Source organism: Lactuca serriola, chromosome 1, assembly GCF_051521515.1.
Source record: "Lactuca serriola cultivar US96UC23 chromosome 1, Lser_US96UC23_V15, whole genome shotgun sequence".
Classification (NCBI taxonomy): Eukaryota; Viridiplantae; Streptophyta; class Magnoliopsida; order Asterales; family Asteraceae; genus Lactuca; species Lactuca serriola.
In genome coordinates this window covers 77,141,953-77,214,041 of record NC_136408.1, presented here as the reverse complement: position 1 = coordinate 77,214,041, position 72,089 = coordinate 77,141,953, and the positions used below count along the sequence as shown (strand labels likewise).

The following is a 72,089-nucleotide window of genomic DNA, read 5'->3' as shown; positions in this document are numbered from 1 at the left end:
TAGTAGGAGGGGAATAGTCCCTTGATTCGGTCGTTAGGACCGAATGGTAGGTCGAACACCCCAGATATGTCTGACAGCATGATTATGATATGTTATTATGTGATAGTGGTAGGGGTGAAATAGTCCCCGTGACCGGGTGAGATAGACCGGAGGGTAGGCAGGAACCCCAGAACGGCCTGACACGGGTAGGTCAGCACCCCAGAATGGCTTGACATGGGTAGGCCGGCACCCCAGAATAGCTTGACATGGGTAGGTCAGGCACCCCAGAATTGTCCGGCAGTATGTATGATTGTATGGTATGTGGTATGATGGGGGGACTCACTAAGCTTTGTGCTTACGGTTTTTAGTTTTGGTTTCATGTACCTCTTCATCGAAGGGGAAGGAGTCGACAAGGTAGCAGCACATCGTATACACATGATTCCGCATTTGAGAACCCTAGGATTGTACTTTGACATTAAACTATTGGACACTATGGTTTTTGGAAACATGTAACTATGTTTTGTGGTTTGATGTGATATCAGTAATGTTTTACTAAACTAGTTTTACAAGTTTTATAATTAAAGCAAAAAATTTGGTCTCGGTTTTTTGGATGTTACATCGAGGACCTCTCTTAAGAAGTGAGTGTGTCATGAACTGGAGGATCAGGCGACATAGATGAGTCTCGAGCCTCTATATCCTCATTAAAAGGATCAATATGTAGGGGATCTTACTTTGTTACATTGAGGGTTGTAGCAAGAATCGAGTAGAAAGGAATATGTTCCAAAAAAGTGACATGTCGGGAAACGTATAACTTCTGACTCACAGGAGCATAACAACGATATCCTTTCTGACCAAAACCATACCCAAAGAATACATAAATAGCAGATTTCGGTCCCATATTGTTCCTCTCAATATGATGATGAAAAACAAAACAAGTACATTGAAAGAATTGTAGAGCAGAGTAGTCTGGTAGGTGACCATATAGCTTCTTAATAGGAGACATTCCTAAATTCAATATAGTAGGGATACGATTAATCACATAAACAATAGTTAAGATTGTTTATCCCCAAAAGGCACTAGGAACCTGCATACATAAGAGCAATGAGCAGGCTATCTCAACAGTTAAGCACTTTATCCCTTAAGACCTATTGTCTAGAGCTCAATTCTAGGTCCAAATTAACACATTAAATCATAAAGTTTCCAACTTTATGATTTTGCATGGCTAGGAAGAGTCCAAATCCAAAACCCTAACTTATCATAAGATTCTAAGCTTCATAACACATGCATGAATGGAAGGAAAACATCAAGATAGTATTTTTATAACTTAATACCCTCATATACACCTGGAAATGCACCTCACAAGATCTGGAACAACCCACACTCAAATGGACCAATTTGTCGGAGAAAAAGACAAAACTTTAACACCTAAGCTAAATATATCAATGGGGGCATAAAGGTACAACCTTTATACCTTCTGGATATAAATAAGGGAGGAGAAATTCCAGATCCAAAGTTCCTTCAAGCTTCTAAGCGCTATCACCATCTTCTTCTTCCTTCAAAGGTACCAAAAGGCACACTCTTTAACTTACAAGGCTCAAACTAGGCTTAAGGTTTCAGGGGAGGACCTTGGAGAGATAGAGGCTGAGAATGGAAGAGCTTTAGAGGAGTTAAAGAGCATAAATAGGGCTCAAAATCCCAGATTTAGGGTTTGGGTTTTGATCGCATGCACCCTGCGTACGCTCTTGAATGCATGACTTTAAGATATTGGTATCGCCAACATACCACCCTCCTTCCAAATTCAACACACTTTCAAACTACCATAACTTCTTCGTTTCAACTCTGATTTTAGTGTTCTTCATATGCACATTAAGGTATTGAAGAGCCCCACATTATTATCTAGATATCTTGGACTAAAAACTTCTTGAACTAAAACCCGTAATTCATGAAAGAACCTGGTATATAACTTTTCCCTTTTCTACCCTTCGGCCCAAAACAAAATTCAAGGGTTTAGATCTCACAGCCATCACTATCACCTTCCAAAGGGGCTAACTTTACCCCTTAAGGCCCAAAGCCTTTAAACAATTGAATTTCATCCCATGACCATGAATAAATAAACGACTAGAAATAGGATGTTACACAATGACATTGGCAAAGGCATCAACACGTGTGTTGGGATTATTATTGTTGTATCAAATATGTCTTGTATAGGTTTTTTTATTCCGAGATGGGCTTGTCCATTCTCGTTTTGGTTTTTCTAATCTTAGCCTATACATAGTGCATGCATGTAACGTTAGGGTTAATGCTTTTTACGCCTTAGCAACCCTAACAGCCATTTTTACACTCTTACAAAGAAGTTCTTGTGAGCACTTCTAGAGTTGTTTAATTAAATCAGTTGGCACACGTTTGATCTTCATTGTTCTTGTCTTTAATTCACTCCATTATTATAGAATCTTTCGATCTTATTTATTGTTCCTATAATTGGTATCAGAATAGGAGATAGTGTAATTAATCGTTACTCTTCTGTCGAGTTCTCTTTGGGTTTTACATGTTTCTTGGATCTATTCTAGATCTAGATCTTTGGTTTTTACCCCTAAACTTGATTATCATTTTACACATCTACTTCTATATCAGTTTATGTGAATTCTCGACATCATGCAAAACGAAGATCCTCATTCTATATCGTTCAATCTCTCTAGCAGTATTAGATCCATGACAAGGATTCCAATCCTCTTCCCGCAAGATTATGAAGTCTAGGCGTTGCACTTTGAAGACTATGTTCTTGGTATTGAAGAACATGGTTCAACCATATGGCAAGCAATGACATAGGAGACATTCATGCATACAGCGACCAGGAGGGTGATCAAGACTCAGGCTTATTACAAGACACTTCTTGTTGAACACACTATATTTCCTCAGGATGAAAAAGATAAGCTAATGAGAAACATAAAGGCAATGAGAATCATACGGTTTGATCTTCCTCCAGACTTTATCACCAAGTTGTCGAAGAGGGCCAAGGGATTTGATGTTATGTGGGTCATAGTGGATCGGTTGACCAAGAATGCCTACTTTTGGCCATCCGGAAGAGCTCTTCGGCCGAAACATTGGCCGATGTGTATGTCCGGGAGATCATCGCTTGTCATGGGATTCCATTCTCCATTGTTTCAGAGTGAGATGTTTGTTTCACTTCTTGTTTTTGGTAGAAGTTCCACGAGGAACTGGGCACGAGGTTTCATTTTAGCACAACATATTATCCACATACTAACGGCCAGAGTGAGCAGACTATACAGAACCTTGAGGATATGTTGTGGGCCTATGTTGTTGATTTTGGTGGGAATTGGGATTCCTACCTACCTCTTGCGGAGTTCTCCTACAATAATAATTATCACTCCAACATTGGTGCTCCGCCATTTGCGCTCTTGTATGGTCGGAGATGTCGTGCCCCAGTTTGTTAGGGACAGGTTGGTCATAGGATTATGACAAGGACCGAAGTAGTCCTTCATACCATAGAGCTTATTCATCAGATCAGGCAGATACTGCAGACCGCTCAAAGTTGCCAGAAGAGCTATGCTGATCGGCCCCGATCAGAGTTGGAGTTTCAGGTCGGTGGTAGGGTGCTCCTAAAGGTCTCACCATGTAAGGGTGTGATACGCTTTAGGAAGAGGGGGAAATTAGTTCCCTGTTTTATTGGACCTTTTTGGGTAAGATTTTCTGAGAGAGCTCAGTCAAATCCACAACACTTTCCATGTATCTTAGTTGCGGAAGTGTGTGTTGGACGGTGAGGTAGTGGTTTCATTGGAGGATATCCAGGTCGATGAGTGCCTAAACTATGTCGAGAGGCCGGTAGCTATTTTTGAAAGAAAGATGAAGGCCCTGCATAACCAGGAGATACCTTTGGTAAAGGTATACTGGCAACATCGTAAAGGCTCCGAGTAGACCTGGGAGCTGGTGGCTGAGATGCGGGAGCATTATCCTAATTTATTCGTTGTAGCCGACTTCGAGGATGAAGTCTAGATCAAGTGGGGGGAGAATTTTAACATCCTAATGATAAGGTATTTCTAAGTTTGACCCTATAATTGAATTATATTGAATTTTGGTCCCTAAGTGTAAGAAAGAGTGCAAAAGGGCCCATAGCGGCATTTTGGTAAAAGTGGGACTTGTGGAGTACGTTGTGTGTGCATGTGTACGCTAAGCGTACTCAGACGCGCCTTAGTATGTTGGGTGCACACCTCGTACACAGGGAGTATGTGGAAAAGCATGCAAACCCTAAGTTTAGGGTTTTAGCTCATGTTTAAGCATCCTTAAGGCCTCACATTTCATTCTTATCGAGTCTCCTTCTGTGATATCAACCCTCAAGCAACCCTAGAGCATGAGAGAGAGCAAATTTTGACCCTTTAAGTGAGTATTAGTTGAGTAAGTGTGTGTTGGACGGTGAGGTAGTGGTTTCGTTGGAGGATATCCAGGTCGATGAGTGCCTAAACTATGTCGAGAGGTCGGTAGCTATTTTTGAAAGAAAGATGAAGGCCCTGCGTAACCAGGAGATACCTTTGGTAAAGGTACACTAGCAACATCATAAAGGCTCTGAGTGGACCTGGGAGCCGGTGGCTGAGATGCGGGAGCATTATCCTGATTTATTCGTTATAGCCGACTTCAAGGACGAAGTCTAGATCAAGTGGGGGAGAATTTTAACATCCTAATGATAAGGTACTTCTAAGTTTGACCCTATAATTGAATTATATTGGATTTTAGTCCCTAAGTGTAAGAAAGAGTGCAAAAGGGCCTATAGTGGCATTTTTGTAAAAGTGGGACTTATGGAGTACGTTGTGTGTGCATGTGTACGCTAAGCGTACTGAGACGCGCCTTAGTATGCTGGGTGCACACCTCGTACACATGGAGTATGTGGAAAAGCATGCAAACCCTAAGTTTAGGGTTTTAGCTCATATTTAAGCATCCTTAAGGCCTCACATTTCATTCTTATCGAGTCTCCTTCTATAATATCAACCCTTAAGCAACCCTAGAGCATGAGAGAGAGCAAAATTTGACCCTTTAAGTGAGTATTAGAGTGGTTTTGAAGAAAAAAGAAGGTGGTGAGAAGATCTTGGAGTTGAGTGCATTTTGGATATGGGATTTTTAGGTTGTTTGCAACCTCTAGAAGGCATAAAGCTTGCATATTTACCACTTCATCTTGTAGATCTAGGTTTTGTTCTTTTAAGTCACTTTTTGGTCCCAAAATGATGATTCATGAACATAGCATGTTCTTGACCCATTAAGCTGTTATTTCAGACCTTTGGAAGAGCCTTGAGTCATAAAAATGGGTTCCAAATGGTTGGTTTTGCTCCATGCATCACTTAGAAGGTCTTACTGGATTAAGAAGTTGAGTTAAGCACTTAATGGACATGGAAAGTCATAAAGTTAGAAACTTAATGGAGATGCAGTGTTCATGTAATGCTCCTGAAATAAGATTTGAGTATTGGATTAAACCCACGCTCACTTGAATCACTTCATGGATTTTTATCTCGGGTGATTAGTGAGACGATAATGTCTTATATTCTTGGAACCGAGACATGTGAGTTGTAATTTAGAAGTCGGTTGCACATTGATAATATGTAAACGCACCGGTAACTTGGTGTCATTAAACATATTGTTTTGTGTGATTTGATAAGTAGATACAACCAAGCATTTGAGTCGAAGTTTATCCATTCCTTTTACCCAAATTAGATAAAAGCGATATTTGTGGGCCTCTCGATGATTTTCTGAAGACACCCCTAAGCGCTTGGCCAAGCCTAGACTAAGTTGATGTGTTCAATTGTAGTCTGTTGTCAGTCGTCTTAAATCAGAAATTGGGAAACAACACATGAATAGTGAGTATGATTAAAATCCATATCTCAGTTCATATGATATCTAGAATGGAGGAATATATGATCACTTATCTAAAGGACGCGATGCTGATAAGATCAGAGTTCGACAGCGGCTTTTGAAAGCTATGATTGCTAATCAAGTTCTGAAGTCGTACTTGCAAAATAGTTATTAGACTTATCCAAGTGGGAGACTTTTGGATTAGGTGTCTAAGCCCATAACTATTTTGGTATGTACTTGACCAAATTATGAGCATGGTCCTTTTAGGTTGCCTTCACCTTAGCAACTGATAGGACGAATTAAGGAGAAAGAGGATTAATTATGATTTATTAATATATTATATGAATAATATATTAAAGGAGAAATCATATTGTTTAATTAATATTGATCAAGAATTAATTTGTAATTAATTTTGTGGTCAAAAGAGATTAATTAAATTAAGGGGACTGATACTGTAATTATAAGATAGTTACAGAGCTGGGCTTAAGATCCATAAGGAAGCAATGGACAAATTATATATGGGAGCCCATATAGAAATCCTCCAAAGGGCCTTCTAGAAGGATCTTTGGGCTGCTTAGGGCCTAAGCAACTGGATTAGGGTTTCCAAGTTGAAAACCCTAGTAGCCTCAACTATATAAGGACCCCTAAGGCTCCCAAAAACGTGGCTAAGGATTCCTAAGAGGATCTTGGACGTTTTGGTGCCTCCTCCTCCCTCTCCTAAGTCATCTTGTTGCTAGTGGTGTTTGTGACACTATTAGAGGTGCAATATTTGAGGTACTAGGCTTTCAGAAGTCAAGATCAAGAAGGATTGGGATTGTTATTGCTACATAACAATCAAGGTAATGTTTCTAACCCTAATCATATGTCAATTTCGAATTATATACTAGTTCATAGGGTTTATTGCTTTGGTATTCAATGTTGTATGTTCAAATTAGAAAAACCTAGATCAAAGCAATTAGGGTTGCATGAACACCATAGGAATGATGTTATGCTCATAACCCACCACGATGGTGGTAAACATGCGTGTACGCCCATCATACATTTGGAGTACGCCGTACGTACTCACTTTGTGGTGACTCGACTGAGTTGACTCGACTGGGTTGACTCGGCTAGGTTGACACAGTTGAATCAGTTGATTTGACCAGTTTGGATTTTACTTCGACCAAGTTTGACCTTAGGGGATCTTGGTTATTTTGGGACTTTGATTGTGATGTGTTAATTAGCTAGATAGGTGACGGTTAGAGTTGAGATTCAGAGTTGAGACCTCATCAGCTTTTGTCTAGTCTGTGAGGTGAGTTTTCCTCACTGTACATGTGGGTCGAAGGCACCAAGGCCAGCCCATTGGATTAGATATCCAATCATGTGATAGTATTTTATCATGTTGTAGTGATTGGTTTGATCGGTATCCTGGTATATAGGATGGTGTTATGCTTAGTGATTTGTAGATCTTCCTGGTTGTCTGTTGACTGCTTATATGTATGTTTATCTACTATGTATATGTCGACATGTTATGTGTGGTTGGGTTGAGGCAGACCAGTGTAGACTGAAGGCCAAGAGACCCAGATTAGGTCGGATAGACTGCAGGCCTGAGAGGCGTACCAGTCAGGCCAAAGGCCCAAAGAACAGTCCAGATAGGCTAAAGGCCCGTTGAGGCGTTCCAGTCATGCTGAAGGTTCTATGAGCGGTCCAGATAGTCTGTAGGCTGGTGCGACGTTCGAGTCAGGTTAAAGGCTCTATATGCATGTTTTTTATTATTATTTTTATGTGGTGGTAGTTTGGGGGAACTTACTAAGCATTGGCTTACAGTTTTGGGTTATATTTTTAGGTATTTCGGATGACGGCAGGAAGGCGAAGGCATGACCGTACACATCCTCTTGTTTATAACTTATGATTTTAGGAGACTCTGATGTTTGGAAAATGTTTTGAAAATGATGATTTGTAAACATTTTATGAATTTTGGTTGCTTTTAAAAATTTAAATTTTTTGTGATTTTTATGGATGTTACACTTAGTGAGTTCCCCAAAATACCTCATACCAAACATATCTTCCAGCTCAAGGTTGTGCCAGGTCTATTTCACCCCCGAGTTTATTTCACCCCCGAATCTATTTTAACTCATGTGTCGGCCGAAGGCCGTACCGGGTCTATTTTACCCCCGAGTTTATTTCAACTCATATATCAACATAAGGTTGTACTGGGTCTATTTCACCTACGGGTCTATTTCACCCCCGACTCTATTTTAACTCATATATCAACACAAGACTATACCGGGTCTATTTCACCACACATATATATAACAAACAGGCATATAACACATACAACAGTAGTCACAAAGACTACAAGCAGATAACGTATCCTAGTGTCCTATAATATAGTGAGCAAACTTGCCTTAGTCTATTGTCAGTCAAACAAATGATCAGGTTGTTGAATCGGAAAATCCCCGTGCTAATTAATCAAATAAAACTCCAATTAGTAATTAGGCCATAAATCATAATTGGGAATGTAGTTCATTTGTCCAACACCCAAGGTAAAAGACCATTTTACCCATTCCAAACTTGGCCTCTTAGCCAAGGCCCAACTCAATGGCACCCAAAATCCCACTATGGCCCAAATTCCTAAATGATGCCCAAACCCATTATGGGCCCAAATCCAACAAGGCCCAAAGCCTAATAAATACCCAAAGTTAGAAAGACTAATGGCCCATCAAGGCCCAAAACCCTAGTTGTCCAAATATGGCCCAGATCGCGAAAGTCAACAGAAGTCAACAGTTGCTGAGTATGCCTTGCGTACTCAGACTTATGCCCAATGTACACTACCTATGGCCAGTACATGCCTTATACGATCTAGGTACGCCCATCATACTTCACAACATTCTAAACTTTCCATTAAGTGCTTAATATGTTAAGCCACTAAGTTCACTTCTCAAATTTGACCCTAAATGATGTCTTAATACGTAAAGTTGGCAACTTTACTTCTTTTCATGTCTTAATGGGACCTAATACTCAATAAATCCCATAATAAGAACCATAACTCATGCATGGTCCAATATAACACATTCAGATTGCATTTTTATGCACAAGGGACCTTAAAAAATGCTAAGATCTACCGTCCCTAGCTTCTGGAGTAGCTCATACTCTCATGGATGACTTAAAAGACCATAAAAAGCATAATAACAAACCCTAACTAGATCTTATCAAAAGAACCATCAAGTTAAGAGCTTTATACCTCCAAAAGCTTTCCAAGTTGGAGATGATTCTGGATCCACAAGCTTTAGCCACACTAGTGAAAATTCCAAGAGTTCTTCTTCCTTCAAGAAACATCTTCAAAGTTCACTTCCAAGCTCAAAAAACTCAAATGGCAATTAGGGTTTCGTTCTTAGGGTTAAGAGAGTTGGAGGATGGTCATTAGAAAGTCCATGAGCAACTTAAGGTGTTTAAATAGGACACATGTAACGACCCAAGTTTCTATACTATTAATGAGAATAGTATTCTTTCAAGTTTATTTATTATACTAACCATTTCTTCTGGTTAACATTAAGTTATGGGGGTCAAAGTGTAATAAATAAAGTTTGATCTTATATATGGGTCATGGGGTCATTTTCTCACATTTTAGGGGCCTAAAATGAAAGTTATCAAGTATTTAAGGAGGCTAAACCCTAAAGTTCGAGAATCAAATCATTTTTAGCTACCAAACCCTAATTATCAGCCTCTAAGTGTCTTCCAAGTGAATCATTAAGTGTGGTTTCCATAAATGAAGATTTGGTGAAGATCCAAGAAGTTGGAGTGATGATTTTGGTGCTTTTGATGTGAGATAATTCATTATAGAGATCAAGACTTCTTCGTTGCTTCTTCTCCTGTAAATTCATCACATTTCAAGATGTATAAATGAATTTCTTACCATCTATCTCTATTTTTCTAGTCCTTGTCTTAATCCTTGAAGTATTTGGTGATGTTTGTGAAAGTTAGATATTTGGACAGAATTATTGATCTGTTTTGCAAGGGCTTTAGAGATCGATATGGTCCGAATTAGACGATCCTCTATAAAAATGAAATTGTTGGAAATCGTGTCTATTTTCCTGAAACTCCAATAAACCCCTTTTTGGAGTTGTAGATTCTGTTTTACGCTCAAAATACTAACAGGGGTCGGGTTGTGAAACTCCAAGATATGAAACTTAGACATTGTTTTCTATTTTGATTGCTTGTTTCTATGTGCGGTTACTTTTTCAGCATTATTGAGTGTGTTTTGGTTGTTAGGTGGCTTCCAAAATATTTTCATGAACACTCTCAAAAGTGTTATCAATCAAGTCCATGGATTGCTCAAAAATTTGGAATCATTACCTTCTTTGTTCTTGCAAAAACTCATGTTGAGTTTATCTCAATTATACTGAGTATTTTTATGTAGAAAGACCATGTGTTGCACCATCCAAAAGTTCTTCAAAATAGTCCCTAAGTGCCTTTTTATGTGTCTTAATGGTGAAGAAAACCCAAACCCAAATTGTGTTTTCTCTTTTTGCAACATACATTGTTTTTCCCATAAAAGCAATGTACTTTAAGTCATGGTTTAAGGTTGAAATTGTTATTTTAACTTCTTGACATGTTTCTACTGTTAATAACTCAATTTCCATCTTTCTAGTTGATTTTGTTTATAGCTTAGTGGGTTAAGTTGTCAATTAATCCTTAAAATGCATTGCTGAGAAATTCTGAAAAATTCTCATTCTGCCCATGTTTAAAAAACAATATAGAAAAATCATCAAGAGTTGGATTGGTGATCCAGAAAATATAAAAGTTGGAATTTTGAGTCTAGTTTGTCCATGATTTTTCCCAAGACCTGATATTGTCGGTAACCAAGTTGAAAATCGTCTTTTTCACTGACTGGTTAGAAATTAGTTGCACGGACATGATGTCTTGTAAAATTCATAGAAAATTCTAGAAAAATCATATAGACTTGTGTGAGCACTTTATGAAAAGCTAAAAGTCTAGTATACTGGAATATAAAAAATAATTTCAACATATACAGGTTTAATTATGGCTAAACTAGGCTCAAACAGGCTGCTATTTTGGGTCAAAATATGGGAATTTGGCCTAATAACTAATTTGCATGTTTTGGGTAGTAGATTGCTATTCTTTGTTCATGTAAACTTCTAGTAACCCATTTATTTGTGATTTAATAAGGTAAGGTTTGATAACTCATTTTCTACAAGAGTTGAAGTGTAGAGAGGGCACGTCTTTGGCAAAGGTGAGTTAATCTTGTGGATTTTTAAAGTACTTTGTTTGGGAATTACACATCTTAGATGGATTGGAATGAACCTAGGCTATTTAGTTTTTATGTTTCCCTATTATATGTCATATGTTTATGGTTACCATGTTACATTATGTGTATAAGAATTTTTGATGCTTAAATGATTGATTCTTATTCTTTTGATGTGAGAGGCGTGTTAGGGTTATCATAGAAAGAGTGTTTTGAGATGATTATATGGGATGGATGCATGCCATGCTTTCTTGGAAACACTTGTCTTTGATGATTAGGACAAGCATGCTAGTGATGTTTTCAAGCCACAATGCTGATATATGCATGATCATGTATGTTATGTAAAATGTTTTAATTTGTAATTACTTGTTTATATGTTTACATAAGAAGTGACGTGGGAAGTAATATGCTATAAAAAGATGATAATAAACATGCATGGTTACTTATGGATGTTGTTGACGTATGTCATCAAGAATACACCGAAGGATAACACGAGCGTCAACTAGAGAGCAACCTGATCAAAGAGTGCCACCTAGGCAAGCGATAGATCTGGGCCATTGCCTAAGAGCCTTTGCACACTCATCCATCAAACGCCACAAATCATAGAGAACCCTACAAAATTAGTACCTATGTCTCCCACACGACAGAAGAGTACTTCTGGCTCCCACGGAGAAAAGTGTAGTACTCTGAAACCTGCCTCTTGACGATGCTACACTAATAGCAAACAACTATGTCCAGGACACATCCCGCCAATGAAAAACCTCCACGACATGCAAGGCCTGAAAAGGTAAAAGATATTGTCGGGGATGTGTTCCTTCAAAGACAGGTATCAAAAGGTCCCTACTCCTCTAAGAGAAAGGATGAATAATCCTCCACTACCCTCCTCCTCTTAAATAGACTAGAAATCTCAATGAAAGGAACTAACTTGACCGTCGGAGCTTTGTTTCAGGATGTCCCCCAGATGAAGTCTAAAAGATTTCTTCTCTTGTACTATGATTCTCAGGCATGTCTTGTCCAGCCACCAAAGAAGATGGAGTCAAGACGGAGATTTTTCACAACATTTGGTGCCATCCGGACATGTACTCAGTGCTACACAACCTGATATACTACATTATATGTCTCGATGGTGAACACAAGACCTGTCTCATCGCAAAATGACAACACCGAATCTGCAAGAGAAACACTATCAACCAACAAAGTTGCCCGCTCAACATTAAACATTGGGAAGACCGGTATCGTCATAGAATTTGCATCGAGTACATGGAGCTCATCGCTCGCCATCACAGATAACAACATGGACACGTCAAAAAAGAAACAATACCATGAAAAAGTGCTCACGATCAACAGACCATGCAAAAAGCATACACAACACCAAGAAAACCACGATGTGGCAGTGCTGACCCGAAAATTCCAAAACATCAGCTACTCGTAGAAAGACCCGAGAGCTCTATACTGGAATCCCAAAGACACACTTCTTATAACCGCTTGTATATGCCACAAACAAATCCACGAGTCTACATAGACAATGGCAGCAACACGGACATTCCATACAAACATTGCTTCCGGTAATTACCGGATTCCTGGAAGGAGAAGTTGAAGCCCCTAGCAGGTGGAACCTTGGTAGGTTTCACAGGCCACAACCTGTGGCCACTTGGAACAATACACCTCCCACTCATGTTAGTCAGCCATGACGGAAGGGAGAGTGGGATGTAAATCATCAAATTCTCTATAATATGTCACCTGCCAGAGCAGAACATATTGTTAGAGCGTCCGACACTCTTCGAGCTGCAAGTTGTGCCGTCAAAAATCCATGGAATAGTCAGATTTAGCATGTAGTCAGGATCGGAAATTATTGACGCCAGCACCCCACGCATGCAGATGTGCCACCAAATCGTCGCGGCATCAGATTTGGTCAGAGCTCCTAAGAAGTCCAAAGCAGATCACTCATTAGAAAAGCATGTAATACATAGTGGTCACCTAGAACAACCAATAAAGATCGGGGCCGATCTCACGGCAGAAACCAAAGCTCAGCTAGTTGCACTCCTAACATAGTTCTTTTGGGTATTCGTGTGGCAGCATGCAAATATGACTAAAGTGGATCGAAAGATCATCGATCACAGTCTAAACATTATACCGAGTAGTTCCCCAATAAAGCTAAAGAAAAGGGGGCGAGCAGGCAACGGAAAAAGGCAATTAATGATGAGGTTGCAAAGCTCGTGGATGCGTGCATCCTTCGGAAGGCAATATTCATGACATGAATAGCAAACCCGATAACAGTAAAGAAACATGACGGCTCGTGACGAATGTGCATCAACTATTCCGACATTAATAATGCATGCCTAAAAGACCACTTTCCTCTCCCGGATATAGACCAGAAGGTCGAATCCTTGGAAGGTTTCCAACTAAAATGTTTCCTTGATGCCTACAAAGGCTATCACCAAGTCCAGATGTGTAAGGAAGATGAGGATAAGACAGCTTTCCACATAGACCAGTGAACGTTCTGTTTCCAAAAAATGCATTTCGTCCTCAAAACGCTGGTGCAACATACCAATGCCTAATGGAAAAAGTCTTCGCATAACAGATTGGGGAAAATGTGGAGGTCTACGTCGATGACATGGTCATTAAAAGCCGAAACGAAACAGTGTTGCTCCAAGACATCGAGTAGACCCTCCACAACCTGGTGCAAGCACAGATGAAACTCAACCTAGGAAAATGCACTTTTGGGGTGGAAGAAGGCCAGTTCCTGGGCTACCAGATAACTAAAGAGGGGATAGCACCAAACCAGGCTAAGATCCATGAATTTCTCGACTCTAAGGCTCCGCACAACATAAAAGGATCCAAGAAATCAACGAAAGGCTACCAGTGCTAGGCAGATTTATAGCCAGATCGGCTGAAAAGGCCTTACCAGTTTTCCATACTCTGAAAGGGTGTGTCAACAAAAACCATTTCAAATGGACAAAAGGGGCTTATACAGGCCTCCAATGTTTAAAGGAGGCTCTCCGTCAACTGCCAACAATGACGAGTCCTCTGCCAGGCGAAACTTTATAAGTATACCCTGTAGCGGCCAACGAAGCCATATCATCGGCTTTAACATTAGAAAGAAACAAGAAGCAGTTACCAATACATTTCGTAATCAAGGCATTGGAAGTCCCGGAAAACAACTACCCGGTTCTAGAAAAATTAGTGTTGGCCCTAATCTACACAGCCAGGCGCCTCCGATGCTACTTTCAAGTGCACAAAGTTGAAATACTAACCAGCTTTCCAATCAATCAGATCCTGCTAAGACCGAAAAAGTTAGGGCGACTGCAAAAATGGGCAATAAATTTGGGGAGCGTGACATAGACTACCACCCACAGATCAGCATTAAGGCCTAGGCTATAGTATACTTCTTAGCAGAAATACCAGACAACCTCAGAGAAATACCAAAGGTTGTATCGGCAGATCCATTGGAGCCCGAGGCAAGCAAAGATGTCTGGGAGCTACACACTGATGGTGCAGCAACTAAAGAAGGGACATGCATGGGCCTAATCCACAACAATCCCAGGGGAGACGAAAATAACATACGCTGTAACATCCTAATGTCAGGTACTTCTAAATTCATCCCTATAATTCTATTTCATGACATTTTGGTCCGTAAGTCAAAGAAGTTATTCCTTGAAGCCTTAGTGGCAATTTCGTAATTATGGCAGGAGGAGAATGCCATGCGTACATGTATGTACGCTGAGCGTACTAGGGCGCACCCTAGTACGTTGGGCATCCACTTATGTGCGCGGGGCATACTAGCTTCATGAGGAAACCCTAATTTTTAAGGTTTGAGTGGTATTTAAGCAACCTTATGTCTCATTTCTCCTCATCTTTTCAGCGACCACGTCCTTTGATATGTTTTTGCAAACCCTAAACCTCTTAGTTTGTGTTTTGAGCTCAAGAGTGTGTTATTGGTGTGTTGAAGTGTAGCACCTGGTTCTTGGTACGTAAAATTTATCCAAGTATTTTACATTTTAGCCTTGGACTCGGCGAGTTGTAGGCCCGACTCACCGGGTAGAGACGGGTTTGGGGGCACGTTTAAGTTGGCGACTCGGCGAGTCCACATTCTGGACTCAGTGAGTCCACGCTGTCTGAAGAAACCCTAAATTTCAAGGATTTGCACCCTATTTAAACCCTCTTATCCGCCCCCAAGCTCGCTCCCTTCACCCTCAGAGCTCTATACTTCGTTCAAGCCTTGTTCCTTGTGAGTTACCTTCTAGTAGCGGTGGGTCTACGGCCACAATGCCGGCCCACCAGTAGGAGTTGTATGTTAGATGGAGTTAAGGATTGACCTAGTTCCTGGTGCGGCTCCGATAGCCAAGGCACCCTATCGGCTGGCTCCTCCCGAGATGCAGGACTTGTCTACGCAGCTGTAGGAGCTGCTAGACAAGGGATTTATTCGACCGAGCAGTTCACCCTGGGGAGCCCCGATCCTGTTTGTGAAGAAGAAGGATGGGTCGCACCGGATGTGTATAGATTACTGGGAGCTGAATAAGGTAACGGTGAAGAACCATTACCCACTCCCGATGATTGACGACCTCTTTGATCAGTTACAGGGAGCATCTTGGTTCTCCAAGATCGATTTGCGTTCCGGTTATCACCAGATGAGGGTCAGGGAGGAGGATGTACAGAAGACCGCGTTTCGGATGCGTTATGGCCATTATGAGTTCATGGTGATGCCGTTTGGGCTTACCAATTATCCTGCCGCGTTCATGGACCTCATGAACTGCGTGTGTAGACCGATGCTGGATCAGTATGTGATAGTTTTCATTGATGACATATTGGTTTATTCCAAGACATAGGAGGAGCACGAGGATCAACTGAGAGAGGTTTTGGAGACCTTGAGGAGGGAGAACTTGTACGCCAAGTTCTCCAAGTGTGAGTTTTGGTTGCATGAGGTGCAGTTTCTTGGGCACCTCGTCAACCAGAACAAGATTTCAGTAGAACCGGCCAAGGTGGAGGCCGTGATGAGATGGGAGGTTCCGAAGTCTCCAACTAAGATTCGGAGTTTCCTAGGATTGGCAGGCTACTATCGGAGATTCATTTAGGATTTCTCCAAGATAGTCGTACCCCTAACACGGTTGACTAGGAAAGACGTGGTCTTTCGATGGGGGGCTGAGCAGCAGGCATCGTTCAAGATTTTGAGGCAGAGATTGTGTGAGGCGCCAATCTTAGCCCTGCCCGAGGGCGTAGAGGATTTTGTGGTATACTGTGATGCGTCGATCTCAGGCTTAGGCGCAGTATTGATGCAGAGGGGGCATGTCATTACTTATGCCTCGAGGCAGCTGAAGCCTCACGAGGCGAACTATCCGACGTATGATTTAGAGTTGGGAGCAGTGGTTTTCGCCCTTAAGATTTGGCGGCATTACCTCTACGGGGTTCGTTGTACCATTTACACGGACCACAAGAGTTTGAGGTACCTCATGGATCAGCCAAATCTGAACATGAGGCAGCATCGGTGGATGGACGTGGTGAAGGATTATGATTGCGAGATCCTTTATCACCCGGGGAAGGCCAATGTGGTGGCCGATGCGCTTAGCCACAAGGCGGCGCCGATCAGGGATATTTGCATGAGGATGACTGTGGTGACTCCCATGTTAGAGCAGATTCGGGAAGCTCAGTAGGAGGCTATGAAGGAGGAACATCGGAAGAGTGAGCGAATAGTGGGTCAAGTCACCTCTTTCGATTATGATAGCCGAGGGTTATTGACACTACACCGTAGGGTGTGGGTGCCGTATCACGGAGGCGTGCGCCAGATCTTGATGGAGGAGGCGCACAAATCCGGATTCTCTATTCATCCAGGGCGACGAAGATGTATCGGGATCTTCACCTAGACTATTGGTGGCCCTACATGAAGTGGGATGTGGCATTGTACGTCGAGCGGTGTTTGACCTGCAGGAAGGTCAAGGCCGAGCATCAGAGACCGCACGGCAAGATGCAGCCGTTGGATATCCCGTTGTGGAAATGGGAGGATCTTACGATGGATTTTATCACAAAGCTTCCACGGACGGCGCGAGGAGTAGATTCGATTTGGGTTATCGTGGATCGGTTGACCAAGAGCGCCCATTTTATTCCGATTCAGGAGAGTATCTCACCCGAAAAGTTGGCCGATGTCTATATCAGGGAGATAGTGGCGCGGAACGGGGTGCCAGTGTCAGTGATATCAGATCGAGATGTGCGGTTCACTTCCAGGTTTTGGAAGAAGTTTCATGATGAGTTGGGCACTCGTCTGCACTTTAGCACCGCCTTTCACCCGCAGACGGATGGTCAGAGTGAGCGGACCATCCAGACTTTGGAGGATATGTTGCGGGCATGCATGCTAGACTTCGGTGGTAGTTGGGATACATATCTTCCCTTGGCTGAGTTCTCGTACAACAACAACTACCACGCGAGTATTGACCGTCCTCCATTCGAGATGTTGTACGGTCGGAGGTGCAAGACCCCGATATGTTGGGGTGAAGTTGGACAGAGAATCATGGGGAGCACTGAGGTGGTGCTCAAGACGACCGAGAGAATCCAGCAGGTTCGGAGTAGGCTTCAGACTGCGTAGAGTCGGAAGAAAAGTTATGCCGACAAGCGTCGATCAGACCTGGAGTTCCAGCTCGGGGATATGGTTCTCCTGAAAGTGTCGCCTTGGAAAGGCGTCATTCGATTCAGGAAGTGGGGCAAGTTGGGCCCGAGGTACATTGTTCCGTTCAGGGTGGTAGTCGGGGTAGGCAAGGTGGCATACAGGCTGGATCTGCCAGCCAAGCTCATTCAGATCCACAGTACCTTCCATGTCTCCCATCTGCGGAAGTGCCTAGTGGATGATTCAGCGGTGGTGCCGTTAGAGGATATACAGGTTGATGACGGCCTGAATTACATTGAGCGCCCAGTCGCAATCCTCGACCGAAAATCGAAGGATCTGAGGAACAAGAGGGTGGAATTAGTAAAGGTGCAATGGCAGCACCGAAAGGGTTCGGAATGGACTTGGGAGCCGGTGGAAGAAAGGATGGAGCACTACCCCGAGCTGCTTCGGGATCGAGTAGCAGACTTCGAGGACGAAGTCTAAAATAAGTGGGGGAGATTTGTAGCACCTGGTTCCTGGTACGTAAAATTTATCCAAGTATTTTACATTTTAGCCTTGGACTTGGCGAGTTGTAGGCCCGACTCGACGAGTAGAGACGGGTTTGGGGGCATGTTTAAGTTGGCGACTCGGCAAGTCCACATTCTGGACTCGGCGAGTCCACACTGTCTGAAGAAACCCTAAATTTCAAGGGTTTGCACCCTATTTAAACCCTCTTATCCGCCCCCAAGCTCGCCCCCTTCACCCTCAGAGCTCTATACTTCGTTCAAGCCTTGTTCCTTGTGAGTTACCTTCTAGTAGCGGTGGGTCTAAGGCCATAATGCCGGCCCACCAGTAGGAGTTAAATGTTAGATGATTGTCTTTGTGATATCATCTAGGTTGCTACTACCTGATATGTTATATGTTGGCATGATATGTATACGTGATAGTAGTAGAGTTCGGTTGTCAGGACCGAAGGGTAGGTCAGACACCCTAGATATGTCTGACAGTATGTGATAATACGTTTATATGCTAGCATGATATGTTAGACGTGATAGTGGTAGTAGGAGGGAATAGTCCCCAAGTTTCGGTCGTTGGGACCGAAGGGTAGATCGGACACCCCAGATATGTCTGATAATATGTTATGTTATGATATATGTGATAGTAGCAGTAGCGGGTGAAATAGTCCCCGAGGATCGGTTGTTAGGACCGATGGGTAGTCAGCACCCTAGAACGGCTTGACACGGGTAGTCAGCACCCACGGGTAGGTCGGCACCACAGAATGGCCGTATCGAGTAGGTCGGGCACCCCAGAATTGCCCGGCAGTATGCATGATATGTGATTGTATGATATGTGGTATGTTGGGGGAACTCACTAAGCTTCGTGCTTACAGTTTTCAATTTTGGTTTCAGGTACCTCTTCTTCGAAGGGGAAGGAGCTGGCACGGTAGCGGTACATCACACACATGCTTTGTATTCCGCATTATGATATCTTCCTGGGGAATTGTACTCTGACACTTTTACGTTTATGACAATGTTTTCCTGACATGCAACATCTTTTGTGAAATGATATGATCGTCGAATGATTTATTCCAAAATGTTTTGCTAAGTACCTGTTTTAAAAATGAAATTTTTGGCTCGTATTTTTGGGATGTTACATGAAGAAGGAAGAAGTTGCATTAAGGAGCCTTGAAGTGGAAGCAAGCTTGTGGATCTGGGATCTTTTCCTTCTTGAGAAGATCCATAAGGTATAAAGTTTATACCTTGATGTCTTGGTTGTTAGGTCCCATTTTTGGGTGTTTTATGTTGCTTTTCTTGTCCCAAAGGTCCCATATTGTGCATGGTTTGTTCTTTTCATTCTGAGTTGTCCTATCAGACGTAAGGAAGGGTCCTTAGCTATAAAAATGAAGTCCATTTGGTTAGATTTGCTCCATGCATCTTGTATAAGGTCTTAATGGATTAAGACCTTGTGTTAAGCTCCTGTTAGGCGTGTAAAGTCATAAAGTTGGAAACTTCATAACTCTAGGGTATGTCTTAGTCATGGATCTGAAATATGGACTTCAGTGCTTAAGCCATTAAGCTCTAAATGGAGTTTGGAGGCTTCAAGGGTATGCCCCACGTATATGGGAGTATGCCCCGTGTACTCGGTCAACCACCCTAATGATGGTCTTTTGCGAGGCTTCGCGTATGCTAAGCATACCTCTAGAGTACACCCCACGTAGTCGCTCTGGGTCAGCTCGATTGTGCCAGGTGCAGCCCTGATTGCCAAGGTTTCGTAGCGCTTGGCATCTCCTGAGATGCAGGAGTTGTCATCACAACAGCAGGAGCTGCTAGGCAAGCAGTTCATCAGACCGAGCAGTTCTTCGTGGGGAGCGTTGATACTATTCGTCAAGAAGAAGGATGGTTCAAACCAGATGTGCATTGATTTTTCAGGATTTGAACAAGTTAACGGTGAAGAACTGTTATCCCCTCCCGTGGATCGACGACCTCTTTGATCTGTTGCAGGGTGCATCTTGGTTCTCTAAGATAGATCTGAGGTCAGGGTATCACCAGGTCAGAATGAGAGAGGAAAACGTGGAGAAGACCGTGTTCCGGACTCGCTATGGGCATTACGATTTTGTGGTGATGCCATTTAGGCTCACCAATGTGCTTGAGGTGTTCATGGATTTAATGAATCGGGTATGCTGTCCAATGCTCAATCATTCCGTTATTGTGTTTATCGATGAAATTTTGGTGTATTCCAAGACCAGCGAGCAGCATGAGGAGCATCTTTACGGACTTTTGGGGATTTTGAGGCGAGAACGACTTTATGCCAAGTTCTTGAAGTGCGAGTTCTGGTTATGAGAGGTCCAATTCCTTGGACACCTCGTTAACTAGGATGGTATTTTGGTCGATCCATCCAAGATCAAGGTCGTGATGTAGTGGGAGGTTCCGAAATATACCTCGGATATCAAAAGTTTCTTGGGTTTAGCAGGGTACTATCAGAGATTTATTAAGGATTTCTCCAAGATTGCAGTACCCCTCACTCGTCTAACTAGGAAGGGGGTAGATGTTTGATGAGGCCCTAAGCAGTAGTCGGCATTTGAGACCCTTCGAGAAAGGTTATGTGAGGCCCCGATATTGACCCTCCCAGAGGGAATTAAGGATTCGGCGGTATTCTGTGATGCCTCCATCACTGATCTGGGGGCAATCCTAATGCAGAGAGGACGGGTGATTGCTTCTGCTTCGCAACAGTTGAAGTCGCACGAGACACGATATCCCACTCATGACTTGGAGTTAGGGGTAGTGGTATTTGCCCTCAAGATTTGGAGGCACTATCTTTATGGGTCCGTTGTACTATCTTTATGGGGTCCGTTGCACTATCTTTATGGGGTACGAACCTGAACACGAGGCAGCGCAGGTGGTTGGACGTAGTCAAGGATTATGACTGTGAGATCCTTTACCATCCGGGTAAAGCGAATGTTGTGGCGGATGCTTTAAGCCGCAATTTGGATGGATTTTCGGATAGGGAGATGTGTATGAGGATATCAGTCGATTCCCTGTTATAGATTGGGGTAATAAAAGGATTGGAAATTATGAGAATCGTGTGTACAATTTTAGATCAAAGTATTTGGGTGGTACTCCCAACCTTTAATCGGGTAAGACTCAGAAGAGTTTCAAGAACAGAGAATATGAAGTATGATTTTCATGATTGTTGTACCAGCAAAATGATGACCAAAATGATTAAGTACTTCATTTGTCTGAAAACTGTCATGGTAGTTTTCTTTGTCCAAAAACTACTCCAACTGTCAAAATAGTCATAAACTGTCACAAAATCGGATCATTAATAAAGGTCAAAACGAAGTAAAAAAACCGAGTTCATTTACAAAAAATTCAGATTTCTAAGGCGCTTTTTTATATAGTAATATAACTCAAAATCGGATAGGCCCCAGCTTGGGGCTCTGTCCCTAGGACCCCACTCCTAGGGGCGCTGCCCCCGGACCCCCGTTCGTTTAGGGGGTTCGCCCTTAAATTACAGTCTACTTTGAATCTTGAATGAACTTAAACAAGTGTGCACTCTGCACCTTCCTTGCTTGTTTAATATTCATCAAGATTGATTTTTGGTCAACAACTTAATGCATTACACTTAAATACACATTGATGATCCAAAATCACCAACATTCCCCGCTTTTGGGATTGATCAGGGAGGCTCAGGTAGAGGGTGTTTGGAAAGAGAATTGGAAGAAAGAGAGGATCGGGGGTGAGATTGACAAATTTGCCACAGATATTCGAGGGTTATTGACTTGGTGTGGTCGTGTTTGGGTTCCGATGTCTGGTGGAGTCAGACAGATTATGTTGGAGGAGGCTCATAAGTCTCACTTTTTATTCATCCAGGGGCCCCCAAGATGTATCAGAATTTTAGATTGAGCTATTGGTGGTCATGTATCAAGAGAGATATAGCCAGGTATGTTGAAAGATGCATGACCTGCATGATGGTCAAGGCTGAGCATTAGAGGTCGCATGGAAATTTGTAGCCTCTGGAGGTTCCCATATGGAAATAGGAACAAATTTCGATGGATTTTATCACTAAGTTGCTGAAGATGGCAAAGGGTATCGATGCTATCTGGGTCATCGTGGATCGATTGACCAAGAGTGCCCACTTTCTGGTAATTCAGGAGATTTCTTTGACTAAGAAGTTGGTCAATGTGTATGTTCGCGAGATTGTTTCTCGTCATGGGGTTTCAGTCTCCATTGTTTCAGACCGTGATGTTCGGTTCACCTCTCATTTTGGCATAATTTCCCTGAGGAACTGGGCATGAGGTTGCACTCAGCACTACTTATCACCCGCAGATCGACGGCCAGACAGAGTGGACGATACAGACCCTTGAGGATATGTTTCGGGCTTATGTTATCGATTTCGGTGGGAGTTGGGACTGCTACCTTCCTCTTGCAGAGTTTTTCAACAAAAACAGTTATCACTCCAGCATTGGTGCTCCGCCTTTCAAGCTCTTGTATGTACGGAGATGTCGTACCCCGGTTTGTTGGGGGAGGTTGGTCACATGGTTATGGGATGACCGAAGTGGTCCTTCAGACCGCAGAGCTGATTCAGCAGATCAGCCAGAGACTATAGACCGCTCAAAATTGGCAGAAGAGCTTTGTCAACCGACGGCGATCTGAGTTGGAGTTTCAAGTTGGTAACATGGTTTACTAAAGGTCTCTCCTTGGAAAGGTGTGATACGTGTCAAGAAGAGGGGGAAGTTGGGCCCCCAGTATATTGGGCATTTTCAGGTGATTGCTAGGGTTGGCAAGGTTACTTACAGATTGGATCTTCCTGGGGAGCTCAGTCAGATTCACAACACTTTCCATGTTTCGTAGCTATGAAAGTGTGTATTGGATAAGGATGCAGTGGTTTCCTTGGATGATATTCAAGTCGATGAGCGCCAGAACTATGTTGAGAGGCCGGTGGCTATCCTGGAAAGGAAGATGAAGGTTTTGCTTAACAAGGAAATACTTTTGGTAAAGGTACGGTGGCAGCACCGGAGGGGCTCCAAGTGGAACTAGGAACCGGAGGCTGAGATGCGGGACCATTGTCCTGAGTTGTTCACCGCGGTAGACGAAGTGTAGTTCAAGTGTTGGAGAATTGTAACATCCCGATTTTCAGTTACTTCTAAATTCATCCCTATAATTCTATTTCATGTCATTTTAGTCCCTAAGTCCAAGAATTTATGGCTTGAAGCCCTAGTGGCAATTTTGTAATTATGGCAAAAGGAGTATGCCATGCGTACATGTGTGTACGGTGAGCGTACTAGGGCATGCCCTAATACGTTAGGTATACACTCATGTGCACGGGGCGTACTAGCTTCAGGAGGAAAACCTAATTTTTATGGTTTGACTGGTATTTAAGCAACATAATGTCTCATTTCTCCTCACCTTTTCAGCCTCCATATCCTTTGAGATGTTTTTTGCAAACCCTAGTCCTCTTGGTGTGTGTTTTGAGCTCAAGAGTGTGTTCTTGGTGTGTTGAAGGAGGAAAAAGTTGCATTAAGTATCCTTGAAGTGGAAGCAAGCTTGTAGATCTGGGATCTTTGCCTTCTTGTGAAGCTCCTGAAGGTATAAAGTCTATACCTTGATGTTTTAGTTGTTAGATCCTATTTTTTTTGGTGTTTTATGTTGTTTTTCTTGTCCCAGAGGTCCCATCCTATGCATGGTTTGTTCTTGTCATTTTGAGTTGTCCTTTCAGACCTTAGGAAGGGTCCTTAGCCATAAAAATGAAGTCTCTTTGGTTAGATTTGTTCCATGCATATTGTATAAGGTATTAATGGATTAAGACCTTATGTTAAGCTCTTGTTAAGTATGTAAAGTCATAAAGTTGGAAACTTTATGACTTTAGGGTATGTTTTGGTCATGGATCTGAAATACGGGCTTAAGTGCTTAAGCCATTAAGCACTAAATGGAGTTTAGAAGCTGCGAGGGTACACCCCGCATACATGGGAGTATGTCCTGCATACTAGTTTAACCACCCTGATGGTTGTCTTCTGTGACGCTTCGTGTACGCTAAGCGTACCTCTGTAGTACGCCTCGTATACTCGTACTGGGTCAGATCGGTTGGGTTGACTTGGTTGACTTTGTGGGTTTGATTAGTTGAATTGGTTTCAGAAAGTTTGGCCTTGAAGGCATTTTGGGTATTTTGGGATTTTGATGGAATTGGTCATTTGGTGGAAATAAGTATCAATTAGAGAGCTAAGATTCGGAGTCAGGCCACATTAGTTATGTTCAGTTTGCGAAGTGAGTTTTCCTCACTGTACTTGCGGGTCGAAGGCACCAATGTCGGCCCATTGGATTGATATACTGTTATGCATGTTATCATACTGTAGTGATCTGTTAGATCAGTATCTTGGTTAGGGGTGTTCACGGTCCGGTTTTTTCGGTTTTTATGTCAAACCGAAGCCAAACGGTTACTAATGGTTTTTGTCAAGCAAAAACCAAAGCCGAACTGTTGAAAATTTAAAACCGAACCAAACCAAACCGTTACTAACGGTTTGGCTTCGGTTTAGTTTCACGGTTTGGGATTTTTAGGCCCATTTTAGTCGAGTCCATTAAAGTAATTTAATAAAAAAAAGTGCACTATTAAAGGTATTGAAGCAGTTAAAATTCTATCAAATATTGTTAAAAATACTGCAAGATTAAAGTTACCAATACAAAAAAATTTCTGCCTAATACTCTTAAAAAAACTGCAATATTAAAGTTGTCAAAATAGCAAAAAATTGCCTAATATTGTTAAAAAAAACTACAATAATTAAACATTGTGGGTTTTAAAGTTTATTATTTGTATATAAAAATTTAATATATAATACAACAAAATACAATTACATATAAAAAATTAATTAATATATATACAAATCCTACCGTCCGGTCCGGTTTTTATACGGTTTGAAATCTTAAAAACCGTAAGCCAAACCGTTCAATACGGTTTGAAAAGTTCACAACCCCAAGCCAAACCGTAAAGAAAAATACAAACCGTAAAACCAAACCGATGACCGGTTTGGCCGGTTTCACGGTTTTAAACCGAATCGCAAACGCCCCTAATCTTGGTATATAGGATGATGCTATGCTTAAGTGATCTATAGATTTCTTTGACTTGTGTATACTGTTATATGATTATCTGTTATATATGCACATGTTTGGTCGGTGGCTGATGCTTCACTGCTTTGTGCGTAAGCCAACAGGTCGGGGCATACCAACTCGATGGTTGATTGGACCCGAGGGTATTCCATCCCGAGGATGATTGGATCCATAGTATGTTGGCATTCCAACCTAATGATTGAGGGCCTAGGGTATTCCAATCTGATGGTTGATTGGACCCATAGTTTGCCGACATTCCAACCCAGTGGTTGAGGGCCAGGGGTATTCCAACCCGATGGTTGATTGGACCCATAGTATTTTGTTATTGTATGTGTGTTATTTTTCTTTGTGTTGGTACTTTGGGGGAACTCTCTAAGCTTTGGGCTTACAGTTTTGGGTTATGTTTCAGCTACCTTAGATGATCATGGAAGGGCGAAGGCGAGATCGTCCACCTCCTCGTGTTTTGATTTATGATTTTGGGGAAAACTCTGATATTAAACATGTTTTGAAAACTAAATTGTAAACAATGATGATTTGTGGATTCGTTTTAAAAGTTTAATTTTTTCATGAATTTTTTGGATGTTACATACGCCTTAAGATTCGACTTCCAGGTTTCGAATAATGAATCCGAGTACGAAGCACTCCTTGCGGGCCTCATATTGGCACAAGAAGTTGGAGCAAAACAACTTTGGGCCTTCAGCGTCTCGCTGCTAGTAACCTACCATGTCAACGACACATATGAAGCCGAAGACCAAAGGATGCAAAAACACTTGGAAACAACATGGAAGCTACCACACTTATTCAAAAACTTCGAAATTAGGCAAATATCCAAGGGGAGAATACAAGATTTGACGCTCTCATCAAGTTAGCCTCGACATCTTTCGACCACCTAACTAAGAAATTATTGGTAGAAGTCCTCGGGGAAAGGAGCATCGAGAAAAAACAAATCAATGTCATGGTAGAACCACCGAACTAGACAAAACTGTACCTAGACTACCTGCATCACAGGATCCTCCCGGAAGAAGCCAGACAGGTAAGGATCAAAGCCCCCCAATTCATAGTAAAAGGCATGCAGTTGTACAAAAGAGGATACCTAGCGTCATGACTCAGATGCATCTCACACAGTGAAGAGCAAGCCCTCTTGGAAGAAAGCCACTCAAGGGATGTGGGAGCACATGAAGGGGCATGGGTACTCATGGGAAATATACTTCGTCTAGGTGTATATTGGCCCAACGTATATAAGGATGCGGCCAAAGTTACCAAGAAATACCCAGAATGCCAGGCGCTCGCCCCATTTCAGAACCAGCCGGCAACGATCCTGACCAGCATTAGTAGCCACGACCCTTCCACCAATGGGGAATTGACATCGTAGGACCATTCTTGGATGCCTTGGGAGGATTGAAATTCCTACTAGTCGCAGTTGATTACTTCACAAAATGGATTGAAGTGGAGCCCTTATCCACATTCACGGGTAAGCAAATGATCTGGTTTATGTGTAAGAACATCCTAACCCGGTTCAGCACTCCCAAATCCTTAATAAGTGACAACGTCACCCAATCTGAGGGAAGTCCCTTCAAAGGGTGGTGCGAGGAGAAACTAATCCACCATTGCTTTACCTCAGTCGCGCAACCCCAGGTGAATGGCCAGACCAAAATATCAAACAAGATCATCATCAATGGGCTCAAATAATGTCTAATGAAAACAAAGGGGGCCTGGATGGAAGAATTGTCATTGGTGATGTGGTTGTATTGTACCGCTGCAAAATTAGGAAGAGGAGAGACACCTTTCAGCCTGACATACGACATAGAGGTGGTGCTCCTACTTGAGATCCTGAGCGAGTCATCGTGGGTAACCGGTTTCGACGTAGAGTAAAACGAGGCAGAACGATGACAAGAACTGGACATGGTCGACAAGAAACACGAAGCCACCCAGCTACGAAAAGCAACCTACAAAGCCCGTACATAAAGCTTTTACAACAGGCGGGTGTGGATAAAGAACTTCAAAATAGGAGAATGGGTGCTAAGGAAGAACGAACACAGCCCTCGGAGCCAATAGACAAGCTAAGTGTGGCCTGGGAAGGACCGTATAAGGTGGTAGGGGTGCATCGGGACAAAGCATATACGCTAGAAGCACAAAACGGGAGGCCAATAACTCGAACATGGAACACATACAACCTGTGCCATTTTATTCGTAAAAATGGGGAGATGTAGTGGTGCCCGGGCAGCTCACCCAGGAACCACACCTCGACCAAGCTCCAGTGCAGCTATCTCCCAGTTATCACCAAAATGTTCCGGTTAGCAAAATTTCATGAACCCTGAATAAAATAACAGTGACCAAGTTTATGTGCCAACATACATATGTACGAGGGCACACATATAAAAAACAGAGAGAAAAGGTTGTGCGTTTTACCAAATGACAATATGGGCTGATCACCCAACTCACTTAAGCAACACAAACCGCTAACATGTAACCACAAGTCTCAGAAATTATAACCCCTCTCTGTAAACATGTTGATTCAAACAGCAACAAAGCCTCCAGGCTCTTGAATCAGACACACCCGAAGGGTTCGAAGGATCATAACCTTCCCCTCACAATTTAATGTACAAAAGTCCAGGGAGCCTAGAGGTGACGACCTCGACTCACTTTGGTCACCCACAAAACAGATGCAATTGGTTGCTTGACCAAAAGCCAAAAGCAAATATACATATCATAAATGGGTGAACGCTACGAAAAACCAATCAATCTTTAAACACACAACATTAAAATCCACAAAGAGTCGGATACATAAATATTTTAGGAAATACATATAAACACAAGACAGCAAAAAATACACAGAAACATATAAACAAAGATCAATTATGGCGAGGAAGAGCCAAGGTAGCACCATCGGCCCCATCGTCTGAGGCAAATTCCTCCTTCTCGGAACATAGCCGGTGAAGGTCAACGAGACTGAGCTTGCCCAAACAAAGATAGGACGCAAAATCCTTCTCAGAAAAAGATTTGATGGCAGCTTGCATTGCTTCAATAGATCGTGCTACAACATTTGGCTCTAAAAAGACAGGATCGTCGCTAGCTAGCCGACCTCACGCCACCTGCTTCCTACTCTCTATACCAGCAGCTACACATGGCCTTCACACATCGGATCCCAAGTACGAACTCACTGCTCTCAACAACACAGTCAACCACGTGAACCACCCCCTTTTGGAGGACCCGAGCCAGATCAGCCTCCAAGACCTTCCTCCTTGAAATCTCAGCCACCAATTGATCGTACCGTTGCGCCGAGTGCTCTGCCAATGCATCTTTCTCCGAGCTCAAACTCTAGACCTGCTGGGATAGTCGATTGACCTCCCCATCCAGAGTTGTCAACTGATCCTCAGCAGCAGACTTTTCCATGGAAAATACAAGGATACATTCATCAAACTTGCACCGCTCCTCCTCGAGGAGCCAAATCTTCTTTGTAAGCTCGTCACTTCTGATTTGACGGCAACTAGTTCCGTTAAATTGCCCCCCACGTAAAGAAGACGTCCAACAGGCGCCACTAAGTAAGGGGCAACCTAGACAGCAACATACTGAAGATTGTGTCTCCATATGAGAGTGAGAACGAAGGTTAAGGGACTCTAAGGTAGCCGGAGGAAATGCGTGACGACACCACTCACGAGCAAGGCCCAGTTATGATAGAAGGGAACCATGAGTAAGATTCCAATCATGAAGATATACACCAGGAGTGCTTAAAGGCGAAGGATCAGCCTTCGTGTGGACATCACCCAAAGTAGAAGGTGGGTTGGAACAAGCGCCCATGCCCCCCGGCTCCCGGCTAATGCAGTTCCACCGCCTCCATTTTTTGTGGTATGTCACCATCAGCAGTTTTAATGACAACATGTAACTTAGAAAGCAAATAGTCGATGTTGCGCCTTCAACGTAAGCGCCTACCGATGGTGTTGCTACCAATGTCCTCCGCAAGGGTAGCATCCATATCAGCTAACCGACGTTTGGAAGACACTTAGTTGATGGATGCGCCTGGTTCTCCATCTGAGGGACACATTGAGAAACCCATCAGACAAGGCTAAACCTGAGAAACAGGCCTTGACCCAGTGTCAACGGCTAGGGCACCGGTCGCGAAAACCCTGCCGACAACGGCAGGAGCCAAGAGTGTCTCCACCAGAGGGACCTCATGATACTGAAGATCCCCTTTAAAATTCCCCTGCGGCACTTTTTTAAGAGATAGAAGCTTCTCACTACCTGTAACAGTAACAAAGCAAGTCCACATTTGCTTCAGCAAAGAAATTTTACGCAAACAAAAGAGAGGGGGGGGGGGGGGAAGAAGGTAACACTTACCGTCACTTTCTACGAAAAAACTGAGGCATCATCCCACGCGACCTCCAAGCAACACTCATTTCATCCGCTGCCAACATGCAATCTGGCCAATCCTCGCCGTTGAAACAAATCCCTCTAAACGCGCAAGCCATCGACAGACTGGCCACCGACAATTGGGGCACCCAATCTGAAGACATGGGCACACGAGTATAGCTAGGCCCGACTGAATCGTCGTTAACCCACAACCACCGATCCTTCCAGTTCTTTCGCGGCGCCTATTGATTAACTATAAATGTGTGTGTACTACGACGCTAAGAAAAGGTGTGAACACCCAAATGGGTAGACGAATTGAAGAAAGATTGGAATGCTCAGAGTTAGGGAAGGATGCCCAACGCCCAACACCCTAACTCAAACCCCACTATCTTATTCACATCGTTAGGGGTCAAGTTGTGAATGGAGAATCCATATTCTTGCATAACCTCGTCAAAGATGTCTGAAACAGGAGGACAAAACCCGACCTCAAAAATCGCCAGCGAAATACCAACTTTACCCGCCGACAGTTGATAACTCGTAGACCCCTCTAGCGGGAATTGAACTCCATGCTCGGGCGTGAACCAAAACCAGAACTGAAGAGACTCAAACTCCTCAGACGTAGGGTGGATCCAGATTTGATGGAGGCCATCGAGAATCAGAAAAGAAAGGCACAAGAGAAAGAAAAACCGACAAAGGAGAACAAGATATCTAGCATACCGTCATAACCGTTAGGGGACCTCTAAATAAGTTGCGAAGTGATGGAATCGAACCATTCCGACGGTGGAAAATGTCTAACCAAAATGACTATATTACATCAGAAATGCATCACAAACCGTTCTCACTAAACACGTGCCCAAATCCACTCTAGAACAATTCAACTAGCCCGAGCAAATGCTAGAATTTACTATCCTAGGGGACTTGTTGACGTATCTAATCAAGAATGCATCGAAGGATAATAGGAACGTCAACCAAAAAGCAACCTGATCAAGGAGCTCCACCTAGGCGAGCTCCAAATCCGGGCCATCGCCCAAGAGCCTTTGCACACTCATCCTCGAAAGCCCACAAATCAGAGACAACCCCCCAGAATTGGGGCCCGTGTCTCCTACGGGATAGAAGATTCATTCCATCTCCCATAGAGAGAAGGTTAGTGCTCTGAACCCTGCATCCTAACGACGCCACACCAATAGCAAAAAAGCATGTGCAGGATACGTCTCGCCGGTGAAAAACCTCCACGACCTGAAAAGGTAAAAGATATTGTCATGGATTTGTTCTCTCAAAGATAGGTATAAAAAGGTCCTTTCTCCAAGAAAAGGAACAAATAATCTTTCACTACCCTCCTCCTCTTAAATATATACTAGAACTCTCAAGGAAAGGAACTAACTTGATCATCGGAGCTTCGTTCCGGGATCACCCCGGACGAAGTCTAACGAATTTTTTCTCTTGTATTGTGATTCTTAGGCTTCTCTTCTCCAGCCACCAAAGAAGACGGAGTCCAGCCGAAGACTTGTGACAACAGATGTCATATGTGTAATCCCTTAAAAGATGAATTAATAATTAATTAATTAAAAGGGAAATACACTAGTGGGGCGAAGGGTAGCAACCTAGACTTAGGTGTGTATCCTATTCGGATAATGTGACGGCCTTGTGGGTTGAAAGACAACTATATGATAAGAGCTTATCCAACTTTGACGTCGAATGGTTTTTCTAGACAACCACTTGGGACATGGTCCTGGTGCACATTAGTATACCGGGACTGGAGTCGTGTTGACGATTGTTGGAACATCTGTGCAAACACCAGGGGGATTTGGGAGGTGTAACTTGATGGAATTGGCATCGCTCGTACCAATCCTTAACGATAACACATGTACTAGTATATCCAATGTCAGAGTAGCGAACGCAGCAAACCGGGAGCAATGGGTGAGAGTCGCGCTTCACTTAGTGCATTAGGCCGTGTCGGTCATGTTAGTAGCGAATGACATACTTACCTTGGGTTATTGAGGAATATATAGACACATAACTAGGAAGTATTATGACAACAATTACAAAGATGAATAAGAGGAAAGTAATTGTTAATGATGAAAATGAAAATGAAAATGAAGATTAATATTATTTAATAATATTATAGTGATTAATGATGTAATAAAAAGTTAGTTACAAAGATGAACAATGAAGTTTAACTAAATGAACAAGCACTAAAGATGAATAATATTAATTGAGATTAATTATGTTGGATATGTGATGTATGTGATGTCATGCTACGTGACTTTTTGGATGCATGTTTTCATGATGTTTTGTTTGACTCATTTGAAATATGTTTTTTTCCATAACACTGTACTTATGATTAGCTCACTTAGCATTTGCTGACACTTGTTTCTTTGCTTGTTGTTTGCCTTGCATTCGTACAGGTAGCATACTTTGATGACTTGATGTGGATGGGGTCTAATGGGTAGCTACTTTTAGTATTATTTTAGTGATGATACCATTTGGACATTTCGTTAGAGTTTTCATAACACTAGTTTTAAGAACTTGGTTTGGATTGGTTTATGAACTTTAATTTGGATGAATGATGTATTTCGTAATAAAAGTAACATTGGTGATGTTTCTATAAAATTTGAAATAAGACTTCAACTAATGCATTCTGCTAAATAAATGTTTTAATAATAAAAAAATTTAGGTGAAAAATCACGGTGTCACTGCACAAACCCTAAAAATTAGGGTTTGCCCCTAGTGATCATACGCCCCGTATACCTCCATGTACGCCCCACGTATGTGGGTGCCTTCGCGACCAAGCCGTCGAGCCAGTACGCTCAGCGTGCTCCTAGCATACACCCAGAGTACTTGGCTAGGGACTAAAATGAAAAAAATAAGTTAAAGGAAAAAAAGGAAAAATACCTGAAATGCAAATGTTACAATTCTCCCCCACTTGAATCAGACTTCGTCCTCGAAGTTCATTGCTGCGAATAATTCCAGATAATGCTCCCTCATCTCGTCCTCGGGCTCCCATGTCCATTCTCAACCCTTGCGGTGTTGCCATTGCACCTTTACCAAATCCACCGACTTGTTCCGCAAAGCCTTCGCCTTCCTGTCAAGGATGGCAATCGGTCTCTCAATATAATTCAGGTGATCATCCACCTAAATATCCTCTAATGGAACCACCGCTGAATCTTCAACCAAACATTTCTGTAGATGAGAGACGTGAAACGTGCTATGGATCTGACTAAGCTCCTCGGGAAGATCACTGTGATAAGCAACCCTGCCTACTTGGGCCAAAACCCCGAAAGGACCGATATACCCTGGGGCTCGACTTGCCCCTCTTCCAAAATCGGATGACACCTTTCCAAGGTGACACCTTCAGGAGAACTATATCCCTAACCAGAAACTCTAGATCTGATCTACTCTTATCGGTATAGCTCTTCTGCCAACTTTGTGCTGTCTGAAGTCTACCCCAAACCTGTTGAATCAACTTAGTAGTCTTGAGTACCACCATAATACACCCCATGACTCACTGACCGACCTCACCCCAACATGTTGGGGTCCTGCACTTTCTCCCGTAAAGCATCTCAAAAAGAGGTCAATCAATGCTTGCGTGATAACTATTGTTATACGAAAACTCCGCCAAAGGGAGATACGTATCCTAACTCCCACCAAAATCCAATACACATACCTAAAGCATATCCTCCAAGGTCTGTATAGTCCGCTCTCCTTGTTCGTCATTCTGTGGGTGGAAGGGCGTGCTGAAATGCAGATTAGTACCCAGCTCCTCGTGAAACCTCTTACAGAACCTGGTAATAAACCGTACATACCTGTATGAAACCACTAAAACTGGTACCCCATGTTGTGCCACAACCTCCCTGATGTAGATGCCGGCCAACTTCTCCGTAGAGATACTCTCCTGAATCAGAATGAAATGCGCGCTCTTGGTCAATCGATCCACAATGACCCATATTGAATCCACTGTGCGCTATATGTGGCAACTTCGTGATGAAATCAATAACAATCTCTTGGGATGTCTAACAGCTACATCTTGTCGTGAGGTCGCTGATGCTCGACCTTGACTTTCCTGTAAGTCAAGCACCTCTCCACATACCAGGACACATCTCGCTTCATGCTTGGCCACCAATAATCGGGACGAAGATCCCTATACATCTTTATTGCTCCGGGATGAATAGAAAACCTCAATTTATACACCTCATCCATCAATACCTAGCACACACCACCCAAATATGTAACCTACATACTTCTATGAAGGGTCAATAACCCTCGATTATCATAATTAAAGGAAGCCACATGATCCACTATGCGCTCACTCTTCCCATGCTCTTCCTTCATAGCCTCAAACTGAGTCTCTCGGATCTACTCTAAAAGTGGAGTAATCACTGTCATCCTCAAACACATATCCCTGATAGGAACTGTGACCGCCTTGTAGCTGAGAGCATTGGTCACCATGTTGGCCTTCCATGGGTGATAATTATGTAACACCCGAGTCTCGAGGTATGAAGTAATGATTTAATCTATTTGTTTTAATTTAACTTAAAGGTGATGGAGTTTGTGAGTATGATGCGTGTACATTTGGTACGCATGATGTACTCGTTGCATGTGTGCCATCGGGGTGATCCCGACGTATGCTGGGCGTACTCAAGCCAGAGGAAAACCCTAAGTTTTAGGGTTTGCACCTTATTTAAGCATCCCAATCCTTCACCTTCCTTACCTTATCAGCCACATTACCCCCTTTTAGTGTCAACTTTGAAACCTAGCCGTTTTTAGTGCATATTGAGCTTAACTTGAGTATTTGGGTGATCTTCAGTGGTTTTGAAGAAAAAGGAAGCTTGGAAGGAGAGAAGGATAAGAAGGAGCTTGAAGATCCAGAGTTTGTGTAACATTTCTTGTCCATTGAAGGTATAAAGTCTGAACCTTGATCATTCCAAGCTTAGATCTAGGTTTAGAGTAGAATATGGCATCATTTGGTCCCATAGCTTGGTTTCTTGGAGTTTGAGCAACTCTAGGCCTTTTGAATTGTTTTTTACCCTTGGGAGTGTTTTGAATCATAAAAATCGTATCTTGGTGGTTTAGACCCAACCATGCAAGTGTTACTGACCATCTAAGTGAGTTAATGGACTTAATTCATGGTTTGAGCCCCATCCATGCATGCAAAAGCATAAAATTTTCAACTCTATGGCTTAAGACGTTATTTTGAGCTTGGATCTAAGATTTAGACGTAAAGGTTGAATGGATTAAGACTTGGGAATGAAAATGGGTTGACTGACCGGTACGTCGGGCGTACTCTAAAGTACGTTAAGCATACTGGGCCAGGGTCCCGACTCCAGATGAACATCAACGTACGCTGGGCGTTCGAGCTGTCTACGTTGTGTGTACGCAGTCTGTGGGCTTAGATGATTTTAAGCTCGATTAGTGTTAGGATTTGGAGTTGTTTAAGTTGGGCCTCGGGCCCACCTGAATGTAGCAGGTCATTTTTAGGCTTAAGGCCATGTTAGGTGTTCTTGGGCCATATTTATTGGGTTTTATGTACTCTAGCATTCCTATGGTGCACATACAACCCTAATGCTTTGGATCTAAGTTTTCTCTAACTATACATGCAATAAACATTTTTCCAAAGCATGAAGCTTAAACTAGCATGCAAGGTAACATTTAAATCATAAAAACAGTTAGAAGAATGCCTTGTGTAGTAGCTTGCTTGTCTTTGACCTTTAGGAGCCTAGCACCTCAAGTGTGATGCCTCAAATGTCTTATAACAATCCAAGAACAAGAGAACGGATTTGAGAGAGAGGTTTGGGAGAGCAAAATCGGCTAGCTACAACTAGTGTGCATAGGGGTGCCGATTTTAAGTGTTAGGGTCTTCTTATATAGCTTAGGACTACAACCATGCAAACTCTAATGACTCTTCATATTTCTTAGTCTTTTGGGCTAAACCTTTATGGACTTTCACATAGGTTTAGTCCAACTCTAATCGACATGAGTCATGAGCCCAAATAAGAAGTCTTACTGGTTTACTTAATCAGTCCCTATAACTTTAATTAGTTTCTTTTGATCACTAAATTGATACCAAATTAATTCTTGATCAATACTAATTAAATAATGTGATTCCTCAATTAATATATTATACTTATAATATATTAATAAATCACAATAACCTCTTTCTCAAGTATCCATCCTATCAAATTGTTCCAGAGTATTACAACCCAAATGGACCATGCTATTATCGGGTCAAGTACATACCAATTATAGTTATGGGCTTAGACACCTAATCCAACAATATTGGGCCTTAGTGGCCTTGTAGTTGGGCTTGGATGCCTTTTTGGGCTTTTGTTAGATTTGGGCCTTAGGGGAAGGGAGGCCCATTAAGGCAAGGGTAAAGGAGCCATTTTATCTTAAGTCAAGAATTAGGGTTTTGGACTTTCGAGTTAGAATGTGACCTAATTTATAATTAGGGTTTTATGCTTGTGCTATGGGGAGAGGATTTCGCGAGTCATCTGCTGAGTGCGATTTGATACCTACAGTCTGAGGTGGGTATTCCTTCATAGTATTCGTGAGTCGAAGGCATCAATTCCGGCCCACTAGTTCATGATTTAGAATGATGATTGTCTTTGTGACAATTGTCAATTATGCATGTGTTTACTTGATGACTCTATGATTTCTGTTATGATATTATGTGGTAGTAGTAGGGGTGAAATAGACCCGATATCCAGTTGAAATAGACCAAAGGAGATTGCAAACACCCAGGTATGTTTGATAGTATATGGTTGAAATAGACCGAAGGGGACTGTAAGCACCCAGATATGGATGATGGTATCCGATTGAAATAGACTGAAAGGGTAGGCAAGCACCAAAATATGCTTGGCAATATGTTTGTTTAGTATGTTGAATTTTGGTGGAACTTACTAAGCTTTGTGCTTATAGTTTTCAATTTATGTTTCAAGTACTTCCAGTTCGAAGGGGAAGGGCCCGGCCTGATCACAGCGCATCACCCTATGATTTCTACATTTAGAGATTGTGGGAATTTATACTCTGATAACATTTTACTATGATACTATTTTGTCTATTTTGATGTTAGTATCTTATGATTTGAATGAATTTAAAAAACAAAAATTTATCCATATTTTTGGGACGTTACAAAAGGATCTCACAATTATAATCATTCACCACATCTAACCATCTATGTTGCCTCATGTTCAGATTCGGCTGATCCATCAAATACCTTTGGCTCTTATGATTCGTGTAGATAGTATGACGAACCCAATAGAGGTAATGTCGCCAAATCTTGAGGGCAAACACCATAGCCCCCAACTCCAAATCATGTGTTGGATAATTCACTTCATGAGGCTTTAGCTGCCTCGAAGCGTAAGCAATCACATGAACCTACTGCATCAACACTACTCCCAAACATGTGAACGACGCATCACAATATACCACAAAATCTTCAACACCCTCCAGCAAGGTCAGAATCGGAGCTACACATAATCGCTACCTTAGAGTCTCGAATGTTGCCTGCTGCTCAGGCCCCCAAAGAAATATGACAGTCTTCTTTGTCAACCGAGTCAGAGGAACTGCTATCTTGGAGAAACCATGAATAAATCTCCGGTAGTAACTTGCCAATCCAAGGAAACTCTGAATCTCAGACGGAGAGCTCGGAACCTCCCACGTTATCACCGCCTCGACAGTTCGACCAGAATACCGTTCTGGTTGACAAGGTGCCCCAGAAACTGCATATCATGCAACAAGAACTCACACTTTGAGAACTTCGCATACAACCTATCCATCCTCAAAGTCTCCAATACCACCCTTAGATGCTCCTCATGCTATTTTTGGATCTTGGAATAGACCAAGATGTCATCAATAAACACAATCATAGATCGATCCAACATGGGTTTGCATACGCGATTCATGAGGTCCATGAATGCGGCTGGAGCATTGGTGAGCCCGAAGGGCATCACCACAAACTCATAATGACCATAACGAGTTCAAAAGGCCCTCTTTTGCACATCTTCATCTCGCACCCTCATTTGATGATAACCCGAACACAGATCAATCTTGGAAGACCATGATGCACCCTGAAGCTGGTCAAATAAATCGTCAATCCCCAAGAGTGGATAACGGTTCTTTACCATTAGCTTATGCAGCTCCCGGTAGTTGATACACATCCGATGTGATCCATCCTTCTTCTTCACAAACATGATCGGTGCTCCCCATGGCGAACTACTCGGCCAGATAAATCCCTTGTCTAACAGCTCCTACAACTGTGTAGATAACTCTTGCATCTCAGGAGGTGCTAATCGATAAGGTGCTTTGGATATCGGAGCCGCACCAGGGACCAAGTCAATCCGAAACTCTAACTTCTTCTCCGGAGGCACTCCAGAAAAATCATATGGGAACACATCTGGATATTTCCGCACAACCGGTACATTATCCACTATCGCGTTACCCTTCTCCCGGGTATCCATCACATAAGCAACAAATCTAGAACAACCATACTGAAGGTAGCACCTGGCCCTAGCTGCTGAACATAAAACCGACCCGTGCTGAACACCCTCTCCCTGAATCACCAACTCTCCTCCACTTGAGGTACGGATACACACCAACTGCTGCTTACAATCAATCATTGCTCCATTAGGGCTCAATCAATCCATCCCTACGATGACCTTGCTCTCATGTAGGGGGAATATGAACCAAACCAATCGGATTTCACTCGTTGAACAACTCTAAGACACAACCCCGATGAACCCTAGATACTCATACATGACTATCATCCACAATCTCAACCTCTAATGGACAATCCAACTCCCCTAGAGCATCGACAAACCTCTTGTTAAACGCAAGAGATACAAAGGATCGGGTAGCCCCCGAATCAAACAATACCAAAGCAGAGATACTGTTCACAAGGAACGATCCCAAACTCACCATTAAGTGCTTAATCTGTTAAGCCACTAAGTCTAATTCTCAGATCTGACCCTAAATGATGTCTTAATACGTAAACTTGGCAACTTTACTTCTTTGCATGTCTTAATGGGACCTAATACTCAATAAAGCCCATAATAAGAACCCTAACTCATGCATGGTCCAGTATAACACATCAAGATTGCATTTTTTTTGTTTTTGCACAAGGGACCTCAAAAATGCTAAGATCTACCATCCATAGCTTCTGGAGTAGCTCATACTCTCATATATGACTTAAAAAGCATAATAAGAAACCCTAACTAGATCTTATCAAAAGAACAATCAAGTTAAAAAGTTTATACCTCCAAGATCTTTCCAAGTTGGAGATGATTCTAGGTCCACAAACTTTAGCCACACCAATGCAACTTCCAAGAGTTCTTCTTCCTTCAAGATCACCAAATACACCTTCAAAGTTCACTTCCAAGCTTAAAACACTCAAATGACAATTAAGGTTTCGTTCTTAGGGTTTGGAGAAGTGGGGACTGGTTGTAAGAAAGTACATGAGCAACTTAAGGTGTTTAAATATGGCACAAACCCTAAAAATTAGGGTTTGCCCCTAGTGATCATACGCATTGCGTACCTCCACATACACCCCACGTAGGTGGGTGCCCCTGTGACCAAACCATCGAGCAAGTACACTCAACGTACTCCTAGCGTACGCCCAATGTACTTGGCTTGGGACCAAAATGCAAGAATTTTTAAGTTAAGGGCAAAAAGGAAGATACTTGAAACGCAAATGTTCCAGAATTTCTTATTAATGTTACTAAGCTTGCTCATGACTACCAACTTAGAACGGAATCTACCATTAACTCCAACCCGAAGGCGACTCCACACGACGTTATGTGCATAAATGGGCGATAAGCAAAATCATTTCCTCATATTGTGGTGTTTAGGGAAAAAATTTACAAGAACTAAGGAAGGACCAAACTTGTTAAAATTATACTTGAAGGGCTTTTGTTGATATATATTAAGGGCAAATGATAACTTCATTCATTACTTTATTAGAGAACGAAAGTGATTGGATTGGGTTAGAAGCATTCATGCCTCCAACGCAATCTTTTTCAAAATCTTCTAAAAAAATCTATATCTCCACACCTCCTCAAATTCTCTCCAACAAAGAATCAATCCCTCCTTCATTTCTGCCCCCCTCTTCGATCTTTCATAAATACCCGATGTATACAACTCGACAACTTGGTCGGGTCGCTGTTGCATTTTAGTTATTCGGTAAAAGTACTGAATTCAGGGAAAGCAAGTGGGAGAGAAGAGAGAAGGAATGCGGGCATATTTTCTTGCCGGAAATCCGGTGAAGTTGATCATAACCGGCACCGCCATCGCCATTTTATTACAGGCGGCATTTGTTCTTTCTGGGTTTCCCACGACTCTTACGTTGGAGAGAGCTTTTCCGACGAACCATCTTGTTGAATTGAATCAACTCAGAGTTAGAGATAGTTTCAGGCACCCTAGAATCTTGCAGCAGCAGTCTTCTGTAGCAAGTGTTGTTAATTTCCAAGTTCAAGGAACATATGATCCCTATCGTGTTGGGTAATTCCTTGATTCACTCTATTTTATCTGACAATTAATCGAATTACAGAAGTGTATATCTTTAATATTCGGTTGAAATTCTAAAAAATTAGGTTGCTGTGTATTCAAGCTGTGTTGTTTTCATAATCGTTAGTTGCCTCAATTGAAAACCAAAAGCAAAAGATTCTCACTTTGCTTCTTGAATTTTTGGGCTTCCTGTAAACTCCTATCTTGTTCTTGTTCTTGTTCTTCCTGATTACTATGTATTACCTTCTTCAATTTCATCTGTAAATGACTAAATTCCATTCACCATGTAGGCTTTACTACACAAAGCTTCATTTGGGTTCTCCTCCGAAGCAATATTACGTTCAAATCGACACCGGAAGTGATGTATTGTGGGTGAGTTGCAGTTCATGCAACGGTTGCCCTAAATCCAGTGGACTTCAAGTATGTTTTTCACCATTTCTTATCACAAATCTCATTCTCGAATACTATTTTTATCTTTATCTTTTCCAATCAACAGATCCCAATTCAGTTCTATGACCCTTCAGCCTCATCAACAGCTTCTTTAATCTCTTGTTCAGACCAACGATGTCTTCTCGGAACCCAATCTTCCGATTCCAGCTGTTCCAGTTCCAATAACCAGTGCAGCTACACATTCCAATACGGAGATGGCAGTGGAACATCCGGCTATTACGTATCAGATCTAATCAATCTCGAGACAGTTGTCGGAAATTCAGTAACATCAAACGCTTCCGCATCTATCGTATTCGGGTAACTTCTCGCCTAATCCGTCACCCCCTTCAAATTTTCTTCATAAGAACCCTAATTAACTTCTCAAACTTACGAAACAGTTGTAGCACATCTCAAACCGGAGATTTAACCAAATCCGATCGAGCAGTTGATGGAATTTTCGGATTCGGTCAACAAGGATTATCTGTAATAGCGCAACTATCTTCACAAGGGATATCCCCAAATGCATTCTCCCATTGTCTCGTCGGAAACGGCGCCGGCGGTGGTATTCTGGTTCTTGGTCAAATAATCGAGCCCAACATGGTGTATACTCCATTAATCGCGTCACAGTAAGTTCTCTTTCATGGAATTTCGATAATCTATCAATAAAATTAAATAAAAAATCAAAACTTGATTATCTTTAAAGGATCCAAATTCATCATCATCATCCAGGCCACATTACAACATAAATCTGTTGAGCATCTCTGTAAATGGACAAACATTAGCCATTGATCCTTCGATGTTTGCCACATCAAGCAGTCGAGGAGGAACCATAATTGATTCCGGAACTACCCTCGCATACCTTACAGAAGAAGCTTATGATCCTTTCGTGGATGCCGTAAGTTCAAAAGGGTGAAATCGTCAAAATCATCAAAATTCGTTTTCACTTTGAATCTTGAACTCATTGTTGAAATGAAAGGATTTTACTTTTACCATTGTTGCAGATTACACAGTCTGTTTCACAATCAGTTCAACCTCTTGTATCCAAAGGAAGTCAATGTTATATCGTCGCCTCAAGGTTTTTCTTCATTTTCCAAAATTACCAAAATCCCAGATTAATTTTTTCACGAATTTTTTATTTTAATAATATAAATAATCTCAGTTCGCCTGAGATATTTCCCACAGTTAGCTTGAACTTTGCTGGTAGTGCTTCGATGCTTTTAAGACCCCAGGATTATCTTTTACAACAGAACTCTGTGGTAAATCACTAAATTCTACATTTTATTAATTTAAATAAAAAAAAATGTGATTTGATACTAAAAACAAAATAAGATTATATGTTGAAAATTACTTTATGATATTCTTTGTAGGCTGGGGCTTCAGTATGGTGCATAGGGTTTCAGAAAACTCGAGGTCAAGGAATCACCATTTTAGGAGGTAAAAGAAATTTAGCAAAAATGGCATAATCAAGATTATTTTTTGTGTATTTTTTTTAAAAAAATTTGAATTATTATTAATTACATTATGAACAATGCAGATCTTGTTTTAAAAGACAAGATTATTGTTTATGATCTTGGTGGTCAGCGAATTGGTTGGGCTAATTACGATTGTAAGTAATCTTATAACATTAATTTTTATCTTTAAAAATGAAATAGTGGATAATTATTATTTGACTTTGAAAAGTCAAATACTGATGGATTATTATTTATTACAAATTTGAAATTTGTAATCTTGTTTTATTTATGTTGTTAGGTTCGATGTCTGTAAATGTGTCGACTATGTCAAGTGGTGGAAGAAGTGAGTATGTGAATGCTGGTCAAATTGGTAGTAGTAATTCATTGCAAGATGAATGTAAGAAGATGATATTCATGGTTGTTGTGTTACAATTATTTGTATTTTTTGTTTTTTCATAATGAAAATTTGAGCAAAAGTTGTTAGAGGTTTTCTAGGGTGGTTTATTCTTTTATATGTATATTGGGAAAAAAAATGAAGTGTTTATTGTTAAATTATTTTATGCCATGGGAAATAGACTAATTGGAACCAAGATTTATACATGTATATGTACAACTTGAATGTTGTACTCATATATATATAGAGGAACTGCATGTTCAATAATATAATGCTTATCATCACTTGAGACTTTTGTGTTGTGGATGTATAATTTTAATGCAATTATATATAATCAGTAATCACATGGGTAATGCCATAGTGAGGAAGTAAGGTTTTCATTTTTCAAGGGCGACTGATATTAGTAAAAGAAGTGGGGTTTAGCTAACTATAAAGATTAAATGAGATCCACTAGTTATGGAATAATGATTTAAAAGAGAAAAATAAAGTAACGTGGTTGTTTTTGTCATTTCCATTATAAAGTTACACTTTTTACCTTTGTTGTGTTCTAGCTTGTATTATTGAAGCCATTTGTGGCAACAAGCGGGTACCCATGATGATAAGTTGTTCTTCCCCTACAATAAACGCATTAAGTGGATATATAGCTATGATGAACAACTTATTCACACGCTTTACTATAAAAGAAGCGACCTCCATCAAGATCATCTTCTTAGTTCTTACATTCATCTTGCAATGAATTAGAAAGAAGCACTAAAAGCTTGTGGATGACAAAGAACTATCGGGTCCACACACATCTTAGAAAGATTTCCAAAGTGAGTGTTAGAATAAGAGTATTTTTATAGTAGTTGAATGAGATTTGCTCCACCCATTCCCATTGTATATGTATATGTTATCTAAAATCACAAAGATAATATTTAGGGATATTAATAAAATTAATCATTATGAATGAAGGTTTTAATTAATAACCAAGTTTTTTGTATTTTACAAAATGACCATGTTATCCTAAATGAGGTCATTCCGGATAAAAAAATATATATATAGTGTATTTTTTTCTTATTTGCACCAAAAAAAAAACTTTATACTTATGTCCGAAATATTTATTTCAAAGTGTCTAATATCACTATTTTCAACAAAATGATACATTTAATCCCATATATAGTATATACTTCCTATTTGTTTTGTCTTTACATTTTTGTTAGATTTTAGTTAAAAAAAACAGAGTTTTTTTAAATTCCAGAAATATTGATCAAATTTTGGACTTGTTCATTAAATTATGGAATAGTTTTTTACTGTTTGAAATCTGGAACGTTAGTTTGTATTTTTTTTAGAAAAATATTTTTAATTTGACATAAAATAGTTTAGAACGCCCCATTTGGAAAAGTTGTGTATTTTGTAAAAAACAAAATTGATTATTTTCTCATGTATTAAATTCAAAAGTTGATAGTTTTATAAACATCCCCTGCTGATCTATAAAAATTAATATGAACAATCATAACGCCAATCAGATTAAATAGGTTTAAAATTTTGAGCAAAAGATCGACATGACCCGTCCAAACAACTTATGTCCCCTTCTTAAAGCTTGATATCACATACTCAAGTTTAGCACTACTTCTTGCCATTGTGGCGTCTCGAGGTCCCCCATAAAACCTCGAGAGAAGCCCTCCCAGATTACGCATAACGATTGGTTTCTCTCTGCCATCAACTCACAAGGGAAGCGACACTAGCTCCCGACTAATTGTGTCTAACCCGCTATTATCCCTTCATTGCCAAAGTGTTTGGGACTCAGCTAGATGAAAACGACTAAACTAAGAACGCCCTTAGTCTAAACGCCCCCCTTTTTTAACCAAATAACAAGTTAATCTAATGTCATGATATTTGTCTTCTCGGTCAACACCGTCACGAGTTATTTGATATGTGATATTGTGTAACCTCCCAAAAGCCATGATATATATATATATATATATATATATATATTAAATTTAAGGGTAAACAAAACCATTCCCATAAAAACCAATATCACAAAACACTTGCTTTTTCAAACTCATAAGACATAAAGCAATATATCATCAAAACAAAATCATAAATCCCACAGTCGTTGAAGAATGTGTATAATCACACCTTCTTCTTTCCTCAATCATCTAAAGTGCTTGAAACATTTAAATCTACAATTGTAAGCTAAAGCTTGGTGAATTCCTCAACATACCAGATGTCATTATATATACGCAATGCATACACACAATGGCTTACAACACAAAGTTGGTATGTCTGTGGCCTTCAACATAAAGATGGTCCGTGCATTCATCATACAACTGGTCTGTCTGGGTATCTTGGCCTTTAGCATATAGCATGTATGCCCTCAACTCACCCAAAATATATTGATATACAAATAAAATGAGAATCCATAGCAATCCAACAGCACAAGAAAATGTCCAAACTAGTCTACTTACTTGGATACACCATACAACTACACAACCATGTTGAACATATGAAGAACTCATACAATACTCTATGTTATTTTTGGAAACCACTAGATGAATGCATAATTATACACACCCAATGACCCAAGAATAAGATAGGTAGTCGAACAAACGATCCCACCCTAGAGCCACAACCAAACAACGAACATGCCATAAGGCCTAGATTCATGCTATCTTATTTGACTACATATTAAAGATTGGAATATGTAAACACGATTGTTTTAATCAAAATAACTCTTTGATTATATGAGAAACTCTCTCAAAACTCACAATATTACAATGTTTTCCAATGATCATAACTCGACCTAAAACCATGTGTATATATACTCCTAACTACCGACTTGTAATTAGATTACAATTAGGAAACTAGAAACCTACTTGTTTATGATTTCCTAAAAACTAAGTTGCTATTACTTGGTCTCCAAGTCCTACTCGACTTAGGATTCCAACACATATAACTCCTACGACATTCGCTCGATGATTACCAATACCGTCTACTTTCCAACTGACATAGCAACATACAAAAGAAGCTTATGATCCTTTCATGGACGCCATAAGTTCACAAGGGTGAAATCGTCGAAATCATCAAAATTTATTTCCACTCCGAACCTTGAAATTCTTGTTGAAATTAAAGGATTTTACTTTTACCATTGCTGCAGATTACACAGAATGTTTCACAATGTGTTCAACCTCTTGTATCCAAAGGAAGTCAATGTTATATAGTTGCCTCAAGGTTTTCTTCATTTTCCAAAATTACAAAAATCCCACATAAATTTTTTCATGAATTTTTTATTTTAATAATATAAATACTATTTTATTTCTCATAGTAAGCTTATTTTAAGACCCCGAGATTATCTTCAACAACAGAACTCTGGTAAATCACTAAATTCTACATTTTATTATTTTAAATAAAAAATGCTATTTAATACTTAAAACAAAATAAAATTATATCTTGAAAATTAGTTTATGATATTCTCTATATAGACTAGACTAGGGCTTCAATATGGTGTCAGAAAACTCGAGGTCAAGGAACCACCATTTTGGATGGTAAAATTAGCAAAAATGGCTATAATCAAGATTACATTTTTAGTTTTTTTTATAAAAAACTTTAATTATTACAATTTTACATTATGAACGATGCAGATCTTGTTTTAAAAGACAAGATTATTTTTTAAGATCTGGGTCTTCAGCTAATTTGTTGGGCCAATTACGACTGTAAGTGATCTTACAACATCAATTTTTTTTTCTTAAAGAAAGAATAGTCGATAATTATGATTTGACTTTGAAAAGTCAAATATGGATGGATTATTATTTATTATAAATTTATAATCTTGTTTCATTTATTTTCTTAGGTTTGATGCCTGCAATTGTGTCTAATATGTCAAGTGGTGGAAGAAACGAGTACGTGAATGCTGGTCGAATTGGTGGTAGTAGTTCATTGCGTGATGAATGTAAAAAGATGATCTTGATGATAGTTGTGTTGCAATTATTTTTACTTCTGTTTTTTTCATAGTGAAGATTTGAGCAAAAGTTGTTAAGAGGTTTTCTAGGGTGGTTATTCTATTGTATGTATATTGGAAAGAAAATGAAGTGTTTAGTTATTTTATGCCACGGGAAATAGACTAATTGGAACCGAGTTTCTTACATGTATATGTACAACTTGAATGTTGTACTCGTATATATACAGAGGAAATGAATGTTCTATAATGCTTATCATGACTTGAAACTCTTGTGCGTTTTGGATGTACAATTTTAATGCAATTATATATAATCACATGGGTAATGTCATAGTGAAGAAGTAGGGTTTTCAATTTCCAAAGGCTGGCTGACATTAGTAAATAAGTGGGGCTTAGCTTACTATCAAGATTAGATGGGATCCACTACTTATGGAATAATGATTTAATAGAGAAAAATAACGTAATGTGGTTGTTTTTTTCATTTCCATTATAAATTTACTCTCTTTACCTTTGTTGTGTTCTAGCCTATTATTGAAGCCATTTGTGGAAACAAGCACGTTCCCATGATGACAAGATCTTCTTTCCCCTACGATAAACACATTGAGTGGATATACAACTATGATGTTACTATAAAAGAAATAACCTCCATTGATCGTGTAGTGCATCACGCATCCAAAAACAAAGAGTTAGAAAGAAGCACTTAAAGCTCCTAGAAGGTAAAGAACTACCGGGACTATGTGCATTCTAGAAAGATTCTTAGAGTGAGTATTAGAAGAAGAGTCCGTTTTTATAGTAGTCACGTGAGAGTTGCTCCTCTCATTGCACATATGAATGTTATCTAAAATTACAAAGATAATTTTTAGGGATATTAATGAAATAGACCATTATGAATGAAGATTTTAATCAAATAACCAAGTTTTTTGTATTATACAAAAATGACCATGTCATCTTAAATGAGGTCACTCCAAACCGATCAAAAATATATAATATGTATTTTTTTCTTATTTGCACCAAATACTCTCTAATTTTGTACGAAATGCCCATTTTTGAAGCGTCTAATATCATCATTTATAATAACATGACACCTTTTAATCCTACGTATCGTGTGTGTGTATATATATATATATATATATATATATATATATATATATATATATATATACACACACTTCCTATTGTTCTTTACATTTTTGTTAGATTTTAGTAAAAAAACAAAGAATTTTTTTTTGAAATTCCAGAAATGTTAATCAAATTTTGGATTTGTTCTTTAAATTCGGAATAGATTTTTTTTACGGTTTGAAATCCGAAACATTAGTTTGAAATGTATTTGTATGTGAGAAAATATTTTTAATTTGGCATAAGGTAGTTGAGAATGTCTCATTTGGAAAAGTTTGAGTATTTTCTAAAAAACAAAATTGATTAATTTCTCAAATAATACATTCAAAAGTTGATAGTTTTATAAATATCCCCTATTGATCTTAAAAAATAAGACAAACATTCATATTGCCTATCAAATTAACTCTGCTTGAATTTTGAGCAAAAGATCCACATGACCCGTCCAAATCCTGTCTCCAAAATCCATGATATATATATATATATATATATATATATATATATATATATATATATAGGGTTAGGTTATAATGTGGATAGACAACTATTGTATAGACGTGTGGACAATATTATTCTATGAGAATTATTAAAAGAATAAGTTGTTTAGTAATGTGAATACGTTCAACCTCAAACAATTATTGTCATTTCCATTCATTCTCACTAAATCTTATTCATTTTTGTTCTCACACATCGTTTTACACTCATTTCATTCTTACATAATACGACTCAATAAACCCTGACAACATTCTGACAGAATGTGAGTAATAAAAAAAATCTATAATAACCTTATAGACGATTTAATTGTTGAGAATGTGTGATAATGACAATAGTTATGTAAGAGTGAACGTATTCACATTATCAAACAACATATTTTCTTTGTCATTGTCACAGAATAACATTGTTCATACGTCCGCACAATAGATATCAATCCATATTTGAATCTAGCTCTCTCTCTATCTATCTATCTATCTATCTATCTATCTATCTATCTATCTATATATATATATATATATATATATATATATATATATATATATATATATATATATATATATATATATATAAAAGCATAAACAAAACCATTTCCATAAAAGCAATATCATAAAACATTTGTTTTTTCAAACTCATAAGACAAACAAATGTGTCATAAAAAATCATAAATCCCAAGGCTATTGAATAATGTGTATGGTCACATTTTTGCATTCCTTCGATCATGAAATACCTTAAACATGTAAATCCACTACTATAAATCAAAATGTGGTGAATTCTTCAAAATACCACATATTTTAATATACATACAATGCATATACACAATGACCTACAACACAAAGTTGGCTCGCCCTCTAGCCTTGAACATAAAGCTGACCCACCCCATTGGCCTTTAGCATACCCCTGATCCGTTTGGATATCTTGGCTTTCAACACACAGCAAATGTAACTACCCAAAATACAATGATATAATTTTTTTGTTTAGAAACCTTAAGCTCCAACCCAAAGGCGAATCCACATGACGTTAGGGTGCATAAGTGGGCGATAAGCAAAATCATTTCCTCGTAATGTGGTGTTTAGAGAAAAATTTTACAAGAACTAAACGAAGGACTGAACTTGTTAAAATTATATTTGAAGGGCTTTTGTTGATATATATCAAGGACAAATGATAACTTCATGCATACCTCCAACGCAATCCTTTTTCAAAATCTTCATAAAAAAAATCTATATCTCCACATTTCTTCCTTCATTTCTGCCCCCCTCATACCCTCTTCGATCTTTCATAAATACCCGATGTATACAACTCGACAACTTGGTAGTGTCGCTGTTGCATTTTAGTTATTCGGTAAAAGTACTGAATTCAGGGAAAGCAAGAGAAGAGAGAAGGAATGCGGGCATATTTTCTTGCCGGAAGTCCGGTGAAGTTGATCATAACCGGCACCGCCGTCGCCATTTTATTACAGGCGGCATTTGTTCTTTCTGGGTTTCCCACGACTCTTACGTTGGAGAGAGCTTTTCCGACGAACCATCTTGTTGATTTGAATGAGCTCAGAGTTAGAGATAGTTTCAGGCACCCTAGAATCTTGCAGCAGCAGCAGTCTTCTGTAGCAAGTGTTGTTAGTTTTCCTGTTCAAGGAACCTATGATCCCAATCGTGCTGGGTAAATCCTTGATTTACTCTATTTTATCTGACAATTAATCGAATTACAGAAGTGTATATCTTCAATATTCGGTTGAAACTTTCCAAATTTTGGTTGCGTTGTATTCAAGCTGTGTTGTTTTCATTATCATTAGTTGCCTCAATTGGAAACCAAAAGCAAAAGATTATTACTTTGCTTCTTGAGTTTTGGGCTTTCTGTAAACTCCTATCTTGTTCTTCCTGATTACTACGTATTACGTTCTTCAGTTTCATTTGTAAATGACTAAATTCCATTCACCATGTAGGCTTTACTACACAAAGCTTCATTTGGGTTCTCCTCCGAAGCAATATTACGTTCAAATCGACACCGGAAGTGATGTATTGTGGGTGAGTTGCAGTTCATGCAAAGGTTGCCCTAAATCCAGTGGACTTCAAGTATGTTATTCACCATTTCTTATCATCAATCTCATTTTCGAATACGATTTGTATATTATCTTTTCCGATCAACAGATCCCAATACAGTTATATGACCCTTCAACCTCATCAACAGCTTCTTTAATCTCTGGTTCAGACCAACGATGTCTTCTCGGAACCCAATCTTACGATTCCAGCTGTTCCGGTTCCAATAACCAGTGCAGTTACACATTCCATTACGGAGATGGCAGTGGGACATCTGGTTATTACGTATCTGATCTAATCCATCTCGAGACAATCGTCGGGAATTCAATACCATCAAACGCTTCCGCATCTATTGTATTCGGGTAACTTCTCGCCTAATCCGTTACCCTCTTCAAATTTTCATCATAAGAACCCTAATTAACTTCTCAAACTTACGAAACAGTTGTAGCACATCTCAAACTGGAGATTTAACCAACTCCAATGGAGCAGTAGATGGAATTTTCGGATTCGGGCAACAAGGATTATCTGTAATAGCGCAACTATCTTCACAAGGGATATCCCCAAATGCATTCTCCCATTGTCTCGTCGGAAACGGCGCCGGCGGTGGTATACTGGTTCTTGGTCAAATAATCGAGCCCAACATGGTGTATACTCCATTAATCGCGTCACAGTAAGTTCTCTTTCATGTAATTTCGAGAAGATATCAATTAAAATCAAAACTTGATTATCTTTAAATGATCCAAATTCATCATCATCATCATCCAGGCCACATTACAACATAAATCTGTTGAGCATCTCTGTAAATGGACAAACATTAGCCATTGATCCTTCGATGTTTGCCACATCAAGCAGTCGTGGAGGAACCATAATTGATTCCGGAACTACCCTCGCATACCTTACAGAAGAAGCTTATGATCCTTTCGTGGATGCCGTAAGTTCAAAAGGGTGAAATCGTCAAGATCATCAAAATTCGTTTTCACTTTGAATCTTGAACTCCTTATTGAAATGAAAGGATTTTACTTTTACCATTGTTGCAGATTACACAGTCTGTTTTACAATTTGTTCAACCTCTTAGATTCAAAGGAAGTCAATGTTATATAGTCGCCTCAAGGTTTTTCTTCATTTCTCAAAATTACCAAAATCCCATATTAATTTTTTCATGAATTTTTTATTTAATAATATAAATAATATTTCAGTACGCCTGAGATATTTCCCACAGTTAGCTTCAACTTTGCTGGTAGTGCTTCCATGATTTTAAGACCCCAGGATTATCTTCTACAACAGAACTCTGTGGTAAATCATTAAATTCTACATTTTATTAATTTAAATAAAAAATGCGATTTGATACTAGAAATAAAATAAGATTATATCTTAAAAATTAGTTTATGATATTCTCTGTAGGATGGGGCTTCAGTATGGTGCATAGGGTTTCAGAAAAGTCAAGTTCAAGGAATCACCATTCTAGGAGGTAAAAGAAATTTAGCAAAAATGGCACAATCAAGATTATTTTTTGTGTATTTTTTTTAAAAAATTTGAATTATTATTAATTACATTATGAACAATGTAGATCTTGTTTTAAAAGACAAGATTATTGTTTATGATCTTGGGGGTCAGCGAATTGGTTGGGCTAATTATGACTGTAAGTAATCTTATAACATCAATTTTTTTTTTCCATAAAAAAGAAATAGTCGATAATTATGATTTGACTTTGAAAAGTCAAATATGACGGATTATTATTTATAGTCGATAATTATGTTATTAGGTTCGATGCTTGTAAATGTGTCGACTATGTCAAGTGGTGGAAGAAACGAGCATGTGAATGCTGGTCAAATTGGTGGTAGTAATTCATTGCAAGATGAATGTAAGAAGATGATATTGATGGTTGTTGTGTTACAATTATTTGTACTTTTTGTTTTTTCATAATGAATATTTGAGCAAAAGTTGTTAGAGGTTTTCTAGGGTGGTTATTTTTTATATGTATATTGGGAAAAAAATAAAGTGTTTAGTGTTATATTATTTTATGCCACGGGAAATAGATTAATTGGAGCCAAGATTTATACATGTATATGTACAACTTGAATGTTGTACTCGTGTGTCGTGTATATATATATATATATATATATATATATATATATATATATATATATATATATATATATATATATATATATATATATATAGAGAGAGAGAGAGAGAGTTAGGTTCAAATGTTTTCACTATCTATTGTGTGCATGTATGATTGATTCTGGACCAATCATTTTAGTTATTTTAAGAAAAGTAATTAATGCATATTAAATGTTGAAGATGTAATTAATATCCATTATATTTTGAACATTTAATATGCATTAATTACTTTCTTAAAATAACTAAAATGATTGGTCCTGAATCAATTATACATGCACACAATAGATAATGAAAACAAAATAACCTAAGTCTATATATATATATATATATATATATATATATATATATATATATATATAATGAAAACAAAATAACCTAAGATAATGAAAACAAAATAACCTAAGTCTATATATATATATATATATATATATATATATATATATATATATATATATAATGAAAACAAAATAACCTAAGTCTATATATATATATATATATATATATATATATATATACATGCACACAATAGATAATGAAAACAAAATAACCTAAGTATATATATATATATATATATATATATATATATATATATATATAGAGAGAGAGAGAGAGAGAAGAACTACATGTTTAGTAATGCTTATCACCACTTGAGACTCTCTTATGTGTTGTGGATGTACAAATTTAATGCAATTATATATAATCATATGGATAATGTCATGGTGGAGAAGTAGGGTTTTGATTTTTCAAGGGTTGGCTAACATTAGTAAAGAAGTGAGTTTTAGCTAACTATGAAGATTAGATGGGATCACTAGTTATGGAATAATGATTTAAAAAAGAAAAATAACGTAAGGTGGTTGTTTTTGTCATTTCCTTTATAAAGTTATACTCTTTACCTTTGTTGTGTTCTAGCATGGATTGTATTATTGTAGTCAGTTGTGGTAAGTGGATATACAGCTATGGTGAACAACTTATTCACACGCTTTACTATAAAAGAAGCAACCTCCATCAAGATCATCTTCTTAGTTCTTACATTCATCTCGCAATGAATTAGAAAGAAACACTTAAAGCTCGTGGATGACAAAGAGCTAGTGGGTCCACCACGCACATTTTAGAAGGGTAAATTACACGGATGGTCCCTGTGGTTTAGGGTAATCTGCGTGCTTAGTCCCTAACAACATTTTTAACTCGGACAATCCCTACTACAAGTTTTCGTTGCGTCTCTAGTCCCTATTAGACATAAAGAGACAGTGTTAACCTTATAATTTTATTTTCGTATTTATTATAGTTTTTTGTAATTCAAAAAATATTGAAAAAGTTCATATGGGTCCCACCACCAAAAATCACTCATTTTACTCCCCTCTTGCACCTTCTAACGATGTAACCTGCATCATATCCATAATTAGCTCTCACCGTTGACTCTCTCATCCCTCCATCTTCACCGGCGAGCTGCATATCCATTTTCCCTTTTCCTTTATCTCCTATGAAACTCAACATGACCATCTTCCCTTCCTATTTAAAGATTCAACAAGAATTATAATCACCGCCACCCATATCCTAGTACAGGATTGTATACACCACCAGAAACCCCAGAATCCGCCATAGACACCACCAACAACCACCACAGACTCCAAATCAAAATAAAATCAAAGACAAAGTTGAAAATCATACTTGAAAATCAAAATAAACCTGAAAACAAAGCTTGAAACCGACCTAGAATAAAACGTGAAATCAGAGCGCAAAACCAAACCATAATAACACTTGAAATCTAGTAACAGGGTCAGGAGGTTGCAACCAGAGTGACGATCAGAAAAATGGAGAGACGTTGGTGAGTTTTTTCGTAACAAGGATGAACAACAACTTATTTCTATGATATGGGTTTACAAACAATTTTGAAATCCCGGTTCCAAAATCAAATCAAAATCAATCGTAAGGAACCGACCATCGATCTATAAAACAAAAACCAAAAAACATATGGGGTTTCTGAAACAACAATCAATGTCTTGATAACATCGATTTCAAAATCGCTAACGACTGTTTTGTGGCTCTCCTTCAAACAGGGTGTGTATGAATTGTATTTTTTTTTCTTGACTTGTAATCGAGGCTCATTGAAAACAAAAATTAGGATGTAACGACCAAGGGAGAGATGCAAACAGCCGTGAAAAGGGAGAAGGATGAAGGGTGGATGGTGGTGGCTGCGTACGAGACCGACGTTGGGTAAAAGGCAAAAAAGAAGGAGGGTTACAGGTTGTTCTTCGATGTTAGTGGTATATATCGAGAATGAGAAGGATAAGTGGATTGTGGAGAAAAATCAATAATCGATAGTCGATGGTGAATATGGAGGTGATTTCGTCAGTTTAAGTTTAGATGCAGGTGGAAGAAGAGACGGAGTGAAGAAGAAGGGGGAAGAGTTCACGTCGTGATTAGGCTTTTAGGGCATTTTTGAATAAATTTTTTTTAATATATTAATAATATGAAAATAATAAAAGAATATTAGAAAATATTTATTAGGGGGAATATAGTCTTTTTATCTTGGACAGGGACCAAGCGTGCAACAAAAATATAAAATAGGGATGGTCCGATTAAAAAAAAATTGTTAGAGACTAAACACACAAATTACCCTAAAGCAGAGAGACCATCCTTGTAAATTACCCCATTTTAGAAAGATTGCCTGAGTGTTAGAACAAGAGTCTGTTTTTATAGTAGTTGAATGAGAGTTGCTCCTCCCATTCCTATTCTACATATAAATGTTATCTAAAATCACAAAGATAATATTTAGGGATATTAATAAAATTTACCATTATGAATGAAAATTTCAATCAATAACCAAGTTTTTTGTATTTTACAAAAATGACCATGTTATCCTAAATGAGGTCATTCAGGCCCGATCAAAAATATGTAATATATATATATATTTTTTTCTTATTTGCACAAAAAACTCTCTACTTATGTCGAAATTTTTATTTCGAAGTGTCTAACATTATTATCTTCAACAAAATGATACATTTAATCCCATGTATAGTATATACTTTCTATTTGTTATGTTTCTTTACATTTTTGTTAGATTTTAGTAAAAAAAAACATATTTTTTCAAAATTTCGGAAATGTTAATCAAATTTTGGAATAGTTTTTTACTGTTTGAAATCTGAAATGTTAAGTCTTATTATTTTGTTTGAAAAATACTTTTTATTTGACATAAAGTAGTTTAGAATGCCTCATTTGGAAAAGTTGTGTAATTTCTAAAAAATAAAATTGATTATTTTCTCAAATATTAAATTCAAAAGTTGATAGTTTTATAAATATCCCCTGTTAAACTATAAAAAATAATATGAACAATCATGACGCTTACCAAATTAAATCGATTTAAAATTTTTAGCAAAAGATCGACATGACCCACCCAATGACTCAAGACAACTTATGTCCCCTTTTTAAAAGCTTGATATCACAGACTCAAATTTGACACTACTTCTTGCCCGTGTGACGTCTCGAGGTCCCCGTAAAACGTCGAGAGTAGCCTTCCCAGATTACGCATGACAATTGGTTTCTCCTTGCCATGAGCTCACAAGGGGAGCGGCACTAGCTCCGAACCAATTGTGTCTAACCCGCTATGATACCTTCATTGCCAACCTCTTCGGGGACTCGGCTAGATGACAACAACTAAACTAAGAACGCCCTTAGTATAAACGAACCCCTTTTGGACCCAATAACAAGCTAATCTAATGTCATGATATTCATCTTCTCGGTCAACACAGTCACGAGATATTTGACCCGTGATATTGTGTAACGTCCCAAAAGTCATTATAATTTTTATTTTTTTAAAAAAAATTAAGGGTAAACAAAACCAAACCAATATCACAAAACATCCGTTTTCTCAAACTGATAAGACAAAAACAATCTACTCTAATAAATGAAGGTTTTTTCTTGCCATATGTCACAAGCTCGTTCAATTTGACAAATGTCATTTTTTGGTTATTTTGAATTAATTTCTTCTCCAAATATCATTTTGTAGGTTTTTCTATTTTAATAAATTTCACATAATACTTTAATGTAATAATTAGAATAAATATAGTAATAAATGAATATCAATTTCATTAAGGGACTTACCTTTTTATATAAAATTCCTAAATTAAAGTTCATTAGTTTATTTTGTTTATTTATTTAAAATTAAAAGAAAAATTAATTTTAATAATTCATTATTTTTCTTATTTTCTTATAAATCCAAAGTTTTTAAATATTTAGACTTCTATATTTAATTTTTTTTAATTAACTCATTGTCTTCATTCATCGACCGTTGTCTATCCTCCATCTTCCGCAAAGATCTCCTACTCAACCTCAAGTTGCACCTCATTGTATTCCTTAAAGATTACTTCATATCGTTCTTTCCTTGCCGGAATTCGATACAGAAATAGAAAACACCCTAGCTCGCTTCCTCGAAACACTTTGCTCTGTCATCAATTCCCCGTTCGACGATGTTTCAGTCACTTATTCCCTCAAAGATCAACTACTCATATCAACTACATCTATATTCATACGTTCTATCGTCGATAACAGTGAGTATAGTAAAACATATTGTTTGACTTACACAAGTCAACTTGAGGGTTTGAATTAAAATGTTGGTGACAGTTGTAAACCACCCAAAACCATGGTGTAGATAGACAGCTAAGCGATCTCGAAGGTAAATGTTTCAATTCTTACAACTTCAATTTAGTTGATACCATTCTATGTTCCTCAATTTTTGATCGGATGAGGTTCGACTAGAAAGAATTTTGTTTTACCGATTAAGGAATTAAGAAGGGTAATGTCTTTTTTTCTTAAATGGCCACCATTTTTTACATCTTTTGGGTTATTTGAGTTCATGTCCATTATAATGTTGGTATTTGAAATTCCCCGAAGCTTTTAGTGGACTAGCAAATTTCTCTCTCAATTTCAGACTGAAATACCAAAATATACAAGAATTTCGGGATCTAGATTCCACTGTAACATCTCATCATCTAACTTGGCATCGTAACCTCTTATAAGGGGTCAAGTGACATTTTCAACCGATCACATTCTACTTCATTCCTTTTTAGGGATGAGCATATAGACCGGGGAACCGGCCAGAACCGGTACCGGAACCAGAACCCGATGGAACCGGTCGGGCCGGGACCGAGACGATATTTTTGTGGATTTTTGGAACCAGGAACCGGTAGAACCAGATTTTACTATTTCTTGAGGACCAGTTCCGACATTTGAAGACACGGCAAGAATCGATAGAACCGACGTTCCGGTTCGGTTCCTATTTTCCACCAAGTTCAGTTCCAGCCGGATCAGTTCCTTTGCTCATCCCTACTTTTTAATGCAAAAATAATAATAATAATAATAATAATAATAATAATTGAATGCCTTTTAAAACAAATGAAAAATTTAGGGTTAAAATGACATTTTCACTTAATAATACCTTAGAGTCTACAATCAATTCAAATTCAAATTTCACACCTACAAATTCTACTTGGACCCATCACCAATGCAACAAAAAAACATATATACGAGTTGTATATATACAAGTAGACTTTACAATGTACAAATAAGCTCGTACATGTACAAATCTCAATTCAAAGTAACCTATAGCGATGCACATGTATAATTTTACTAGGAAAAAAAAACGCAATTACTAAAGCCACTACAATTAAGATCAATTTGTAAGGATGATTTTGTAATGAACTACCACTACTACTACCACCGATCTGACCAGCATTCACATATTCACTTCTTCCACCACTTGAACTCGTCGACACATTTACAGATGACGTACCTAATAACATCAACAATCGAAACCAAAACCCATCAAAATTTGACTTTCAAAAGTCAAATTAGAATGTGGAGCATTCGAAAAATCAAATTTTTGACATTTTGTTCATATGATTGAGAAACTTACAATCGTAATTCGCCCAACCAATCCGTTGACCACCAAGATCATAAACAACAATCCTATCTTTTAAAACAAGATCTGCATCAAATTAATAACAATACAAGTTAAAAACCATGAAAAAGTAATCTTTTTTTTGACATTTTTGTTTATTATATATACCTCCTAGAATGGTAATTCCCTGTCCACGAATTTTCTGAAACCCTATGCACCACAGTGAAGCCCCACCCTATAGAAACGAGATCATTATTTTGCTACTTTTCAAGATTATAATCGTTCACATAATCCCAATTTCTGTATAATTTAAAGTGTTAGATATGAATCTAGAACTTACCACCGAGTTCTGTTGAAGAAGGTAATCTTGGGGTCTTAAAATCATCGAAGCACCGCCGGCGAAATTCAAGCTTACAGTCGGAAATATCTCCGGCGTACTGAAATATTATCAAAAGGTTTTCCATGTTACGTTCATCGCAATGTAAAACATAGATTAAAGGAAATGTAGGTTATGGGTAGTTGATTGATGAAGAAAACCTTGAGGAAATTACGTAACACTGATCGCCCTTTGAGGTAATTGGCCGGACGAATTGTGAAACAGACTGTGTAATCTGCATGAACGGAAGTCGGAAGTAGTTGTTTAGATGAAAGTGACGATGAATTTGACAAATTTTTCTCCAATTTCAACTTACAGCATCGACGAAAGGATCATAAGCTTCTTCCGCGAGGTATGAAAGAGTAGTTCCACAATCGATTATCGTCCCCCCTCGATTCCCTGATGTTGCAAACAATGACGGATCGATTGACAATGGTTGTCCGTTCACAGAAATGCTTAACAGATCTATGTTGTAATGTGGTCTGCATGGATGCGCATGTTAGCATTTGTAATGTTTAATGATAAGAGATAGCGAAAGAGAACTTACTGTGACTGGATTAATGGAGTATACACCATGGTTGGCTCGATTATCTGACCTAGAACCAAAATCCCACCACCACCACCGTTTCCGACGAGACAATGAGAGAAAGCATCTGGAGCTATCCCTTGTGAAGAAAGCTGCGCGATTACAGAGAGTCCTTGTTGACCGAATCCAAAGATTCCGTCAATGGCTCTATCGGGTTTGGTTAAATCCCCAGTTTGGGATGTGCTACATCTGGTTCATGAACTTGCCAAGTCAATTAGGGTTTTTTTTAATGAAAAATTAAAGGGGTTAATGGATTGGGGATGAATTACCCGAATACGATGGATGCTGAAGCGTTTGATGGTTTTGAATCGCCGACGATCGTATCAAGATGGATTAGATCGGAAACGTAATACCCTGACGTCCCGCTACCATCTCCATACTGGAATGTGTAACTGCATTGATGATTGGAATTGGAACAGCCGGAATCAGATGATTGAGTTCCTAAAGAACAACGTCGATCTGAGCAAGATATCAGAGAAGCTGTTGATGATGTTGAAGGATCATAGAACTGAATTGGAATCTGTTGATAGAAGAAGAGAATATAAAAATGGTATTCGAAAATCGAGAATGAGATTAGTAATAAGAAATGGTTAAAATAGTACTTCGAGCCCACTGGATCTAGGGCAACCGTCGCATGAACTGCAACTGACCCACAATACATCACTTCCGGTGTCGATTTGTACGTAATATTCCTTTGGAGGAGAACCCAATTGAACTCTTGTAAAATAAAGCCTACAAAGTTATTGGAATTGATGATCTAGATTACAAACATTATACTATAAATCGAAGAATGTAATTGCAGTTTACAAAAAAGCTCAAGAACTCAAGAGAAAATGAATCAAGAAATTACCCAACACGATAAGGATCATAAGTTCCTTGAACAGGGAAAACAACAACACTTGCAGCAGAAGAAGACTGCTGGTGCTGCTGCTGCAAGATTCTTGGGTGCCTGAAACTATCTTTGTATCTAAGTTCATTCAATTCAACAAGATGATTCGTCGGAAAAGCTCTCTCCAACTTAAGAATGGTGGGAAACGCACAAAGGACGAAAGCTGTCTGCAACAATACGGCGACAGCAGCGCCGGCAATGGTCGACGTCACCGGCATTCCGGCAAGAAAAAACCCCCGCATTCCTTTTCTCTCTTTCTCTTTCTTTCCCTGTATTCAGTAGTTTCAGACTGAGTAAAATGCAAGATCGACTCGATGAAGGTGTCTGTTTGTATAAAACGGGTGTTTATTGAAGAGAAGAGAATGACGGGGACAAAATCAAGGAGGGGTTGATTCTTTGTTTGAGAGAAATTTTGTGTTAAAGATCAAATTCAATCCTTTTGAATTGAGTTCTTTATATCATACGGTAGTTTTTTTCCTCTTAAAATTGAAATTCTGAATTTTAAATGATTATTTAAAAATTCACTGAATTAATTTAGGTTTAGTAGATTCAGTGTTATTAGGCTACATTGATGTTATTTTTTGCTAATGGTAAAAAAAAGTGTGTTTATACGTCATATAAGCTTTTATAATTTTTGCAAAACTTTACGTATTGATGGAGTGTGGTTGTATATAACTATATACTAATGGTATTTATGTTAAAAATAAAATTGTATTGACCAATAGAAATAATAAAAGGTTTACCATTGAAATTTGTTATACATTGAAATTTGTTAGGTCTTCTCGTATACCAACGCCGAAGAGGTTCGTTGTCTGTGTGGCCACGAGCGTTGTTCATGCACACCATCCCGGCCTACCGTAGTCGTGTATTTTCGTGGTGGTTTGTGGTGGAGAAGACGAATGACAACGCCCAATCAGGACTTCTTCTTCTCTCAACTCTTCTGCTTCTCCCTCTGTCTCTCTTCGTTCTTCTGTTCGTGTTCTTGGAGGGTACTCCATGGCTTTGTGGTGGGTACCATATAGGCTTTTACTAATGGTAAAAGTCTCTTAATATAGCTTTATAAGAGAATCTTTCGTAACAAAGCTTTTAATCCGAACATAAAAGTTGGGTAAGTTATTACAACAAAGTGGACTTACAATCCACAAAATCATATAAGGACAAATATAGGGTGTTGCACAATCCGTATAAATCATACCAAAATCTCACTTGGTAGTGTATGACACGTCAATTTGAAACTCTAATCAATCCAATGCAGAATGTGTCACACATTAATGACATTATTACCTTACTAATATTCCACCGCATGTAGGATAACGTGAATTATGGAATCTTGGTGATAAATTTAGAAAAATGATTGTTGTGTTCATGACGTAAAGATTATCTAAGATAGGAAATTTACCATTTGGGTTTGTTAGATATATTCGTGTTAACAATTTGGAAAGGGTGATTGCACAAGTTTCTGATTTTTTTTATTAGGAACTTCAAATTGTGTACGTCTACGACTAAGTTCGATCGGAATATGACTAAGTTCGATCGGAATATAAATAATCCAGAAATTATTAAATACGACGACAACATAAATATAAGGCCACAACATAAATATAAGCAACAAGTAACTGAAAGTACCAAGAACTAATAGGTCTTTGGCATAGCGGTATTGTAAGATGCCCTCCCTCCAAGAGGTTACTCTCAAGTCTTGTAACACTCAATTTTGGTAAGTTCTTTATATAACCTCTTTATTCTAAAACGTCTGCAAAATTGGTCCTTAAGCTAGTACGTGGGGCATACTAGGTGGTACACTTAGTGTACTAGCCTGATTCATGACCGCGGAGCTCATCCACGTACGATGGGCGTACGTGAGCATTAATGAAACCCTAATTTTTAGGGGTTGCGCCCTATTTAAATATTGTGATAGCCTCATTTGGTCATGTTTAGCCAGCCTCCACCCTCCTTTGTCTAGAAATCAAAACCCTAGTGTGTGTTTGTGAGTTTTGAGCCTTAAAGAGTGTTTGTTGGTTATTTGTGAAGGAGAATAAGAAGAGGACCATTTGGAGAAGTGTCTTGAGCTTGAAGATCCGAGGTTAGCTCATCATTTGCAAGCTTTTTGAGGTAAAAAACTCACATCTTGATGATCCATGACGCTAGATCTAGTTATGTTGTCATTTTATGCTTTTTGAGTCCTTGGAGTGGTTGATGAGCTTCTTGACTCGCTCCAGAAGTCATGGTGTTAGATCTAGGCTTCTTTTGGTCCCCTTTATTCATAAAAATGCAAGCTTTATGATGAATCATGGACCATGCATGTGTTAAGACCTTGGTTAAGTCCTTTTTGAGCTCCTGAGCCCTATTAAGACATGCATGAATGTAAAGTTTCCTACTTTACGTGAAAAGTCACCCTAAGGAATCATATCTGAGAGTTTGGCTTGAAGTCTCAATGGATTAAGTGCTTAATGAAGTGGAGTGGTCAACTGGGGAGTACGATAGGAGTACCAAGCTGGTACGTTGCGCGTACTAGCCCCAGAGGGAGTATCCTAAGCGTACGAGCTGAGTACGCCCCATTACACAGCAGGTGGGCTTCGGATTTTGGGCTTCTTGGTTTTGGGACCATATTTGGACATTAGGAAATTAGGGCCTTGTTGGGCCATCAGAACTGTATTTTAGGATGATGTCATTATGTTGGATTCCTTTGGTTGAAGGCCCATGAATGAGTTTGGGCCCAATTTGGCATATTGAGCCATATTTGTGCCTTGGGTGACTATTTTTGGAATTGGGCATTTTTAAGTAGTTGGTTTGGGATTTGGTCTCGGGCCAAGCCAGGTAAAGGGTAAAATTGTCTTTTACCCTAGCTTAGACTCTTAGTGTAATTTGGGATCCAATTATTAATTGGATGTTTATGATGATAGCGTAGGGATTTTCAGACCAGCAGCCAGAGATTATTTGTGAGGTTCATTAGTCTAAGGTGAGTTTCGTCACTGTGTTTAGCGGGTCAAAGGCACCAATGTTGGCATATGATTTATTATGTTAGGATGCTAGATGGTTGCGTAACTCTTGCATGTGTATACATTGGTATGTATACCGAGTGGGGCTCAATGTCGGACAAGGCTCGATAAATGTATTGTATGCTATTATCGTTATGATTATCACATGTGTTAGTATGACTATATGTTTATATGCTAATATGTGTATAGGGTGAGGCTCAATGTCAAGCGGGGCCTGGTGAATGACAGATCTGTAAACCGAGCGAGACTCGATGTCGGGCGGGGCCTAAGGTTGGGTGGGACTCGATGCTGAGGGAGAAGGGGAGGGGGTGAAAGGCGGGAGTCCAGTATGTGTTTATTATGTATGGTATGGGGTATTTTGGGGGAACTCATTAAACTTTGTGCTTACGGTTTTCAGTTTATGTTTCAGGTACTTCTGGTTTGAAAGAGAAGAGTCCGAGATGATTGCAGAGCACACACCACTTTATTCTGCATTTTATGACTTACTCTGATATTTTGAGATGTAGTAATATACTTGATGGGTTTGGAGGTTACAACAAAATGCACTAAGTGGAAAATTATTCAAACAATTCAAATAAATTTGGGCACATGCAACCTAGTTGGATCTATGTCTTTCAAGAAAAGCAACATACTATGAACCCTAGGTTATAAAACTTTTCAATGATCTAATTGACTTATAAGAACAAGAAAAACTAACCTTTAAGATTGTTGTATTAAACAATCTTGAATTCCTCCTTGAACACCTTTAATAGCAAGCGTCACAAGTGTCGCGCCTCTAATTTTTCACAAACACACTTAGCAAGAGGATGAGATATGAGAGAGAAGGAGGAGGCTTGAGATTTTCGGCTATTCCTCTAAGGAATCAAGTGGTCAAAATCATGAGGGAGTACAACCCTTTATATAGTTGTGTTAACTTAGAGCCAAAGCTATGGTTTTAAAGAGGAAACCCTAATTCATTAGCTTAAGGCCTAAGCAGCCCAAGAATCCCATACAAGAGGCCCTTGGACGAAAAGGGTATTCCTAGAATATTCCGTCCAACCCATCTAGGAGGGTTCTAGAGCCCAAATCCACAACTATCAATAAATTGCCAAACCGCCACTGCATATTTAATTAATTCTTTTAATCCCAAAATTAATTCCAAATTAATTTTTGATTAAATATGAATTAAATAATATGATTTCTAATTAATAAATCATTCATTTCAGTTTATTAATCAAATAATAAATTCTTCCTTTCCTCAATAGGTCATCATGTCTAGTTGCTAGTATGAAGGTAACCTAAAAGGACTGTGCTACTATCAATTCAAGTACATACCAATGATAGTTATGAGCTTAGACACTAATAGTCTCCCACTTGGATACGTCTAATAACTATAACTGCTAGTATAACTACCAAATTGATCAGCAAATTGCAGCTACCAAAATCCGTTGTCGAACTCTGACCCAGTCAGTGACATGTCTTAAGATAAATGATAAAATATTCCTCCGTTCTACAAGATATTATATGAATATGATACATGGATTATAATCAATCTCTCTGTCCAAGATTTTTTTCCCGATTTCCGATTTATGACGACTAAAATTAGACTACTAATTGAACACATCAATTCAGTCCAGGCTTGGCCAAACGCTTTAGATGTCGACATCAAATTATCGAGGGGCCCATAGATATCGTTTTTCCCGTTAGGGAAAAAGGAACAGATAAACTTTGACTTATATGCTTGCACTATTTACTCATCAAATCATGCACAACAATACGTTTTATAACATCAAGTTACTGATGCGTTTACGTATTATCAATGCACAACTGACTTGTAAACAACAACTCATATATCTCCGTTTCAAGAATATAAGATATTATTGTCTCAAAATTACTCGTGATAAAATCCATGAAGTAATTCTCTGACCGTGGGTTTATCCAATACTCAAAATCCCCATTTCTAAGTACTCATGAATATTGCAGCAAAACCATTGCTATGTCTAATCTCCATTGACAATCTACAATTCAATTCATGACAGTCTTAATTCACTACTTACTTCCAAAAGTACGAGCGATTGTGGAGTTTTCAATAATCCAATTATTCGGGAAATAAAAACATGTCAGGTAAAACACAATGATAACCTAATTAACTATGGTCTCAAAACTATTAAATATAAATAAAACTCTTATTATTTAATCACCATATTAATTAGATTTTATTCATTGATTAATGTTTCGAGTAATCAATCAAACACTTGAATTAAACATCAGTCATGTCATGTTATAAACATGCATATTATGTCTCTTTATGGTCCTTCATTTGTGAACAGATCGATTGGACACTATTCCAATGATACTTATTTCACAATTTCAAATTCTTGTCACTACTAGAATGTGTTAGAGTTCAACCTTACATGCAATGTCATTTTGCAATGAAGAGGCTTCAAAGTCACAGAGACTTTGCCAACGATATCACAAAATGTTCCATTGAAACTTTGTTACTTAAAATAATTATATGGAAACGAAGTCTCAAATTCAAGATACACACCTTGAAAACCTTCCTTGCATTAAAGTTTATAACCTACATGTAGATTTTAATAATCACCTTCTACTATGGAAACATTTCCATATTCTCATATAACCATCAATTTTGATCAAGAATCATTTCAATCTAAAATATGTCACTATAGTCCGTTTAAATATTGTACTATACTTCCAACTGTCCACAAGCAATCAATCTTCAGTAAACCTTAGACTGTTCTTTGATAGTTGTTTAACAACTTTAGTCACACCAAGTTGTAGTCCTTTTTCCTTCTCAATACCCAAGACATTTGGAAAAATCAAAACAAGTGAATATTATAGCATATGTAAACGATCATATATTTGAAGCATAGGGGACTCGATACATAATGTCTTACATAAAAGCATGATATCTGATCAGCCTCTTGCTATAATATTTCCATATATTGAATTGCCTATGTTGAATAATTTCAACACGATATTCATATTTGTCCAAGACTAAGTTCCATTAAAAAAACTTTAATCTAAACTTTTAGATTTGAAATGAAGTATGAGTGCCCTCTCCCCTAAATCTTTTTGTAGCAAAACAAATTATCTAAACTTTGCAACTTGCAAATTTGTAGACTTTGTTTCCTACAAATAGTATTGCCAACTTGCAACACTTAGCATAACAATTATGCTCCCACTAGCATAACAATTATGCTCCTACTAGCTTTGACATGTATCTGGAAATCAACTGGACTTCTAGAAATCAACACTATTGACTTTCTTACTAAAGTTCAGATTTCTGATACGTGGTGTTTCGATAAGTCTCCAACTAGACTTCTCAAGCTTATACACCTTTATTAAATAGCATATGTGTGTGTTTAAACCCTTTCAGAACTTATAGCTATAAGTCATGAACGTTCAAACTATTTCTTGTCATTTCTCACAATTCTAACTATGAAAAGTGATGTCGTAATCATATGCGAATTTGAGAACGCAATTATCACAACTGCTAACCATAATGACACTACCACAAACAATAAAATTAAGAATCAAATCCATAATTAATATTGCTAATTATAGAAATGTAACCACTAATTTCCATAAATGTCATTGTAAGAAAATATAAAGTAAACGAACTAGATAAATCAAAATTTCACTTTTATTAATAATAAACGAAAAAATTTAGAACTTGTCCTTACAATGCATAAAATGAAAACTATGTTTCTAGACATTTCCTAAGCAAACTATTAATCTAACATAACTCCTAAATAGTAGCTTCAAAAATCTGATCATCAAACGATGCGACCAGAATCCATCTCTCACGATCAGATTCAGCTTACTCTTCATAAGCTTCCTTCTTTCTCTTAGATCCTACAAAACATCAAAATGTGAGTATCACATCATGTATTAAGAATCTATGAATAGATTCTTAATGGAGTTAGATAGTGGATGTAACTGAAGTAGAGTCACACAACTTGACTTTCATAGCCGGTGGTAAGGGGGGCAACCAGGGCCTGTGCACAGGGCCTGGTTAAAATTTTAAGGGGCCCAAAAAAAAATTTAATATATTTACATTGCAGCCCATTTTTTAATTCTTAGCCCAAATCAGTTTTCTTAGTCCACAAATTAAGGCAGCAAGTCGGCAGCGAGCAAGGGCTTTACTCTTTAGAGATTATTCATCAATTTTATTATTGATTAATTCATTAATTGAGGCTGCGGCAGAAGAGAAGCACCGAAGTTTGATCGTTCGTAACTTCAAATAAGGTAATTGTCTAATTGATTATTCACTTACTGAGATAATCATATTAATAGTTTTATTAGTGTATAATTGAATGAGGATTGATGAGCAATTGAACTTGAATCATTATAGAATAATTGAACTTGAATCATAATCAAAATTCACAAATTCAATTAAGATTGAATGTTGTTTATGTGATTATTGATTGAAAATCGAAATTAAGTTGAAATCAAAAATCTGATTATATGATTGAGTATTGAAATTTTGTTGAATGTTGAAATTGTGATTATTGTGATATTATCTGAAATCTGAAATTGTTTATTTGATTGAATGTTGAAATTATGTTGAAATTTATCAGATGCTGAAATCAAATTATTAGATTATGTTTTTTGTATTTAGTGGAATATTAAAAACTGAAAGTAATGAACTTGTTGTGATGAAGTTTAAACAACTATCCGGTAGTCAAAAACGTAAAAAGAGAAAACTAGAAGAAGAAAATAGAAAGGCTGATGTCGGTGCTCTAGATAAGTTTATTCATAGACAACCTGTTGAAGAGCCTGTTGAAGAGCCTATTGAAGAGCATGTTGAACACCAAGAAAATGTAGAAGTAGAAGTAGAAGAGGCAGAAGAGCAAGAGCCCGTTAAAGAGCTTGTTGATATATGTGATCCAAGAAGGTGGGAAAAACTTAATTATGAAGAGCTTAAACTTTTGGTTGAGAAAGGTCCTAAAAGAGATACTAGTATTATGTATGGTCCCTACGATAAATGTGGTAGACAATTTTCTACAGCTATATATACAAGAACTTTACCAAATTTGGAGAAGTGTCATAGAGAATGGCTAGTATATTCGAAAGAGCTCGACAAGGTATTTTGTTTTTGTTGTAAAGTGTTTAGAAAAGGGATTTCTAAAGGTAAATTAGGTGACGAAGGTTATTCGGATTGGCACCATGTTACTAGTAGAGTTAAAGAACACAAAATTTCTTTGGATCATCTCACAAATAGGAATAAGTGGTTTGATATGCGTAAAAGATTGAACTTGAATGAAACAATTGATAAAGTTCATCACGAGCAATTCAAGAAAGAAAGAGATTACTGGAAACAAGTCCTTTTGCGAATCATTGCAGTAGTGAAGTTTCTTGCTAAACATAATTTAGCATTTCGTGGATCAAATGAAAAGTTGTATCAAAAAGGTAACTATAGATTGTATATTTTTTTTCCAATTTCAACAAATACCTTTTTGTTAATTATTATGATTGATTCCACTTCTTATTTGTTAAATATATTTAACATGTAATGGAAATTTTTTGGGTGTCATTGAAATGTTGGAAGAGTTTGACCCAATTATCAAAGAGCATGTGCGGTGGATCACAAATGACGAGCTTCATGTGCATTATCTTGGGCACACGATCCAAAATGAACTAATACTTTTGATATCTCAAGAAATTAAAAAAGAACTTATCAAGACAATAAAGGAAGCAAAGTACTACTCAATCATACTTGATTGTACTCCCGATTCAAGTCACCAAGAACAGATGACTATAATAGTGAGGTATTTAAAGTTATCATATGATTCTATTACTGTCGAGGAGTCATTTTTAGGTTTTTTGAATGTTGATGATACCTCCGGAAAAGGAGTATTTGCTATTACATTTGAGGAGTTAAAGTCTTTTGGTCTTGAAATTGAGGATATGCGTGGTCAAGGCTATGATAATGGAGCAAACATGAAAGGAAAACACCAAGGAGTGCAAAAGAGATTTTTAGATAAAAATCCTAGAGCATTTTACACTCCTTGTGGTTGCCATTCTCTTAATCTAACATTATGTGATATGGCTAACAAGTGTGTTAAAGGAAAGAACTTTTTTGGATTCATCCAATGCATTTATACTATATTTGCAAATTCTAGTAAGAGGTGGGAAATCCTAAAAGATAATATAAAAGCTTGGAGTCTTAAGTCATTGTGTCAAACTCGTTGGGAAATTCGAGTTGAGAGTGTAAAGGCTATTAAAATGCAACTTGTTGACGTACGAGAAGCTTTACTTCAAGCTGGAGAAAAAGATAATGATGTTGCAATTGCAAGTGAAGTAACTTCACTAGCAAAAAAAGAACTTTGTGACTTTTGAATTTTTGGTATCAACTGTTATCTGGCATAAAGTGCTAAACCATGTGAATATTGTGAGTAAAAAGTTACATCAAAGGATATGCATCTTGATAATGTTATTACAGAAATAAACAAATTGATTGGGTACTTCAAGGATTATAGAGAAGCTGGTTTTTTAAAAGCGATTGATGAAGCTAAGGATATTGCTATTGAAATGGGTATTGATCCAATATTTCCACAAAAGCGTTTGATTGAAAAGGAAAAAAGGTTTGATGAGAGTTCAAGTAGAGAAGAAGTTTCATTTACACCTGAAGAGAATTTCAGAGTTAATTATTTCTTATACATTGTTGATCAAGCTATTTCTTCTATTGAGATAAGATTTGAACAATTCAAAGAGTATGACAAAGTATTTGGTTTTTTATTTCCACATAATTTGAAGGGAATTGAAGATAAACATCCTAATTCGTCTTGTCATTGTCTTGAAAAAGCACTCAAATTTGAAGAAAGATCGGATATTGATGCCGATGAACTTTATACGGAGTTGAAATTATTTGAGACATTGGAAACCAATAAATTTAGCAACCCTATAGATGTTTTGAAGCTTTTGAAAGAACTTGATTATTTCCCAAATGCAATCATTGCATATAGAATATTGTTGACAATTCCAGTAACGGTGGCATCTGCAGAAAGAAGTTTTTCTAAGTTGAAGTTATTGAAGTCTTACTTACGCTCCATAATGTCCCAAGAAAGACTTAGTGGTTTGGCAATGATATCTATCGAGAACGAAATCTTAGAGAGTATAGACTACGAAGAGTTGTTCAACCAATTTTCTATCAAGAACGTGAGGAGAGTTTCACGGATTGTCGGTTAACTGTTACGATATGTAATTATTCATTAAAATACTATGATTTTGTTATGTTTATTGCTATAAAGTTTATTGTCGTTTTAGAAAAATATTAGTTTATGTAATTTTAATTCGTTACACTTTAAGACCTAAGGGCCTTTTTTTCCGACTCGTCCTGAGCATTTGAATTCTCGTGACCGGACCTATTGATTTTACTATCTTTAAGATCTTTCAGGTAGTCCTGGGCATTTGAATTCGCATCCAATGCCCCTTTAATTGGCAATAGAAACATATGGACATTTGCACAAGGAACTATCTCATAACTAGCCTCTCTCTTTACCATATGGTCAAATGGTTTGACCTTAGTCGATCCCTTTTCATTGGGAAGAGAAACCTTTTCTGGACTACCATTGTTTCCATCGTCAATGTCCATGGAAACTTGGGAGACAGATTTTAATCCTTAATTATTAACTCATAAATTTAAAGTAAGTCTAGGATCCATATTTTAAACTTTTCAAAATACCATGTTTATAATAATTTATAAAATAAACAACATAATATTTGACATTAATTATTAAGTTTAATTAATATCTAGATCTATTATTTGAACACTTAAAAAAATCAATTATATTAATCACCAAATAACCAATCAAATCAAATATTTGTTTCCTAATTTCTAGGCATCCAAATCATCATGATATATATAGCAAAATCGGGTTTAGCAATTTCATCATCCAAGAAATCAAATATGGCAGATCTGGTCCAGATTTTCGGATCTGACCGAGCTCACGTCGTGAGCCTCCTACGGAGGAATTCTTTGTACTTGGGATCCATATGTATTTGTCATGATTAATTGTATTTCTAGAAATTATTTTGTGACGATTTATGGTAAATGCTCACATTAATTTGAACATGCTGATTATTATGGTTTATGCTTCCCAATATGTGATTAAAACAAGAATTATGGGCCTACCTTTATACGATGATTACTTGATTTGATGGGGAAATTATTGTGATTGTCGATTCTAATGTGGTGAAGGAGTCTTGTGAAAGGCAGGGTTTGGTTTTTAATCCCCTTTAATGTATATCATTAGTGGTTCTTCATGAATGGGTTTGATGAAATTATAAAGGCTACATGGGACCAAGCTCGATGTTCGTGGATAATCTATTAATCACTTTCAAAATAAAATAAAACCTTTGCAGTTGGGTTACTGAAAATAAAAGTACTCAAGATGCTAAAAGATAACTCTCAAATTGCAGAATAAAGAAATTGATGCCCGGATTAACAATGTGGGTATAAACTCGATAGGGTTTCATCGGTCTATCAATGAGTTGGGTGAAATAGAGCATCTTCAATGAATGAAATTAGCTATAAAATCCATAATTTGTTGAGGAATTGAAGGGGACAAGAATTACAAGTATTTACATGGATTCTTAAATAGAAACCATCGACTAGTTGCAATACATGGGATTATGTTGGACATTGAGTGGGTTACTCATCCTATAAGAGTTAAATCAAAATTCTTTCAATATTACTCGACTAAGTTCAATCCTTCTCTAAGGGTTCGATCCAGTTCTAACTTGGAATTGAAGAATGTAGTATGTAATTGTGGTGTTTTTTAAAAAAATTATTTTATTAAAAGATATTAAAGGATTCTTGAAAACAATGCACTATGGAATTATGGTGTTGGTAAAGCTTCTTTTGATTTTATTAAAAGATATGTCATGACATTGATTAACATTTTCATCAACATGTGTTTTTATTAATAAAGACTATAATCTGTTATTAATCATGCTTATTCTGAAGATTAACGATTTCAAGGTTGCGTTTTGTAGGTGGAATACCACTGGACAAAGATAACAAAAAAATTTTGTTAAGTGTTTGGCAAGGATGGGAATGTGGCAAAATTAGTTGTTGACCAAGTCCAATGAAACTACTTCTCCAAATTTAGTCTCATCCAAAACCATAAAACACAATGTGACAAAAAAAAAAAAAAAAAAAAAAAAAAAAAAAAAACTCTCTCCTTTTGTCTATTATCTAGCCCTACTTGTTTGACCTTTCCAATAGAAATTGTGATGACCCACCTCTCCACCCCTTTCTAAAGCTCGTTTGAATTTT

General features: G+C 38.4%; 5 protein-coding genes across 5 annotated transcripts; 4 read left to right on the top strand and 1 right to left on the bottom strand.

Annotated features, from left to right (window-relative positions):
* The first annotated feature begins 39,537 nt into the window (after positions 1-39,537).
* On the top strand, positions 39,538-42,560 carry LOC145093035 (aspartic proteinase 36-like). Its single transcript, XM_079031075.1, has 10 exons — positions 39,538-40,084; positions 40,381-40,510; positions 40,587-40,837; positions 40,918-41,145; positions 41,249-41,414; positions 41,521-41,594; positions 41,679-41,775; positions 41,887-41,953; positions 42,054-42,125; positions 42,269-42,560. The coding sequence occupies exons 1-10, from the start codon at positions 39,816-39,818 to the stop codon at positions 42,427-42,429; spliced, it is 1,515 nt and encodes a 504-aa protein (XP_078887201.1). The 5' UTR covers positions 39,538-39,815; the 3' UTR covers positions 42,430-42,560.
* Positions 42,561-49,121: 6,561 nt separating this feature from the next.
* Positions 49,122-51,976, top strand: LOC145093023 (aspartic proteinase 36-like). The gene is made up of 10 exons (XM_079031064.1): positions 49,122-49,559; positions 49,843-49,972; positions 50,048-50,298; positions 50,379-50,606; positions 50,702-50,867; positions 50,974-51,047; positions 51,133-51,229; positions 51,338-51,404; positions 51,504-51,575; positions 51,699-51,976. Exons 1-10 carry the CDS (start codon positions 49,288-49,290, stop codon positions 51,857-51,859), a joined length of 1,518 nt encoding a protein of 505 aa, XP_078887190.1. The 5' UTR covers positions 49,122-49,287; the 3' UTR covers positions 51,860-51,976.
* A 5,483-nt stretch (positions 51,977-57,459) lies between these two features.
* Positions 57,460-60,238, bottom strand: LOC145093017 (aspartic proteinase 36-like). The gene is made up of 10 exons (XM_079031054.1): positions 59,769-60,238; positions 59,521-59,650; positions 59,188-59,438; positions 58,880-59,107; positions 58,649-58,814; positions 58,494-58,567; positions 58,297-58,393; positions 58,125-58,191; positions 57,972-58,043; positions 57,460-57,848 (listed from the first exon to the last, which is right to left on the bottom strand). The coding sequence occupies exons 1-10, from the start codon at positions 60,047-60,049 to the stop codon at positions 57,649-57,651; spliced, it is 1,566 nt and encodes a 521-aa protein (XP_078887180.1). The 5' UTR covers positions 60,050-60,238; the 3' UTR covers positions 57,460-57,648.
* Positions 60,239-67,410: 7,172 nt separating this feature from the next.
* LOC145057435 (uncharacterized) lies at positions 67,411-69,148 on the top strand. Its single transcript, XM_079005283.1, has 2 exons — positions 67,411-68,218; positions 68,358-69,148. The coding sequence occupies exons 1-2, from the start codon at positions 67,411-67,413 to the stop codon at positions 69,146-69,148; spliced, it is 1,599 nt and encodes a 532-aa protein (XP_078861409.1).
* A 78-nt stretch (positions 69,149-69,226) lies between these two features.
* On the top strand, positions 69,227-69,997 carry LOC145057425 (uncharacterized). The gene has a single exon (XM_079005272.1). It carries the CDS (start codon positions 69,227-69,229, stop codon positions 69,995-69,997), a length of 771 nt encoding a protein of 256 aa, XP_078861398.1.
* The last annotated feature ends 2,092 nt before the right edge of the window (positions 69,998-72,089 follow it).

Excerpts from the sequence above, each read along its gene's own strand:
- LOC145057435 (XM_079005283.1), top strand. The coding sequence starts at position 67,411 with ATGTTTTTTGTATTTAGTGGAATATTAAAAACTGAAAGTAATGAACTT. Across the intron at positions 68,219-68,357 it reads TGAAAAGTTGTATCAAAAAG|AGTTTGACCCAATTATCAAA; the intron begins GTAACTATAGAT and ends AAATGTTGGAAG.
- LOC145057425 (XM_079005272.1), top strand. The coding sequence starts at position 69,227 with ATGCATCTTGATAATGTTATTACAGAAATAAACAAATTGATTGGGTAC.
- LOC145093035 (XM_079031075.1), top strand. The coding sequence starts at position 39,816 with ATGCGGGCATATTTTCTTGCCGGAAATCCGGTGAAGTTGATCATAACC. Across the intron at positions 40,511-40,586 it reads CTAAATCCAGTGGACTTCAA|ATCCCAATTCAGTTCTATGA; the intron begins GTATGTTTTTCA and ends TCCAATCAACAG. Across the intron at positions 41,146-41,248 it reads ACTCCATTAATCGCGTCACA|GCCACATTACAACATAAATC; the intron begins GTAAGTTCTCTT and ends ATCATCATCCAG.
- LOC145093023 (XM_079031064.1), top strand. The coding sequence starts at position 49,288 with ATGCGGGCATATTTTCTTGCCGGAAGTCCGGTGAAGTTGATCATAACC. Across the intron at positions 49,973-50,047 it reads CTAAATCCAGTGGACTTCAA|ATCCCAATACAGTTATATGA; the intron begins GTATGTTATTCA and ends TCCGATCAACAG. Across the intron at positions 51,576-51,698 it reads TGGTTGGGCTAATTATGACT|GTTCGATGCTTGTAAATGTG; the intron begins GTAAGTAATCTT and ends TTATGTTATTAG.
- LOC145093017 (XM_079031054.1), bottom strand. The coding sequence starts at position 60,049 with ATGCGGGGGTTTTTTCTTGCCGGAATGCCGGTGACGTCGACCATTGCC. Across the intron at positions 59,651-59,768 it reads TATGATCCTTATCGTGTTGG|GCTTTATTTTACAAGAGTTC; the intron begins GTAATTTCTTGA and ends ATAACTTTGTAG. Across the intron at positions 59,439-59,520 it reads CTAGATCCAGTGGGCTCGAA|ATTCCAATTCAGTTCTATGA; the intron begins GTACTATTTTAA and ends TTCTATCAACAG.